Raw genomic sequence first — 72,089 nt, 5'->3', positions numbered from 1 at the left:
TTTTCTAATAGAAACCTTCTATCTCTAATGCTTACTTATATATTAGTACCATACCCAACCATAAAGGTTCGGTGTTTCATATACCCGGCCATGACAAGGCTCGGTGTCATTCATACCTGGCCCTACCAAGGCTCAGTGTTATTCGTACCCAACTGCAGTGGTGTACGCGCGATAGACGTCATACCCGGCCATAGAAGCTCGGTGTTACATAATAGCCATACATACTTATACATGTATACCTAAGAGTCCATAAGTATCATTATCATCATCGTGTTCATTACCTCTTTCTTTAGAGGATCAACTATCATAAAAAGGAGGTAACAACATCGTGAAAATATCGAGAATCATGAGCTTTAGTAATTTTAGGGATGGAGTCATTTGGAAGACATTATGAAACTCATGTGAAGGTATATAGTAATGGGATCATGCCTCAAAGAAAGAAGGGTTAGCCTTACATTCCTCGTCGTCTTCTTAACTACTTAACGTTCACCGTCGAGCTTGAGAAATCTACATTTATAAGGATTCATACCATGGTTAAGCCTTAAAGATACTCTTAAGTTCAAACTAGAATAATTCATGAGTTAACGAAAATTGGGCAGCATTTCCCCCTATTTCATTGACTTCCACCATATCACAAAACAACTCCCAAATTACGATAATAACATCCATAATATCATAATCAAGTACTCACATTCTATTAAGTCTTCAAAATTCACTCTCATTTTCAACTTATACTAACAACTTTACACCAACCCATTTCCCAATTTCATACAACGCTTCCTCATCATCATTATTACTTTCCGTAACAAGATTATATCCATATTATACTAAGAATCATAACTTAAGTTAGCTTACTACTCAAAAACATCATAAAAGCTACATTTAGATCTCATTTTCTACTTTCTTCTTCCACCCAAGTTGTTCAACAATCAAGCATTCTTGATAACATGAAATAAGCATGAAAACTAACCTCTTATCTCATAAGAATGGGCTTTGGAGCAATATATCACCTTGAGTGAAAATCCTAGCTTAAATACTCAAGTTGTTCTTGAAGTCTATTAACCCTAATGAGCCTTCCAACACATGAACACTTGAATTCTTGCTATTTGATCTTTGTTTTCTCTTGGGTTTGAGTGGAATATGCTTGGAGAAGGGTTTTTGAGCTCTCAAGACTTTTGGAAAATGTGGGAAATGAAATAACATAACAAGGGTCACTTATATATATAAAAAAAAAACTAGCCGACGGGATTTATACAGACACTTATACGGTCCGTATAAGTGACCGTATAATATCACCAGTGCTGACCCTTCACTGTAACTGTTATACGGACCCTTATACGGACCGTATAAGTGATCGTATAACCCACTATTTTTCTGAACTTTCTCTCGTTGATTCGTTTGACCTCCAATCCTTGTGGAACCTTCTTGGCACTTATATAACACTTCATTAACCATACAATAGGCCCTATAGCAGCCCGTCACGACATTACTAAATACGTATCAAGTCAACTATCACGAAAACCTTTCCAAACACGTCTTACATTCCACTTCCTTCAACAAACCTAGCTTATATATTCATATAACTTTGAAATCTTATGGTGCGCACTCTAAGCTATCTAATACTCTCCTTAAGCTTGTAAGGATTTCATGTTCATCTTAAGCTCACATTAGTCTCACAAGGCAACAACCTGAGATGTGACATAAACACAATCACAAAAGAATCAAGGAATGGTCTAAAGATGCCATTCATCAAGGTCATAAATGCAGCTGGGGCATTGGCAAGCCCGAAAGACATCACTAGAAACTTATAGTGGCCATATCTCGTCTGAAAAGCTATTTTCGGAATATCCTCTACCTTAATCTTCAACTGATGATAGCCGAAACGTAAATCAATCTTAGAAAACACCGAAGCACCCTGAAGCTAGTTAAATAGATCATCAATACGAGGCATAGGGCAATTGTTCCAGATAGTGACCTTATTCAACTGGTGGTAATCTATTCACATCCTCATGGTCCCATTCTTCTTTTCACAAATAACACTGGAGCACCCCAAGGGGAGATGCTCGGTCTAATGAACCCTTTGATCAATAAATCCTGCAATTGTTCCTTAAGTTCTCTCAACTCGGCTGGTGCCATCCGATATGGTGGGATGGAAATAGGACGAGTACCCGGGTCCACGTTGATACAAAAATCAATATCACGATCGGGTGGCATACCTGGCAAATCTGACGGAAATACCTTCGCGAACTCGCTCATAATAGGAATAGACTCAAGGGGTGGAGATGCAACAGTCGTATCACGAATATGCGCCAAATACGCTAAACACCCCTTACTTACTAATTTATTCGCCAAGGAAAGAATCTTCTTTGGAGCGGGACTAGGAGTACCTCTCCACTCAAGCCTAGGGATGCCTAGCATGGCTAAAGTGATTGTCCTGGCGTGACAGTCTAAGATCGCATGATAAGGAGAAAGCCAAGGCATACCCAATATAATATCAAAGTCCTCCATATCCAGAATCATCAAATTTACCTAGGTGTCATACCCCATAAAAGTAACTAAACAAGACCGGTAGACTGAATCAACAACCACAGAATCTCCAACCGGAGTAGACACATGAACAGGTATATCTATGCTATCACAGGGTAAATCCCAACCAACGGCATGAAATGCAGATACATATGAATAAGTGGATCCAGGATCAAATAACACAGATACTGCTCTATGACGGACATAAATAATACCTGCCATCACCCCATCAAGGATCTCTACCCGGAGGCCTGGCTGCTCTCGCCCTCGCGGCCTCAACTCTCATTGGACAGTCAATGTTGGCCTGGAACGAAGCGTCTGCTGCCTCAAACTGGACACAGGGCAGCTGGAGAGGACCATCCAACCCGCTAACGAACCACCAAATCCTACCGGCCTCCGTTGGAATCAAGGGGTAAGAGTAACGAGCCATGTTGGAGAAGGATAGCGCGTAGGTAGCAACCGGCATGCCCTCCTAAGGTAGAGCAAGAAACTGACCCTGACACTCGTTCCTCCGAGAACGTGGCACGTATCTCTCCAGAAACACCCCATAGCACTGCTCCCAAGTAAGTGGGCGCACGTACGTTGGCCTGCTAGCAAGGTAGTCTCTCCACCATGACCTCGCGCCACCACTGAATCTAAGGGAAACATACCTAACTCCGAGGGTATCCATGATCCCTGCTGCATGGAGTAGCCCGTGCGTGATCATGATGAACTCATTGGCATCCTCGTCTGGTGCGCCCATGAAAATCGGTGGGGTTAACCTCATGTACATCCTCTATGCTGGCGTGTCGCGAATCCTCACCATCTGTGAGGGAAGAGATAAGAGTCAGATACCAATTTGAATAAAGTGCACGATGGAAAGAAAGAAGGTGAGATTTCCTAAATGTCTCATAGCCTCCTGCAGATAAGTACGGAGCTCATCGTACCGATCCACGAGACTCTACTAGACACGCTCTTGTATTAAAGACCGGGTAACCTAGGGCTCTGATACCAACTTGTCACGACCCATTTTAGCCTAGGTCATGCGGGCACCTACCATTCCCACCTCGGTAGGCGAACCCTTAACTCAACGTCCACAATCAATAAATAAAATAAAATAGCGGAAGAAGTAAATGGCGTAAGTCTCACAATATAATATAATATAGATAAGTGTGGAAGTAAATGAATCCACCCTAGTATCTGGTCTGGTCATACAAGAGCATCTAAATCTGAATACTAAGGTCTGAATAATAATACATAAATGTCTCAAATCATGTCTTGAAAGAAAAGTAAGACATAAGCAATAGAAGAGTCTTCGAGGTTAGCGGACGCCATGCTCACCCTGGAAAACTCAAGTGGAAGCTGAACAGTCGATCATCCACGAGTCAGAGAAGTAGATCCGGCCTGATACTCTGCATTCATAAAAGAATGCAGCAAGTGCAGGTCAGTACAAACAACAGTACTGGTAGGCATCATAGACCGACTAAGCATAGTTAACACAATTAAGAAAATAACGTAGATAAACAAGCAAACCAATCACTCATGGAACAATACAATCATAACCGAGTATCCATCAGCACCTATGTAAGTATCTAACCCCAATTTAATAAGTCTGAGTATATCTAATCCTGGAACAATCAACACAATAGAATAAAAAACACAATCATTACAATACAGTCATCACAACATCTCACTTAAGTCATAATGCAATGCAATGCAATGATGGTATGAATGTGATGCCATGCCATGCTATGCAAATAAGATGTACACATGTAGTCCAGATGGAAATATCGACGTCTCGGCAGCACAACCCAGTGTGACTCGCGAAGTCTGAGTGCCACTCGTCCTAGATCTTTGCCAAACAGACAGACAGGACCCTGGCTAATTGCTCACAGGGGGAGTCTCACCGGCACCACTCTGGGGGACCCGCGGAGGCCATGCACTACAATCGATCAGGAATAACATTGGAATCGGCCATGCAACAACGATGCCCGAATATAACCATCAGACATCGGCCTCCTCACAATCACTCAAAAGAGTTGTCAAATGTCAGTTTCATAAATCAACGATTCCGGAATTGAACCTCGGACATCGGCCTCCTCACAATCACTCAAGTAAAAGAATTTATCAAGTTTCAGTTTCATATAAACAACAATTCCGGAATGGATTTTTGGACATTGGCCTTTTTCACAATCACTCAAGTAAAAGAGTTTATCAAATATCAGTTTCGCTCAATCAACGATACCGGATCATCACTGGATATCAACCATGCATGATAATATGAGAGAATGCGTGCAATGCATGTGTTAATCATTAATAAGCATGCTCAATATCACAAGTACCTCAACGGGGTACGCCAACAATGTATCACATCACATTACCAACAGTGGGTATGCCAACAGATATCAATAACTCAAGTACCAACAGTGGGTATGCCAATAATGTATCATAGTAAAAATACCAACAACATGTGTGTCAATCCTATCCAAATCAGGACAACAAGCGACATTTGCTATCTACCAACTACACATGGCATCTAGCTAGCACAATTAAACCATCAAACACATATAACGGGGTGGCTAGTCCCAAACACATCAAGGCCCAACCTAAGGTAATAGCCATCCCAACTTCACACCCGAAGGTTCACATGCTGTCTTCGACATCATAATCTAAATATGTGATTCACTATACTAAGTCTCACCAAAGGTAAACCATAACCTACCTGGACTGTTGAACTGCAACACCAACAAGACACTCTATCGCCTTGCCCTTCCTCTGAAGCTCAGAACCAAAGTATTCTAAGCATAATTGAATTCTAAATTAGAAATCATGAATAATGATACTAGTATTGCTATGATATTAATTAGGTCCATTTTAACCCTAGAAAGTGGGAGAAACGGGCCCACAGGGGAGAAACGGGAAGTTCACGGGTAAAATACCAAATTGAATCCTAGGTAATCATAACCCAAACATTAATTGTTGATTTAGCTCAAGAATTATCCCCAAATCTGATTTCTAGTAAAAACCCCCAAATTAGGTATGAACCCTAATTCTCCAAATTTGAAATTCAACGTTAAAAAGTGGAAGATATATGATTACTAAGCTTAGATTCATCAAGTTTTATCTTCAACATCATCAATTTATCATATAGGACCCTAAGGAAAAATCTCCCAAAACCCTTCTTCAAATTCCAACTCTAAGAGATTGTAAAAGGGAAGGGGGAATTTCTAAGATGATTGTGATTAAGGAAAAGTAAAGGATTGGACAAAGTTTATCTCCAAGAGTTTCTTCAAATTATCTCCAAGAACAGTTTCTATAAGCTCCAATACCGAGATATGAAATAATGAGGGTTTGAGACTTATTTAAGACATATGTAATGAAATGTCGCTGCCCGTCACCGCCACAACGGTTGGAATGCCGCTATGGCGGTGCCGCCACGGCGGCTGGGCTATCGCCGCAGCGGTATAGCCAATATTACCCATCACCGCCCCAGCGGTCATCACACCGCCATAGCGGTGCCGCTGGGGCGGCTCTGCAGCCGCCATTGCGGGTACCAGACACTAGATTTTCCCGAATTTCTCTAAGTCTTAGATCAGATTTTTGAGTTATTCCCGAGGCCATCTGCTCACAACCCGACCACCTAAACCCGTACAAAAATACGCTGCGAATGAACTCGTGGTCTCAAAATTTCCAACGGAGGTCTGGTTGACCGAGTCCACCACCGGTGCGTACTTCGCATTTCCCATCCAAAGTCCTGAAATGCACCAAAATGCATTGGGAACTGAACAAATCATATATACAAGTTCTAAACAATCATCCGAACATCTTGGAGTTGACGAAACTCCGAAAAAGGTCCGTTCGCCCAAAAGTCAACCTCGGGTCAAAAGTGAGTCAAACAATGCTCGGAAGTGGCGAAAGTGACAAAAGAGTTATAACGACCAAACGGGTCGTTACATAACATAAGATAAAGAGTACAATTTATACCTCATAATATCTCTTAAGACGATTATCATGCATACTTAACCTTTCTCTAAAGGGAACATTTCATACATATGCATATACAATACCATACCCGACCATATAAGTTCGGTGTCACCCATACCCGGCTATAGTAAGGCTTGGTATTATCCGTACCCGATCATAACAAGGCTCGATATTGTCCATACCCAACTGCATAGTGCGCACGCAATAGATATCATACCCGGCCATATAATCTCGGTGTCACAAAATAGCTATATACATATATGACATACATGAGTATCCAAAGGAAACATTAACACTCTATCGGGGTGACGTAAATTCAGTAAACCCCCGACTTCTATTATGGAATCACAGTCATCGTCATCGTCATTATCATAATCATTATGAAGAGCTTTAATCAATAATGTCTTAAGAATCTTGAAAGTCATGAGCTTCTATCATTTTCTAGGAATAGGACATTACAAATATCTTAGATCGATTCACAATAAGGAAATCCTGCCTTTGGAAAGAAAGGGTTAGCCTTACATACCTTTACGTCTCTTAACTACTTAACGTTCTCCTCCAAAATCGGCAAAATCTACATTCAAGAGGATTCATACTAGGATTAGTCTTCAAAACACTCTTAAGTTCAAACTAGTATAATTGACGAGCCAACGAAATTTGGGCAGCACTTCCCCTATTTTATCAACTTCCATTATATTACAAAAAAACTCCCAAACAACAATAACAACATCTACAATATCATAATCAAGAAGTTATATTCAATTTAATCTCAAATTTATCCAAAGTCCCTTTTCAAGTTCATCTCATAGTCATCTTCTTCACTTCAACACTTTATGACTTTCCGCTTTAATTCTTTTCCTTTCTAAGAGTTACTAAACCTTTACATCAACTCAACCATATAAATAATAGGAAGAACATACCTTATAATGGAAGAAATTCACCTTACTCATCTCTTTCCAAGATCAAGTTTATCACCACCTTGAAGAGGAACAAGAACAATCACCTTCCATGGATTATCTTTGATGTTGATCTTTTCTCTTGATGATATGGAAAGGTTTGGAATGTTATGGACCCTTCAAGAAATATTTAGAATTGTGGGGAAATAAGTGTGGGAGGTTGATATAAAAATGGGATCTTTTGAGATTTACAAAGGTGACAAAATCTCTCCCCCGCACCAATTTGTAGTGGAGATGCGGCTCAGCATATGGGATATGCGGCCGCATCTTCCTTCCTCTCCATGGGGAGGAGGTTGGGAAGAAATCTCAGCCAAAATGGAGAGTTTGTTTCCAATATGAGGCCAAACATACTGAGTATGCGGCCGCATATTGCCCCATATTCCCCGATTTCGCGAAAATGCGTTCTTTTCGATTCGTTTGACCTCCAATCTTTATGGAACCTTCTTGGCACTTATATAAAACTTCGTTAACCATATAAGGGTCCATATAGCTCTCCCTCAAGGTAATTCTAAGCAATGTATAACTCAAACGATCCGAAATCGTCCTAAAACATAACTCAATTCTTCCAATCTCTCAACAAACTTACTTCTGCCGTTTTATATGACTCTGGAACCTTAAGGTACATACTTATAATTATTGGATACCCTCCTTAACCCTAGAAGGACTTCATGTCCACTTTGACCTTACGTTAGTTTACTCATAATGCAAATGTCACGAAATTCCCAAGGTGTAACAATTGTAGAATAGGTCTCTTTCGACATAGACATATTTTGATGCGATTTGAATTTCTTGAAGATTTTATTACAATGAAATCGAAGGGTGCTCATTATATTAATTCAAAATATGGATATTACTATCCTATGAGACCATTGATTTATGATCCAAAGTTCAGAATTGATGAAGAGACAACAATAGCTATGGCATGGATTTTATTTCCTCATTTATTACTTACTTTTTTGTCAAGGAATCCTTGTTCTCATTGGATTCAGCAGTTGGTAAGCCTTTGCAATTAGTTTTGGCTACAATTAACAAAACCAGGCCTAGTTTTGCTAGGGTTAAGGTGTTAGCCGATATTGTAGCAAATCTTCCTGATTCTGTAAGAATGGAAATTGTTAATGAAAAGACAAGTGAAGTACGAATTGTTGATGTGAATATTCAATATGATGTTCTTCCCAAATATTGTAAGAAATGTAAACTACAAGGTCATAATGAAGAGCGTTGCAGAACTCTTCATCCAGAATGAAGAAGGAAAAATGAAGATATTGGTGATAAAGGAGAAGCCAAAAAATTCGACCAAAGAGATGGTAGATGATGCAGTATTGAAGAACAAAATAAAGAAGTGGAACAAGATGAAGACTCCTAGATTTATACCTGCAGGTAAAGTGTTTGGACATGCTATCAAATTCAATCCTTTCAAAGATGATAGAGTTTTTACAATGGAGAAGAATCCCGCAGAGTTCATAAATGGAAAGACTGTTAATGCTAATGAAGTGGGAACAAAAGTTTCTATTCAAAATAAATTTGAGGCTTTGATCAATGATGATGAGTCTGTAGAAAAGGAAGTGGAGGTTGTAGGTTGTCAGTTCAAGAACCAATAGGAAGGTATTAGGACCAGAACAGTTCAAAGGTGGATAAGAATGTCATAGTTGAGGTGGATCAGGTTGCTGACTTATCAAGGTTTGAAGTGAATGACAAAATTCAAGATGATAAGGAACAAGGTGAAGATCAGGCTTCAAGTGAAAAAAAAAAATGAGCATAATGTTATACAGAATGAGCCTATTGGCACTGTGGAGAAGATTCAGTCAGAAGAAGTTAGTAAGGTTGTTAAGGATGATAGTTCTGATAAGATTCTTAATCTTCAGACTTTGTCTCCTTCTTCCAAGTGGGGAGACAGAGTTGAAGAAGAGTTACAAGAAAGATTAGAAGAAGGTGAAATTCTTGTTGACAAAGGGTTGGAGCAGCTGTTGAAAGCTCATGGTATAGAGGAAGAAATGCTTCAAGAAGATGTTGGCTCAGGATAATTTGCCAAGGAAAGAAGATCAGACTCAGAAGTCTAGTGCAACAGATCCTGAAGTTGAAGAGTTGGCAGAAGTGCAAGAAAATGATCAGGAGGTTGTAAAATGGTATCTTCTAAAACCTCCTGATTGTCAAATAGTTAAGATTGATAAGGTAGATACACAAAGTATGGAAGACAAGGGCAGCAGTTCAAGTAAAGGTCATGTGCCAAGGTTGAAAAAGGACTCTCCAATTACATGATCTGGTTTCTCATAATATATCAGAGGAGGAAAGGAGGCCCTTAACAGAAATTGTTAATGATACTGATTTGATAGAAGACAAAGATTAGAGAATTCAAGATAGATTTTCGCCAGTTAGAGTTGCAGTTGGTTCTCCAAAATCTGTAGCAATTGGTGTCAAAAAAGGAAAGAAACAAGGTGTAGTGGAATCACAAGTACCAGTTAGAGTACTGCCAAAGAGAGGTGCAACAAAATCCAATTGCAAATGATGGTGAAAGCTTTTATATGGAATATAAGGTCTGTCAGAACTCAAAAAGATTTTCACAGGCTTCAAATGTTGCATAGACATCATAAATTCTCTTTCATAGCTCTGATGGAGCCTTTTCAACAGGCTAGAAATGTTGAAATATACAAGAGGAAATTGGGACTGAATATTGCTGGTGCAAATAGTAATGGCAAATTTTGATACTTTATTGAGGCTAATGTAGAAGTGGAAGTTATGTCTGATACAACTTAGCAAATCTCTTTAAAATTAGTGTTTCTTGATCATAATAAGTCTTTCGTTATTACTTTAGTATATGCTAAATGTAATGAATCAGAAAGGTTGCAATTGTGGGATGACATTTATTAAGTGGCAGACTCAATCAATCTCCCATGGTTAGTTGGAGGGGATTTTAATGTAGTTCTACATGAAGATTAGAAGATTGGAGGAATACCTATTCAATCTCAAGATTATGAAGATTTTGCATTCTGTGTAAATTCCTGTGAATTAATGAAACCAATTTCCAAGGTAGTCATTTTACTTAGTGGAATGGAAGAGGAGGCTCAAATTGCATTTTTGAGAGATTGGTTAGAATTTTCATTAATCAACACTTTCAGCAATGGTTTGCACAAGTAGAAGTTGAACATCTCTCAAGGACAGGGTAAGACCATGCTCATTTGTTCATTTCTTTGGGAGAAAAAAGCCAAGCATATATTAGACCATTCAGATTTCTAAAGCTTTGGACTAAGCATCAAGGTTTCTTGAGCATAGTTAGAGATAATTGGTCTAGTAACTTGGATGGCAATCCTTTTTATGTTGTTTAAACAGAAATTGAAGCACATAAAGAGGATTCTGTCAGCATGGAGTAAAGAAGTTCATGGAGACATTTTCAAGCAGCTGATTATTAGAGAAGAAATTGTGAGGATCAAAGAAGAGTTATTTGAAGAGGATCCTTCTCCTTTGAACAGAATGGTGCTACAACAAGCTCAGGATGGACTAAAGAAATATTTGCACTTTGAAGAAGAATTCTAAATACAGAAGGCTAATGTTACTTGGTTTGCCGAAGGAGATAGAATACTAGATTCTTCCACAATATGGTAAATGGTAGAAGGAAAAGATTGCAGATAAAAAGAATACAAAATTCAAATGGAGATTGGTTAGAAGATACTGATCAAGTAGTTGTTGAGGCTGAAGATTTTTTCAAAAAATAGTTTTCCCAGGAGCTAGAAGCTACAGATTTTAGCTTGCTTAACCATGTTCCTTCAATGGTGTCTGAGGAAGATAATGAGTTGTTAGTAGTTGTTCCTAATGCTGATAAAGTCAAACAAGCAGTTTTTGCTTTGAATGGAGATAGTGCTTGTGGTCCAGATGGATTAACATGTGTTTTTTTTTTCTAGTCTTGTTAGCATATTGTTGATCCAGATGTTCTTATGGTTAAATTTTTTTATGAGGGCCATACTCTTCCAAAATCAATTACTCATACAAATTTGGTACTATTACCAAAGAAGCAAGAAGTTCAGACTTATGCAGAGATGAGGCCAATCAACTTGAGTAACTTCATTAATTTAATAAAGTTATATGAAGAGTTGTTCATGGGATATTGGAGAGTATTCTGCCAAGGCTTGTTTCACCATGTCAATATGGTTTTGTGAAGGGGAGAAGCATCATTGAAAATGTACTTTTAACTCAAGAAATAGTTACAGATATAAGGAAGAAAGGAATACCAACAAATTTATTCATCAAGCTGGATATGGGAAAGGCTTATGATAGGGTGTCTTGGTTGTTTTTTTATCAGAATTCTTAAGAAGATGGGATTTTCAGAAGTTTTATGGATATGATTTGGAGACTTATAGCAAATAACTGGTATTCTGTGATGATCAGTGGTCAGCCACATGGATTCTTTCATTCAACAAGAGGAGTCAAGTTGATTCCTACTAGTGTCCAACTTAATGAAGATATTGAAGAAGTAGAAGAAGTACTGACAGATGGATCATGGAACTTTGATCTGCTTCAAGACACAATTCCTGAAGAAATTGTTAAGCAAATCAGGTCTGAGTTAGTTAACAAAGAAAGGGGGATATCAAGTGACAAGGCTTAGTGGTTATTGACAAGTACAGGCAAGTTCACAGTGAGTAGTGCTTAGAAGGTCTACACAGAAGAAACAACAAAGCTGGTTTTTCAAAATGATATGGATCAAGGGCTTACCATACAAGATTGATTTCTTCTTATGGAGAGTATGGCATCAAAAAATACCAGTGGATGATGTTTTGGCAAGAATTGGTATAAATATGGTTTCAATATGCAGATGTTATACTTTTCCTCAACAGGAGACAATGAGTTTGCATCAGATATTTGCCAGGTTTTTTCTTCAGCAGGTGGTGTACAAGGTCCATTTGTGTAGATTTGTCAAACAGTTTCTAAATGTTGGACAACAAAATGTGGTGCTCAGTTGAAACCAATTTATCAGGCTACTCCTGCAATCATCATGTGGCAGATATGGAAAAAAGGGAATACTATTGTTCATAGAGGGATTATGTCAAGAAATAAGGTGATTTATGAGATCAATAGGAACTTATGGAAGCTGGCAAGAATCAAGTTCCCATGGTTGGATATTCCACATAGTTATCCTCTATTGGTTCAGTTCTTGGAGAAGTATAAACTATAAATAATCAGTAAAGCAGTAGCATAGAGTTGTCCTTCTGATGTTTGGTATAAGTGTAATACAAATGGTGCTTACAAGAGCAGCATAGGTCAAAGTTCTTCAACCTTCTATGTCAGAGATAGTGATGGAAATTTAGTGCATGCATGGGCAAGCATAATAACAGAAGCATCTTGCATTGTTGCTGAAGCAAAATCAATCCTTGAAGGGGTGGAATATTGTGTTGAACACTATCTGCTTCCTCTGATAGTGGAACAGGCTCACTTTTGATGACTAAAGTCCTGAATAATGAATGGGAGATACCTCAGATAATTTGCATGATGGGGAATCTAATTCAAGATTGGAGGAAGATAGGAAGTATACAGATTGTCTATGTACTCAGAAACAAAATAGAAGATTTTTTAACTAACATGGTTGTTCATTTTGCAGGTTCTTTTCACATATCAAACTATCAGGATCTTCCATCAGAGGCTAAAGGGATTCTAAATGCTAATAAACATCGTATGCTAAGCTTCAGATTCAAGAAATTGCAAGTTAGAGAACAAGACTGTACAACAAAGGGATTGAGAAAATGCATGATCATATCTGATATCATGCAGGAATCAGACTACAGTCAGGTTGAAAAACTGTTTGTTATCAGCTTCATCTGTAAACTTAGTTTTTGGTGTAGTTCTAACCAATGCGTGGTATTAACTTTTAGTTCAACCTATTGGAATAACTTCTTTAGCAACCTATAATATGGTATGATTGTTGATTGATCATAATCACCTGGCTAGACAAAGAAGTACTTAGAAACTATATTTGCAACTGATATTGACAACCGCAGCCTAATACAAGTTGGAAGGTTTCTTCTGCTTGGATAATGGATTCCATAAGCACTTGGTGAGAGCTTTGCTGTGATTTTAAATGGCATCAAACCAAGACTAGATTAGCAACAATAGTTATGTCAGTTTTAATTTCAGATTAGTGTTTTTAGTCTTTTGTGAGGAACTTTTGGCCTTTGTTGCATTTTCTTGCCTTTTGCTTTCTGTACAGAATGTTTTCCTTTTGAATAAAACACAACCAGTCCTAAGCTGGTTGTTTTAATTAAAAAAAAGGGGTAATTATCCAACTCCATCTAACGACCCAAAAAAGAAAATTGAAATAAATAAAGAACACGTGCAACATACGCCTTTGAATGAATCAATTAGGAGTAATTATAATGGAGGGTCATCTAAAACGACAATGATACCACGTAGACAAATGAAGAGGCATGTATTCTATTCATCCAAGGACTAAACCGACCACTTTTATTCCACCCTTCCCTCTATCACACACAAACACACCCCTTCCCAACATTTAGGTACCTATCTATTGAATTATTAGTTTTCCGTTCACCAGAAATCAACCTCCGGCCTCTTTTCCGGCGAACCCCACCTCCTTCCTGTTCGCAGTACATTCATCTCTCCTTCGGACCCATTTACACACACACACACACACACACACACACACACACACACACACACACATATATATATATATATATATATATATATATATATATATATATATATATACTCCTAACCACAGACATATATTCACACCGAAGCTTCCGATTTTATCATCTTGTTTCTCTCTCTCTCTCTCTCTCCTTTCTTCTACCCATTGCTCTAAACTCCATCTACATATATTTACACTATAGTAATAACTTGCTTTCTTCAATTAATTTTCTTCCTTTTCATTCTCGACCAGCCTGTATATCATCCAGATAATCAGTAGTACTATCTTTTTGTGGATCCTGAACTTCGTTTCTAGCTAACGTGCAGTTTAGTTCAATAATTTTCATTAATTCTTGTCTTGAAATAAACGGTGGTACCTAAATAGTCGTTGAACTTTCAGAAATTGCAGACTTGTACAAGACTTCAAGTTCCTATCATATTTCTGAAACCATACAGCGAACTATTCCAGTGTTTCATGAGTTTATGATAATTTCCAACATTTGTCTCTACAGTTACAACTGTAGAGGTTCAGACACTTTCTCGTTTGAATTGCAGTTGGCTGCTGACTTGTGTAAAGGGGTTGTTTGTTTATATGCATATAATGAAGATGCCATTCAACATATCGCTGTGAGTAGATTTTCGTCTCATAAAATTATTCACGGCGTACTCGAATAATTTTTCACAAGAAATGGATATGCAGCAGCATTTCTCAGATGAAAATTCATCAGAAGTTTTGAGGAGTATATTACCTGAACAGTTAGCTCACTCATCGCCTAACGTCAAACCACTAGAGAACCAGCAGCCAACGTGGCTCAACCGCAATCCTCCGACCTGAAAGTCAACAAAATTTCCTAAATTTGCAGTCCAACTCGGAATCATCGTCTGCACAAGCGTCAAATCAGTGGCTATCAAGGTCGATTAATTTACAGAGGAAAGTAAGCGATGTGAACGATGAGGGTGGGAATAACATTGAAAACGACGGGAACAACGGTGATCAGAATGAAGTTGGAATTGTGAATTGGGAAAATGCGGGGTATAAAGCTGAAATTCTGGCACATCCATTGTTTGAGCAGTTGTTGTCAGCCCATGTCTCCTGCTTACGAATAGCTATGCCTGTCAATCAGTTGCCCAGGATTGATGCACAGTTCGCACAGTCATAGCAAGTGGTAGCCAAATATTCCGATCTTGGACATGGGAATCTTGCTGATGACAAGGAACTTGACCAGTTCTTGGTAAGTTTTTTTTTTCCTTCTATTTTTAGTACAAAATATGCAATTGCTTTCAGTGGATATTTTTAACACATACGGAGTATATGATAATTGTAGGTTTGAAAATTTACTTTTTTCTGTTTACAATTAAGTTTGTTTCTTTGTGATTTATTGCTCTTTCAGGATTTGTTTCTTGGATTGAGTGAGTTAGGATAGGATGGTCTGAGATTCTGAGACTTGTTGTTAGATCCTCTGTCTAAATTTAATGTTTTCACCCCCATCTCCAGTGGAAATTCTGGAAAATAAAATAAAAGCAATATTTCTAAGTTCAAACTTACAGTCAAGAAATCATGTTGTTGTGTTTTTGTGAGTTGATTTTAAGAATTTTGAAATGAGGAGATTTTGTAATTAATACAAATATAAGCTGGATTTGATACCACAAGGAGAAAGTTCCAAATTCAAAGGTACAATAGAAGGAGTATTATCTTTGCCGTCCTTGCATATTCAATAAATGGTTGGTTGTAGATGAAACAAATACAAGTCTTAGCTCATATTGTCCTTGAAATAGTAGGACGACTAAATAAAGTGTCAAGTCTCAAAAGACTTGTCACCTAATTTTATATTTGCATAATTTAGAGATAAATTTGTGTGGCTCCTACCTATCTTGTTAGAAGCGGTTGAAATTGCTTTTTGGAAATTAATAGGCACAAAATGAGGTATCCAGTTTCCCCCCAAAACAGAAAATTAATGAGGTACCAGCTGCTTTCTATATTAGTAACATCTCAGGCAGAAAGATATGTCATGTCAGCCAATGACAGGAATCTTAAGTAGTATCTTTATAATTTGACCACGTATTTGTCACGACCCAAATCGACGAGTAATGACGAGTGCCTGACCGCTAATGACCAAGCACCCCTATACTCGTGCCTGAATATCACTGAATAACTGGGTGGCCCATACGACTCATAACTGAACCATGCTGACACATACCAGAGCAATATCAAGAACTATCAACCATCAGTGTATATATGCATACGTATATATATATATGTGTGTGTGTGTGTGTGCTAAAAAGAATAGTGCAAGCCGACAAGGCCGCTACATATGCTGTACAACAAAAGAGTAGGAGCCGTCAAGGCTACATCACGTACCACCTATATACCACTATCTACAGACCTCTATTAGAATAAAATAAACTGTAGAAAGGACAGGACAGGGCCCCGCCCTACCCATGCATAATGTACATGCGTATACGTCTCAAAATAATATACCAAAATGGACCGCAACTTCGGATTAAGTGGAGCGCACCGACAACGGCTGAGGGAAAGTCCTACTGAGCAGGATCGTCTATCTGTCTATCCGTACCTGCGGGCATGAACACAACCCCCGAACAATAAGGGATTCAGTAGGGATAATGTACCGAGTATGTAATAACCTCCATATGGTGCTATTACAAGTATTCTAGATGCAAGAACAAACTATCTTTCCTCTTCGCCCTTTAATGGCTATTACACATAGTTCTCTAAGGTTAACTTAATCACCCTAATAAGCTACTCTTAAATGTCAGGGTATTACCTCTAAGAGTTTATTTACCAACCCGGTTTTCCCACTAAACTTATAGTCGATAAAAATGATTTAGCATTTGATCTCACCAATATATACATATCATCAAGACCTAAAAGGACAGTGTACCTGTAGCTACGTTAGGTGACGACTCTAGATCTGGCCTCCCTACTAAAGCATAGATGCGGTTCAGACCGCTACCGGAGCTAGATGCTCCACCCCTGCCTCTACCTCGACTAGAAGATATTTGAAGTCCTTGCTCTGGGGTACGCACCGAAGGTGATGATGCGGCAACCGATCCCTCTGTTTGTGTCATACCGTCCCCAACTCTCATCAGACACTGCTTAGCACAATGACCAGGATTTCCACAAGTATAACATGCACCCCGACGACATGGTCCCGAGTGGTTCTTACCACAAATAGTACACCGCGGAGAAGGTAGCATCTCCTGTCCTAAGCTCGTCTACTACTGTGAACCTGTAGTACGAGAGTTCTGCCCTTGCCCAGAATAAATAACCCTATCATACTGAGATCCTCAAAACTGTGGAGGTGCACTGGCTGTAGGATAAGCTAGATATCCAGAATACTGTTGACTCTAACCTCCTCTAAACTCACCAGCAACATCTAAAGATCTATCCCTCCTACCATGGCCTCGGTTATGCTCACGCACTACGCTCCGCTGACGCTTACGGTCCTCCAGATTCTGTGCATATGCCTGTATGCGAGAAATATCCATACCCGGATGTAACGCGACTGTCATACACTCATCAATCAAATGTGGCCCTAGACCAGCCACGAATCGGTGAACTCGGTCCTCCATCTCAGCCACCATAGCCGGAGCATATCTAGCCAATGAATCAAAATGTACACAGTACTCCTGAACACTCATGCTACCCTGCTCAATACGCAAGAACCTATCTGCTTGGGCCCATCGGACTTTTGGTGGTAAATAATGGCGTATAAAATCATCTGAAAACTCTCCCCAAACAGCTAGAGGGGCATTCTCTCCCCTAGATAGCTCCCATGTCTGATACCACTGCATTGTAATATCACGGAGCCTACAAGAAGCCAACTCTACTGACTCAACCTCATCAGCATGCATAACCCTCAAATCCTCTGCATACCATCAATAAAATCCTGGGGATCTATAGTTTGCTTCAACACGGAGAACTCTGGGGATCTAAACCAAGAAAAGTCTTAACCCTCAAACTACTGGCTCGATCGGCCTGATCAACACCAACTCCCTGTCGCTGAGCCTGAACGGCTACTAATCTGGTCAATAGTTGTATAGCATCCCTCACATCCTGGCTCGGTACATCTAGCTGAGGAACTTGGGGCACTGGAGGAGGTGTTGGAGGTGGGTTATGCGAAGTCTGGGATGGGCTCTCACTCTGAGACTCGACTCGAGCCCCGGTAGTCTGCTGAATATGGCTAGTAGCCTTACTAGCCATTCCCTTGCCCTTCTGGGCAGCTGTAGCTTTCTTGCGAGGCATTGCTGAAATCAAAACAAATCATTAGAAAGGAATTGCTTATCTCAAAGCTCTATCGTACGATCTAAGAGAGAAAGAATGAAAATTTCCTAAATGCCCTGTAGCCTCCTGTTTATAAGTGTGGTGCATGTCACACCCATAAACAAGACACTACTAGACACGGTTTGTAGACAACCCTAGGACGGAACTGCTCTGATACCACTTCTGTCACAACCCAAATCGATGAGTCATGACGAGTGCCTGACAGCTAATGACCAAGCACCCCTATACTCATTCCTGAATATCACTGAATAACTGGGTGGCCCATAAGACTTATAACTGAACCATGCTGACACATATTAGAGCATCATCAAGAACTATAAACCATCAGTGCATACATGCATACGTATATATATATATATATACTAAAAAGAACAGCGCAAGCCGACAAGGCCGCTACATATGTTGTACAACAAAAGAGTAGGAGCCGTCAAGGCTACATCACGTACCAACTATATACCACTGTCTACAGACCTCTATAAGAACAAAAGAAACTGTAGAAAGGACGGGATAGGGCCCCGCCCTACCCATACATAATGTACATGCGTATACTTCTCAAAATAACATACCAAAATGGACCGCAACTCCGGATCAAGTGGAGCGCACCGACAACGGCTAAGGGAAAGTCCTACTGAGCAGGATCGTCTATCTGTACCTGCGGGCATGAACGCAGGACCTCGAACAATAGGGGATTCAGTAGGGATAATGTACCGAGTATGTAAGGCAGAACTGAAGCAGTATATCTCAACTCAAATGATTAAGGGGGTGACAGACTCAATCTATACCGATAACCAACATCGCGAATCACGTGCGTGCATATGCGCTTTTAATACATCATGAGCATGTACATATATATAATGCATACCTTCGCCTTGCTCGCATCCCCTTCGGGCATAATAGCATAATGGCCCCATCGGGCAGTCCCTTCGGGCATCATAATCATCGTATACCAGTTGAGCAGGTGGTTTGTGTATATAACGCCTAAGACCTTTTTCCCTTACCCATAAAATCATGTCATACATATATATATAAGTGTGCAAATGCATAATAATCTTTGTAGAACATCAAAGGATTCCCTTCGGAGCAACTTTTATGTCAAAATGGGAAGTTCTTCCCCTTGTCATTTGTCTCATTCGAGACTTAAAAATCAAATATGAAATGCATATGAATAAGGAGGCCTTATGAATGTCCCCTTCGGGATTTAGACACCATCATAGAAACATACAACTTAGGGATGCCCCTTCGGGACTTAAGAGCTCAAGGAACTCAGGATATGAAAGACACCAATATAAACATAGGGACAAGAGCTCTTACATCTAGGAGTGGATTCATTTTGAGTATCATCACGTTCGAACTTATGGTAGATCATGCCAAAAGGAAAGAAAGGATAATCTTAACATACCTTTACGTCTCCTTAACTACTTAACGTTCTCCTCCCAAGCTTGAAAATCTACATTCAAGAGGATTCACACTAAGGTTAAGTCTTGAAAACACTCATAAATTCAAACTAGAGTAACTAATGAACAAGCAAAATTTGGGTAGCACTTCCCCTATTTTGTCTACTTCCACTAATTTCCAAAACAACTCCCAAACAACAATAACAGCACCAACAATACCATAGTCAAGAAATTATATCCAAAATAAACTTAAATCAATCCAAAATCCCCTTACAAAATCAGCCCATAGCCATCAACTACAACTTAATACTTTGCAACTTCTCTACTATAATTATCTTCTTTTATAGGACTTGATAAACCTTCAAATCAACCTAATCATGAGAAATAGGGTGGTAAACATACCTTACACTAGAAGAAATTCACCTTACTCAACTTCTTCCAAGACCTAATTCATCACAACATTAAGTAGAGGCAAGAACAATCCTTTTCCATGAGTTAGCTTGGGGTTTTGGATTTTGATCCTCTTTTGTGATGGTATCGAATGTTTTGGAATGGTGGAGAACCTTTAAGAACACTCTTATAATGTGGAGAGAGAAGTGTGGGAGGTTCTAGAGAGGTGTGGATATGAGAAATGGTGAAAAATGAGGTAATTTAGGTGACTTAAGGGGTATATATAGTGGTCCAAGTCGGTTTGGGTTGGTGGGCCCAAATTAGTAGGCCTATTAAGTGGTTTCTAGAATTTCCGCGTAGGTTCGCAACTTCTGGCAGTCCATTTTAAAATGCCCATAACTCCCTACTCCAATGTTGCATTGACGAACGATTTGTTGAGTTGGAAACTAGACTCGACGAATTTCATTTTAGGCTCTTGAAACACCTCAAAACTTCTGATACACCCGGAGATATACCTCTCTGAAGTTGACCCAAAATTTCTATCCAAAATTTTGCCAAATTTTTGACAAACTTATTTTCTTCGATTTGCTTGATCCCAGAACCTTTAGACACTTGTTTAACACTTGTTAAGAGTATTTATTAACCTTATAAGGGTTCCATGACCTCTCCTATCCTACGTTAGTTTACTCACAATGCACACGACGCGAAATTTTTTCGAGGTGTAACATTATATAAGTAAAATATTCAAGAGAAGAACTTATTTCAGATTAAGTGAATGTAGTCAGTAATTATTGAAGGCTGCTACCTTTAGACCTTCTGATCATTATGCCCTGTTTATAATGAAAGAAGTAATATTTTCTATTTGCACTTTTTATCTGATAAAGTAATTTCTTTAACTCATATAGGGTTCATCAAACCAAGATTAGATGTTATATTTCAGCCTTAAGGTTTTCTTATAGGTTCCATTTAATTATAGCCTACTTAATTAACGAACTCACATAATTTATTGCAGTATCTCAGTTCGTATGTAGAAATGAAATACTCTATTTATCTCCATACATTGCTTGCCGTAGTTAGGACTAAAGATAGTTGTTCCACTCATATGATAAAATAATAATAAATATTTGAAAAGATTATGCAATACTGATCTCATAGAAAAGGCCAACCGAACATGTATTTTATTCTGAAATTTGAAGTCTCCTTGTTAACTCGATATCTGGTAAGAACAGACTAATCAGGGTGTCATTAGAATATGTCTGGTGGTTTCCTTGACTATATTCAGTGATGGCTTCTTTCAATTTCCTTGTTATAATGTTTTGCTTCAAGTCAGGCTCTTTTGGGGAGGAGAGCAATATAAAAAAGAATACCTTGTAAGATCAATTCTAGATCTTTTCCCAAAAAAGAATTGGTTGGTTTTTAACTTAGTTGGTGCCCAGTTAAATCTATTATTTTATGGAAAGAACTCTTCTGTAATGCTTTCTATTCTTGGCAGTGTTTATATCACCAGCAAACCCATATTGCATACTACATCTGCTAAAATACTGATATATATGTTTAACAAATAATTTGTTTTGCAACACACAATTAATGACCCTAGAGATATGGACCAATGGTTAGTACTAAGAACCCTCATTTACCTTCAGGCCATTACTGACATGGTAAATAGTGCAAAAGATATCCATTATGAGCTTTAGTAGAACAGTGCAATTTATCACATAAAACAGTAGCTATTCTTTTTGGCCATGCCAGGGCATTATTTTCATGGTGGTCTTCAATGATAAGATTCTACCTAGGAAGCTCTAAAAACTTAAAGAACAAGAAAAGGAAAATAAGAATGGGAAAGATTAGGAATGGAAGAAGGATAGTTGGATAACTACTAGACCCAATTAATAAGAAATCTATAGGAAAATTTAGGTATGTGAAACCTAAACCGTCCTAATGAGATTTCCACCAATGAACCTTAGCAATTTGGAATTCAAGAATTACCCAAGTTGGAAGAACACAAATGAGCAACTCAAATGATTCCAATGGAAGATAAGCAATTCACTGTGCAACTAAGAATCACACTTAGAATTATGCAACCAAACAAACTATATTAAGATAACCTAACAATCTATTACACTCCAAGTTCTTCAAAATTCAAGCCAAAAAATGAAAATAAGACAAGTCTTCTATTTATAGTCTAGGGCTTTACACCAAAGGCCCAAAAGTGGCACTTTGCAAAATTAACCCCAAACATGGGTCTTCATTCATCCAACGGTCATAACTTGCAAATGTGGCCTCCAATTTGAATCTTTGGCCTAGAATTGCATTCTTGGACAAGATTTGCATCCAACACCCACAATTTGCAAAAATGTCCCTCTTTAACATCTAGCCACTTTGAGAGGAGGTCATCTCTTGGTCTTCTAGGCCTTCCCAGGCTATTTCCCAAACATTGTAAGCTTTGACAATCTTCTCTCCACGCTCTTCCAAAAGGCTCCTTTCTTCATGAACATGGCTTTCATCTCTTGGAGCTCCCTTGCTTGACTCCTAGTGAATGTCCTTGAGCTAAGTGGGGTCATATCATCCTCCCCTTCTTAGAGAAGATTCGTCCTCAAATATAAAGGCTCACCTACAACACAAGGGGAAAGATCACTTACATTGAAAACATTGTGAGCATTATACTTACTTGGCAAGTCAATCTTGTAGGCATTGTCATTGATCTTTTCAAGAAATTTGAAGGGACCATCTCCTCTTGGGCTCAACTTCCCTTTCCTCAATTGAGGAAATCTTTCCTTCCGAAAATGAACCCAAACCTAATCATTAGGTTGGAATTCTATCTTCTTCCTCCCACGATTTTGCCTCTTAGCTACCTTGGTGTTGATCTTGTCAATGTTCTCCTTTACCTTGGCATGGATTTTCATCATTTCGGCCGCCCTTTGTTTTGTATCTAAGTTCACAACAACACCACTAGACAAAAGGGTTACGGTTAAAGGAATCAATTGGTTAAAACCATAGCAAACTTCAAATGGGGTCATGCCAATAGAAGTGTGAAGAGAACGATTATAAGCAAATTCTATCAAAGGCAAACAATCCTCCCAAGAAGTAGGATTTTTCCTAATCATACACCTAAGCATGCTTCCAAGAGTACTATTGAATACTTCACCCATCCTTTTGAGGGTGGAAAGAAGTAGAGAATAAAAGCTTGGGGCCAAGTGCACCCCATAGACTCTTCCAAAAATGACTAAGGAATTTAGAATCCCTATCACTAACAGTAGTTCTAGGAACTCCATGCAATTTAAGCACATGATTCACAAACAAAGATGCTACATGAGATGCATCATCACATTTATGGCATGGTATAAAATGAGACATTTTTGAGAACCTATCTATCACAACAAAAATGCTATCATGACCCCTTTTGGTTATTGGAAGACCCAACTCAAAATCCATAGAAATGTCTATCCAAGGACCAATAGGAGTAGGAAGGGGAGTATACATACCTTGGGGCCGAGTCTTGGACTTGGCTTGCTTGCATTCCAAACATTGACCACATAGCTTTTCAACATCATGTCGCATCTTGGGCAAATAGAGTTGCTCACCCAAAATGTCAAGTGTCTTGGCCACTCCAAAATAGCCCATAATTCCATCACTATGCGCTTCCTTGACGAACAACTCTCTCCATGAGCTCATTGGAATACAAACTCTACCATCCTTGAATAGGAACCCATCAACAAGTTGGAATTTATCGACCCTCTTCCCTTGGGTCAACTCCTCACAAATTGCCTTAAAGTCGGGATCTTGAGAATAAAATCCCTTAAGGCTTTCAAAACCCATCATTCTAGAAGTCATTATATTGAGCAAGACATACCTTCTAGAAAAAGCATCCGCCACCACATTATCTTTACCCTTTTTGTAATGAATCACATAAGGGAAAGCTTCAATCTATTCGACCTACTTGGCATGTCTTATGTTGAGCTTGGATTGACCCTTCAAATGCTTCAAGGATTCATGATCCGAACGAATCACAAATTCTTTGTGCCACAAATAATTTTGCCAATGGGTTAAAACCCTCACAAGTGCATACAACTCCTTGTCATAGGTTGAGTAGTTCAAAGATGCCCCCTTAAGATTCTCACTAAAATAGGCCAACAGTTTGCCCTCTTGCATCAAGACACCACCTATGCCAACTCCGAAAGCATCACACTCTACTTCAAAGTTCTTCTCGAAATTTGGCAATTGTAACAAAGGTGTCGAACTCAACAAAAACTTCAATTCTTGGAATGTCTTTTCTTGTTCATCTCCAACCTCTTTTTTAATCAATTCGGTTGTACTAAAGCTCTTTACAAATCTTCTATAGAAACTTGCCAACCCATGGAAACTCCTCACATCGGTTGCATTTTTGGGAGTTGACCAAGTTCTAATGGATTCCACCTTTTCTTCATCAACCTCAACACCATGGACACTCACCACAAAACCCAAGAACACCACTTTGTCAACCCTAAAAGCACACTTCTTCATGTTAGAAAACAACTTCTCATGCAATAAGACATCAAACACTAGCCTCAAATGGCTCACATGTTCTTCCATAGATTTGCCATACACAAGAATATCATCAAAGTAGACAACGACAAAGTTATTGATAAAAGGTTTCAACACGTGGTTCATTAGGCGCATGAAAGTGCTAGGTACATTGGTTAGGACAAATGGCATACCAAGCCATTCATAGAGGCCAAACTTGGTCTTGAAGATCAATCTTGGAAAACACACTTGAGCCACAAAGCTCATCCAACATGTCATTAAGTCTAGGGATAGGATGTCGATACTTTAACGTGATTTTATTGACGGCTCTACAATCAATGCACATCCTCCAAGTGCCATATTTATTTGGGACAAGAATTACCGGTACGGCACAAGGACTAAGACTCTCCTTGACTAGACCCTTGTTGAGTAGCTCCTCAACTTGCCTTTGCAATTCCTTTGTTTCCTCCGGGTTGCTCCTATATGCCAGCTTGTTCAGGATTTGAAAACTCGGTGCAAAATCAATTTGGTGCTCAATACCTCTTAAGGGAGGTAGGCCATCAGGCATTTCTTCCGAGAACAATGCTTCATATTCCTGCAAAAAAAAAAAAGACATACTACTAGGAAAAGTGCTAGTAGCTTGGTTAGCATTTAAGAGAAGGTCCTTGTTGACAAGACACACCATGAAGTGTCTCTCATTAACCCCCTTTAAGCAATTACTTGGTTTGGCCAACAAACCTTTCTTGGAACCATCTTGAGATGTTCCCTCCCCACTTATGACCAACAAAGTCTCCCTGTCACTCTTCTCCTTCTCTTCCTTTTGATACTTCTCCCGAAGCTCCCTCACAACTCTGTAATCCTCACTCACTTGGTAAGGGGTTAGTGGATTAAGAATGTACTTCTTTCCCTTGACCACAAATGAGTATTTGTTAGTTCTCCCACTATGTTGGGCATCAACATCAAATTGCCAAGGTCTTCCAAGCAATAGATGGCAAGCTTGCATGGGTACCACATCGCACAAAATCTCATCTTGGTACTTGCCAATGCTAAATTTAATGATGGCTTGCTTGTTGACCCTCATCTCACTTTATTCATTGAATAATTGGAGTTTATAGGGATTAGTGTGCTTGCGGGTGAAGAATTTCATACTTTCAACCAAATATTGGCTAACGGCATTCGTGCAACTCCCACTATCAATAATCAAGGAACACACCTTATCCATAATTTTACACCTTGCATGGAACAAATTCTCCTTTTGGTCACTCTTTTCCCTAGCTAGAGCCCCCATGGCTCTTCTAGCCGCAATAGCATGATTCAAGGCTTCTTCATACCTTATCTCAACCTCTTCATCGGAATCACCCTCACACTCACTTCTTTCTCCCTCGTCATCATTACCATTCCCGCTCTCATCTTCATCTTCGGTCTAGTACCCATCTCTCACAATGGTGATAGTCCTCCGATTGGGACACTCACTTGCATAGTGCCCTCTTCCTTGGCACTTAAAGTATTGGACGGTAGAAGGATGATTATAGTTGGGTTTAGAGTTGTTACCTCCTTTAGCCTTACCATCACCCTTGGCTTTGTAGTCGAACTTGGCTTGAGGTGTTGGGGTGTTGGTCTTGGGCTTTTCCCAAGTGGAAGTTTTCCACTTATCTTTGCCTTTTCTCCAAGTTGAAGATGACTTTCCTTTGTCTTTATAAGATCTCTCCTCCTTTAGATCTGCTTCAACATTGGATGCATCATAGAATGCCTCTTCTAGACTATTGTAAGTCTTAAGCCTTATGGGTTTAGCAATGTCACGGTTCAAGTATGCTACGAACCTTATAATAGTGCACTCCTCTTGTTCTTCTACCTTGGATTTCATCCGCAAGTCCTCAAACTCATCAAAGTACTCTTCCACGCTTTTCAACCCTTGTTTCAACAAATACACCCTTTTGATTGCCTCTTGACGATATGTGGGTGGAAGCCACCTTGTTTCCATGAGCTCAATCAAGTCGTTCTAAGTTGGAAGATCATAGACCATTGTAACTTCATAGATTCCCACCATGTGGAAGCGTATCCCTCAAATTGAGTGAGGGCATACTTTGTTTTTAAGTCCTCGGACACATTGTTGGTGAGGAAGATGTGTTCACTTTGTAGCTTCCACTCTAGGAACTCTTTCGTGTTGCTACCTCCTTGGAAAGTAGGGAGGTTGAGTTTGATTGTGTTCAAAGTCCGGTCATGGTCTTGCCATCTCCCTCAGTATTCATACCCTTGAGCCCTTCCTTGGTCGACATGACCTTGGAACCTAGGCCCGAAAATCTCTCAAAGCCTCCTCTTCCTTCCCTTCCCCGGTTATTCATCCCTCCACGCCTTCCTCCTTGTCGGTTCTCATCCCACCACCTATCTTGTGGGTAATCATCATACTCCCCTTCATTCATGGGTTATTGGTACTGGCGTTGGTATTGGTTAAGAAAGGGATCTCGTATTTGGGCTTGGGGTGGAGCTTGGGGTGCTTGTTGTAAGATTACTTGAGGGATTGCCTCATTCGGGTTGTTTTGGTAAACTTGGGGATAGGTTTGTCAATTGGTGTTTTGGAATGTGGATGTTTCGGTTGGAAGGTTGGTTGTTTGGGGTGGTGGAACTCTTTGGATGGAGGTGATTATGGTGTTGGGGTCGCACAAGATATGTGCTTGTCCCAAGGTAATGGTTGGTGTGGTATCTTGTGTTCATTCCTAGAACGGGGAGTGCCTATTCTACTCGAACATCCGCTTGAACCTTCTCAGTACTCACCATCCGTTCATCTATACCACTTAACCTCCCGACCACGCCACGCATATCCCCTTCAATGGCATTCATCTTCGCTTCTAGTTTGGATTCCGTCGCCGCTATTCTTTGGAGAATCAATTCCATTCCCTCCTAGGGAATTCTTGCGTATTTTGAACCGACATTTAAACCTGCAAAACTAGCACACAATGTTAGTAATAAAAGCCTCACTTCACTCGTATTCAACTCTCAATCCTTACCACACTCCCGTGGGCCTTCGAAGTTGTTGATGAATCGCTTAACCAGTCGGATTCACACGGTTGCTTATAATTTGTGGTCGAAGAGATTCTTGTTAAGATGAAGGAAGGACAACTCAAAACGAGAGCCAATAAAATTTCAACGAAATAAAACGAAGAAAAGCGTGAAAGAATTAGCACGAAAGAAATGCGGACACAAGAACTAGTAAACACAAGTAGGAATAACTACTAGATGGCTACTAGTTGAGAGACACAACAAATTGGAATGCTAAAATCGGAAAAAAAAAAAAATCGAGCCCGGGTAGGTGATAACTTGAAAACAGGGTCTTGAAGCCTCAATTGATCCAATGCATCAATTTGAAATAACGAAAATTTTAAAATTTCTCTACTCATTTTTTTTTGTTCCCTACCTAAGAAATAGGGACACAATCAAGGCTCAAGAAAATTTTGAAACTGAAGGGAGATAAAATGAAATTTGGAATTGAAAATGTACCTCAAATTTACGGATTGGGTTGTGGAATTATACGGTCGGTAAATAATTAATGGACCGTAAAACGTGTCCGCAAAACAGGGACATAAACTCGAAAATTTGGTACCAAATTTACGGACCAAAATCTACGGGCCGTAAAATTTTTACGGTCCGTATTTTTTCCACCGTAAATCACTAACAGAATGTAACTTTTGTGGCCTCCAATTTTACGGACCAATTATACGGACCGTAAAATTTATACGGTCCGTATGTGGGACCGTATAATGGCTTCAGTGATTTCATATTGAACTCGTTCTCCTCGAAATTTAGGCCAAATTTTCTTGGATTTGATGACGTCTTGGGCCCCACACAACCTAGGACTTGCCCTTTTTGGCCCAACAAACAACTTTCCACTTGTCCTTGGAAAAACATTTGGATCAAACCCTCTTCTTTGGTCTTCTTCTCCAATATGAAGATATGAATGTTCTTAAGAACACCCAAATGCAATCTCGGACCAAATCAACTCGATTTTGCTCCAATTGTCAGATCTAAGCTCCTTATCACTTGGAGAACAAAGCCCAATATCAAATTTGCTTCAATTCCATCTCAATCACCAAACCCACTTTTGAGCTCTTCAAAGCTCAACAATGGTGATTCACTATAAACTTAATCAAATGAACTCAACTCTTCGATTTAGGGGTTTTGGATATCAACAAACTCAAATATAACTTCAAATTCAAGAAACAAGAACAAAATTTTTGGGATTTTTCTATATATATATATATATATATATATATATATATATATATTAATTTTCTTTGAACCAAGGATTGAAAAATGTAAAAACACTCTTCTAAACTAGCTCTTGATACCAAATGATAAGATTCTACCTAGGAAACTCTAAAAACTTAAAGAACAAGAAAAGGAAAATAAGAATGGGAAAGATTAGGAATGGAAGAAGGATAGTTGGATAACTAATAGACCTAATTGATAAGAAATCTATAGGCAAATTTAGGTATGTGAAACCTAAACCCTTCTAATGGGATTTCCACCAATGAACTGTCACAACCCAAACCGATGAGCCGCGACGAGCACCCGACCACTACTGATCGAGCACCCCTAAACTCACTCCTACTCTGTACTAAACAACTTGGTGGCCCACTTTGACTGATATTCCACTGGTACCGTTCGCGGTAGCATTTATACGATAGATCTTATCTCAGAATTCCACAAAACATGCATATGGATATGTATATGTAAGCATACTAGCAGAGGATGACAACACAGACCAACTTGGTCACCGTATATACTGTTCACAAAATTAAGGGACAACTGAAAGCACATGACGATCCCCACTATATATACACTATCTACATACCTCTATGGAATATAGACTGCAAAAAGGACAGGACAAGGCCCTGCCATACCCGTATATGTACATGTCAAAATAGCATACCAAAAAGGGCTGAAGCTCCGGTCCAAATGGAGCTCGCTGGCTGACACTGGGGAGAGGTCCTACGGGTTTGGTTCAGGGTCTGGCTCACTCGACTGGCTACCTGAACCTGCAGGCATGAACGCAACGTCCACAAGAAGGGACGTCAGTACGGACAATGTGCTGAGTATGTAAGGCATGAATAATAATATTGTAAGAGATACTGAACATGAAAAATAGCATAATGAGAAATATAGAGCATAACATGAGATAAGGAAATAACCTGTACATATGATTGCCTCTTAAGGAAGATACCATGCATGTTTAACTTTAAAGAAAACATTTCTCATATATATATAGCATAATCATTAGCCCGCGTCCGGGGTAACCGTCTCACGCTGCCCATCAGTGGTGCTGCCCGCGCCACATAGAGACGGTGTATAAGCCGCCTGCCTTAGCGGTGCTGCCCGGCCATCTAGGCACGGTGTAATCATCATCATATACTTAACATGAAGCATGCATAGGAGCTCAAGTAAAAATTGTAACTCTATCGGAGTGGCGTAAGGTTGGTAACCTCCGATTGTATTATGGAACATCACGATCGTCATGTCTCACCTTGATGGAACAAGCATTATGAGGTGAGACTATCAATAATGAATAAAATTGAGAAAATCAAGAAATAGCTCAACATTCTCATATTCACATTGAAGTCATAAGCTTGGGACTTTTAAACATGAAATCATCATCATCATCATCATCATCATCATCATCATAATCATCATAGAAATATTCTCATCTTTGACATCATCGTTATCATTGTGAAAACATGTCCATCGTTGTTGTCATAAGAGCTTACAGAATCATAAATCTCTGATTTGGAAAATACGGACATTTTGAAAAACATTTATGGATTATCAGGAAAGGAGGCATGCCTTTGAATCATGAACTTCTGACTTGTGGAAGTAAGGAGGTTATGAAAACATGTAGGGAATTATAACATAGGAATTTCTAGAAATAGAATCATCATCATCATAAAACATGCTTATCTTTAGCATCATAAAAACTCTAAGTATCACAAATCTCTAGCTTTTGAAAATAAGAACATTTTAGGAAACATGTATGGGTTCACAAAAAGGGATCATGCCTTTGGAAAGAAAGGGTCTACCCTTAACATACCTGAAAAATCACGTCTCGGCTCTTCCACCTATTTCCGGTCTCGCAATCTACATATAAGACCATTCATGCTATAATTAGGTCCATTGTTATATACTTATCCTAAGCCTTCAAATAATTTTTTTTAGAATCTGCCGAAATTTCGGCAGCATCTCCTCTGTTTATATGCCTAGCCCAAACTTATAATTCAGCAATAAACAATAACAACATCAATACCAACATTAACAACATCACTTTCAACACCAACATGTGCCATAAAACAGCCCACAGTTACTGTAGCGCGCTTTTCTGCTTTGTCAGCCAAACTTGTAACGTCCATAATTATCTACTCCGATCTCCTATCGATGAGCTGTTTGTTGCGTTGGAAACTAGACTCGATGAACTTCATTTTAGGCTTTTGAAATACCTTAAAACACTTCATATGCTAAGAGATATTCTTCCCTCAAGTTGGACCAAAATTTTCACACGAAACTTTACCCATCTTTTCTCCAAAGTCGTACTACTCCATTTCTTCCACTCATTTCCTTATAAACCTTCTGGTATACTTTATATACATCCTTCACTCATTAAATATACTTAATAGTGCTTGCTCCTTATATGCCAAAGTGGTTTTACTTAACCATAATTCAACGTACTTATGTTTCAAATTTGATAAGTGTTTCTTCGAAGATACGGGGTGTAACATGAACCTTAGCAATTTGGAATTCAAGAATTACCCAAGTTGGAAGATCACAAATGAGCAACTCAAATGATTCCAATGGAAGATAAGCTATTCACTTTGCAACTACGAATCACACTTAGAATTATGCAACCAAACAAACTATATTAAGATAACCTAACAATCTATTACACTCCAAGTTCTTCAAAATTCAAGCCAAAAAATGAAAATAAGATAAGTCTTCTATTTATAGTCTAGGGCTTTACACCAAAGGCCCAAAAGTGGCACTTTGCAAAATTAACTCCAAACATGAGTCTTCATTCATCCAACGGTCATAACTTGTAAATGTGGCCTCCAATTTGAATCTTTGGCCTAGAATTGCATTCTTGGACAAGATTTGCATCTAACGCCCACAGTTTGCAAAAATGTCCCTCTTTAACATCTAGCCACTTTGAGAGGTCATCTCTTGGTCTTCTAGGCCTTCCAAGATATTTCCCAAACATTGCAAGCTTTGGCAATCTTCTCTCCAAGCAATTCCAAGGCTCCTTTCTTCATGAACATGGCTTGCATCTCTTGGAGCTCCGTTGCTTGAATCCTAGTGAATGGCCTTGAGCTAGGTGGGGTCATATCATTCAATGTTAAAAATTCTAGGTTGTGGTAAGTCCAGATACTGTTCGGTTGCTTATTAAGAAAGCTAGTTCTTTAGGTTTAGGGTCTGTGAGAAATCAACATATCCCAGGTTTCTATAACTTAGTCAAATGTGGAAAACATCATATAGCCAGAGCAGAGTTAATTAATAAAATGAAATTTGTAATCCTTTTTTGCCAAGTGACACATTTTTATAAGAATGCAACCTGAGTATCTAGAACTTGTGTGTTTCTTCAAATGGTTTAAAAATAAAAAGAAATAAAATAATAACTTTCAAACGAATAGTCCCTTGATGTTTATACTAGCTGCATCTTGCTCTTAGGGAAATATCTCTTATTCACAGAATAAATTTGAAAATAGCTTTATGTTAGAGCCTATTTTTACTCTCATTTTGTTTTGTAGACATATTACGTTCTATTGCTTTGTTCTTTTAAAAAACAACTACAACAACATGTTCTTGTTCATGCAATGGAAGTAGTAATGGCTTGCTGGGAAATCGAGCAGTCGTTGCAAAGCTTAACTGGTAATCCATTATTCATTTTAAGACATTTTCATGCTTATTATTTATATATGACATTTGTGATTTTCTGCTACTGATTTAATATTTTCTGAAAATGTGTTTGGACTGTGAAAATGATATTGCATATATGACCAACCCAATCCAAGAATAACAATGGCATCTAATGGATTCGGTTCCTCTATAATACAACCTGAATCGAATTCTATTCTTATCCTGCTTATTGGATTCAATACTGTTCCAATGAAAATTTCACACAATCTCAGTTCAGACTTCATTCTCTTATCTCTCTCGTATAACCTCGATGTTGTTATTTATTCTCTTGCTTTAGGCTAGGTCTTTTTTACCGGCACAAAGTCGCATACATGAGTCCAAGGGAGAGATGGAGAGACTTTTGTGTAATGATTTGCCTGATATTCATAATTCACTTGTTCTATTCAATTTACTTGGAAGAGCTAGATCTAGATGATGTCGGAAACATGGAATAAGAGATGTCAGCAATCAAAAATAAAAGGAAACAAATCATATTAGACCATTAATTTTGTAAACATTATACAACAGGGAAATTCCATCTTCCTGTACCTCGATTAGACATTGAGAAGGTTTTTTTTTGTTTTTTTTGGGGGTGGGGGGTGGGGGAAGGAAAAGCAGTATGTGAACCTACTTCATTCTTTGGAGACATTCTAGATCTGTTATCAATTTTTTAGCGTGCCCTTCTAGAACCAAAAAACTGTAGGATATAGTTTCATGTCATTTTGTTCAAATTTTTAACATTTGATTTTCAGTGACAGAAACTTTGGCCACTCTTTTTCCGTTAAGTTGGGTAAGTTCTAAAACATATATGTGGCGATTCTGCTAGAAGTATCAAACTAGGCAGTTCTAACATCTGTGGTGGGTCTTGGAAATCTGAAGCATGAAAACACAGTAACAAATGATCATCACGTTGATGTAAATGTCACGACCCAACCCCGTAGGCCGTGACTAGTGCCCGATCTGGGCACCCGAACCCATCTATCAAATATTATCTCCAATTTCTATCAACTCATTCTAGTATATGGCGGAAGCCGACAAGACTTTATTTCAAATTTAGGTAATTTCCAGAAAATTTCGGCAGAGTTTCCTTTGTTTTACGGACTATCCAATATACCCTGCACGCAGAAAATACCAACAAAAGCCACACAGGGCTAACCAAGCAATATATAAACATATGCGGACCGGCCGCCTCGGCGTATAGGATCGCCCAAACAACATATGCGGACCGGTCGCCTCGGCGTATGGGATCGCCCAAACGACATGTACATACATCCATACAGAAAGACCTTAACCCACAAACATGTCCACAGACCTCTAAACAGACCGACAGAATCATATGACGGGACAGGGCCCCGCCGTACCCATGAACGAATATATACAAATGCACTAATAAATATATATATATATACCAAAAGTATAAGCTCCGGAAAGAGAGGAGCACTCCGAATAGCAGAAAGGGTGTCCTAAACAGGTGGATCACCAGGCTGTGCGTCTGTACCTGCGGGCATGAAACGCAGCCCCCGGAGAAGGGGGTCAGTACGAAATATGTACTGAGTATGCAAAGCAGAAGGTACAGAAATAATTCTGAATAATAATCGAATCAGATATATAGAAAATAATACATATCAAAATGTTTATTTCCAAAGTATAAATTATGCATAGGGCACTGGAAAATGTGGTCGCCCGCCTGTCGATGGCGCCACAACACAGCATAACACCAGAAAGTTTCAAATCTCTGAATCCTCGTCACACATCACAACACAGCATAACGCCAAACACAGCATAACGCCAAACATAAGTGGAACCCGGCCCTCGAGCGAGGAGCACGGTGAACCATAAACACAGCATAACACCGGAATATATCAAAAAGCGCACGACAACAGAACCGGCCCGGGAACCGGCGAACGATATCATAGTAGGCACGAGCGGAGTAGTGAGGAATCATATGCATAAAATCATTATTATAAATCCGAAGGATAAGTAAAATAGTCATATTTGAAATCGGAATAATAATTATCACTTTTTGATTCAAAGTTGTCGAATTTACATAAAGGGCGTCGCGGGACCCACGGACGAGTATAGACCCGAACTGAGCCCGCCTATGAAAAACATACCCATTATACATCAAGCAAACTCCTATAAAAATTATTGGAGCGATCCGAGCCTCTATGCGAAAAATATGGCATTCAGAGATTACAAAATTCCTTAAAGTGAACATTTTCTATGCGAATTTCGGAAAGCGATTACTTCAAATACATCATGGTTCATATTTCATAAAAACATACATAAGAGTGCCAAATAATATATATATGGATCATAACATGCTCGGATCTCGAATTTGGAATTCCCTTAAAGCTCTAATCTAGCCTATGTGAAACTAAGGCATGCCAAAAGAAGGAAGGTTGCTTTACATACCTCAAACGCTCTCCAATATGATCCAACTCAAGCTAAGTCCAAACTATGATTCGGGCTGCCCAAGGTCTACAAACAAGCCATAAAATGCCAAACATTAGCTAAAGACTTTTTGGGCATTAAATTCCAATTTCGCCCTTAATTCTACAGAAATCCGGGCAGCATTTCCCCTGTAAATAGGCTACCCCGAGAATTTAACTCGCTCAAAATCAACAACAACAACCACAATAACCAACCTAGTAACATTGACAACCAATCCGAAAAGCAAAATAATAATGGTAGCTCTCTTTTACGCCATTTGGCAACTTCCCAATTATTCAATTCCATGGCTTACGTTAAAGCCACAATATCGTTCGTACATTTGATTATTAACCCAAACCCATACTAACAACATTCAAGGGCATTCTAAGCAATTCATACCACATTTCCAACAACCCGATTTGTTTTTTCCAAGCTGGCCGAAAACAGCCCCAACCGAGACAGCCCTTTAAATTTTTTTTTCTTCATTTCCAAATCATGGTTTGTATCCTCAAATTACATTCTAACAATGCTATCTCATCAATATACCAATTACAATAAATATACAATAACCTCCAAAAACAGTCCGCACATTAACAACATCATTTTGAGTCAACAAACATTCATTTCCAACATAAGATTCATAGCGACGGCGATTAAAACATTAAGCGACGTTCATTCGTTCATCGTCATATAATGTGACCCATTTCAATCAACACTATATATACACATATATGGATGATTCTCAATTGTTCTTCACCTTACAATGATCCCAATCAACTAACTAAACATTAATTCATAATTTCAATCACAACACAACAACACCCATCACACGACCCACTCCCAATCATACTATATTTCATGATTTCCAACCACTATAAGATACTACAACATGAATATAACCTTCATAACACAAAAACATAATGAATGCTTACCTTCCTTCTTCACTTCCTTCAATAGTTAGGGTTTGCAATTGGGCACAACTAGTGGTTGGATGACCCAAACAACTCTTCCACGTTACTTAGGGACTTCTAAATAGTTGATTTATACCAAGGAAATAATTTTGGGGTGGCTTGATTTGGATTTGGTTTTTCTTGGTTTGTAGCCGAGAGGGGTGTTGAAGGTGGTCTTCAACTCCTTGATTTTTTTTTCTAAGTCTTGCAATGGGGAAAAGATGACTACTTGGTCATACTTTAGGCTCATATAGTTGTTGTCCAAGTGTCCTTGGCCCACACATGGAGTGGACCAATTAAAATTGGCCACAAAATGTGTGGGACCAATTTAAGGACCACACGGCCAAGGGCCTCACTTTGCATGAATTTTGACTTCCAACAATATTACATTTGGTCCCAAATTTTCAAAATGTCCAATGCCAACAATTTCATATACAACTTATGTCTCAGAATAAAATCAAATGGTCAAAAGTCCCGACTTCAAATCCCGAAAAAATCTTGGCCTTAAATTATCATAGTTCATCCGGGTTGTCCCAATGTATAAAAATACGGGACGTAACAGTAAACTATTGAGATCTTTGAGTCTTCTCTCAGTGATGTTTTAAGCTTCAAATAGGATTATTTATGGAACCACTTTAGGTTAGTTTTCTCATGCCAGTCATACAATTGAGGAAGAAAAATGAGAAGTACAGACTGTCTATATTAAATTGGACTTGTATCTCTTTGAAAGACATTGAATTTTCCTCCAAGTTGGTTTGATACATCATTGGGCCTTGACGCTGATAAAAACTGATTGCATGGCAGAAAATATGACCTTGGTAATGCGTGTACTCCCTTCATCAGTATGGTAAAATGCACTTATTTTTTTCTCAAAGATCACAAACAATTCTTAATCTAAGAACTTATGTGTGATATCTAATAAATTTTAACTTTTCACATGTTTCTTTCTTGTTTTATTTTTACTTTGTACTACCTACTAGAAGATCTAGAGATCTTTGTGAATCTTCTGGGGATGTTGAAAGCTCGAAATTACTTCCTGTTAACCTTATCACTGTTATCTCTTCTTTGTATCTTTTACCCTAGATTTTTCTGGCTGACCTGGTTAAGTTACCTTGATACACTATAAACTATATAGTAACATTTAGCCATTTACTAATTACGTTAATATTGTTGTTTGCTTACGCAGGAGCTTCTCCAGGAAAGGGTACAGGCGTAACAATGTCTGATGATGAAGATGAGCAGGTGGAGAGTGATGCCAATCTGTTTGATGGAAGTTTAGATGGTCATGATAGCATGGGATTTGGTCTCCCAACAGAGAGTGAGAGGTCATTGATGGAGCGTGTGAGGCAGGAGTTAAAGCATGAGTTGAAACAAGTTAAGATAACTAGTTATTCATGAGCTATATATATTCTGATGGTCTCTATTGTCTTAATCTAACTCTGTTCAACGCATCATAAATAGGGTTACAAGGAAAAACTTGTGGATATAAGGGAGGAAATTCTTCGAAAGAGAAGGGCAGGAAAACTCCCTGGCGATACTACCTCCGTCTTGAAAGCTTGGTGGCAATCACATTCAAAGTGGCCATACCCCACTGTAAGCTTTTAATTCTCAATTTTCATGACCTGCAGACTAATTAAATAGCATCAGTTGTACGTTAGCACTCTTGTGAGTATAGAAATGATCACACGAAAAGTATAATTCACCCAAACTGAAGCTTTAATTGGTTCAGGCGATGAACCCGGAAACACATTCTTTTGCGCGTGGTGTCTTCTTTTAAGATAAATTTTGTGCTAATAATTCAAATGAATCGTCATCTATGACCAGTAACATGTAATGCATCTAGTGGCTTTCACTTGGTAGATCCAAAAGTTAACTTGGCGTTAGCTAGAAGTTTGAAAAATTCGTCTAGATATAGGCACAACTTTTTTCTGCTTATTGAAATTGTGCTCCTACTATACTAGATAGTGACACTGGATTTTCTTTTGTGGTTAATTTGTACTTATGCAAGAGGAAGACAAGGCTAAACTGGTACAAGAGACAGGCCTTCAGCTAAAGTAGATAAATAATTGGTTCATCAACCAAAGAAAAAGGAACTGGCACAGTAATCCTTTCTCTTCTACAGCTTTGAAGAGCAAACGCAAGAGGTAATGTAAGTTCAGCATAAATGTTGTTATTTTTTCCTTAATAAATTGTAAATGATTTTAGCTAACTTAGTTCAAAACTAATCCAGGTGAATCTGAAATATTATCATTCAAGGGAAGGTATAGTCAAGTTATTAGCACGCAAAGCTTCCTTGGATAATTTTTGTTCGTGTGTCCAGCTCGATAAGCATATGTGCTATTGATGATACAACACTATATACGTAGTAGATAGAGATATGGACTCATTCAGTTAAAGCAACAGGTAAGCTATTTCGCAACTGCATGAGAACTAGAACTGTCACAGACAGGTGCTACTAACCCCAAAAAGAAAAGTTGTACGTTAAAGATCGATATGATAATGTATTGAGGAAAGGCTAGTGATTTTTGTATAGTCAGAGGGGACGGTGACTAATATGGTATACATCACTCAACAATAGTTTAATCACAAATTAGTTGGGATTGACTGCATGAATCATCTATATCAATTTTGTGTGGACTTGAATGGGCGGAAAATGTCAGTGAATCATGAAGCTTACAGATATTGCCACATCTTTGTATGGGGGTTAGATCGATATGGGAGTGTACAGTTTGAGTTATCTCGGTTTCATCAATTACTTTTGTTGTGGCCGTGTAAGAATGATAGAATATATAATGTGTAGGTATTTTTAGCGCTATAGTTCACAATGTGGAAAAAAAGAAGAGAATATTGTTGTATTGTTATATATTACTCCTATTGAGGACACAAATATTGTGCATGGATGTTTATGCTGACGGAACTCGCTTAGGTTCAGGATGATACTTACGCTGAACCGTTTTGACAAGTTTATGGAAAGCGGTAAGACAAGTAATAAATTGGTGACTTATGAACCTAAATAAATTAAGTTCTGGATTTTCAATAATGTTTGCCATTTTCTTTAATATTACTAACAAATAATCACACAAGTCTAGATTTCAAAATTAGTAGGTTTAAATGTAAAAACGAATAGAGAATGTCCCATTTTTTCTTAACTCTGATCTAAAGCATTGATCTAATCCCCCTTATACACATTTTCTTTTAAATAAAAATAAATTAAGGTCGCCCATTGGGCATTTTATTTTTTCATGAATAAAAGCAAATGTTCAGGCCCAATATGGGTCCAAGCCCAAACCCAGGCAAAAAAAAAAAAAAAGTAGGAAAAAATAGATCAGTTATTATTCCAATCTTTTGCGCCTCCATGTCTAGGATCCCAATTGGTTTTTGCTTGTCATTGAATCGCCTGAGATCAGTTATTATTCCAATCTTTATTGTAAAGTTCGACATTATTTTGTGACTTTTGAGCTCCATTTTGCTGCTATTGATCCGATTTTCTTGTTTCGGTGTCAACCTCTGTTGTTGTCGGTTCCACTTCTTGTTGCGGAGCTGCATGATGATTTTTCCAGTTTGTTTTACCCCTCTATACTGACGTTTCCTGAGTTGCTTCCAAATTCCACCCGTCCAGTTTTCAAACTGGTAAGTTCTGCTCTCTTCCTTCTTGCTTTTGTTTATACTTGTTGTTGTTGGTCTGCTAGAAGTGCTCTCTCAAGTTTTGTTGCTTGTAGTTGTTGGATTTTCCTGTTTCTGTTCATATGATGACCTGACAATCCTAGTACACTCTATATTGAACTCCCCACGTTTTGAATTGACTTTGTTTTCAATTGAAAGTTGGACAATAGACGATTGAGCATCAGTTGACACTAATACCGCACCAAGTCCAACCCTCAATTGATTCAAAGTAAACTCAAAACACATGTTACTTGTTTTCCTGTGATGATAGCTATGATGTGTACTGAATGTGTGATTTATGTAAAAAAATTTACTTTGATATTCTTGTTTTTCAAAATGCTTCTGCATATCCTCTCTGTGTGTTCTTCTTGTGAATATCCTACTTGTGTGTACCTGCAAAAAAGAGCATACTGTTAGTTGAAAAATTCCTCATTGTTCTACTCCGGAGGATTTGAACATGAGGACTTCCCGTGTATCCTATCCCTCATGTCATCCTCTTCTTCTGCATGGTCTAATTCTTAAGTATGGTTCCTCTAATTTGTCACTATCCACTATCCTTCTGCCTTGAATATTGAGTTCTTGAAAGTTGTTAGCTGAAAATGTTCCATCATCTCCAGTGCTAAGTTAGCTAGATAATCAGCTAGTTTGTTTCCTTCTCTAAAAATAGGGATATAATCAGTCTTTCCTCTCATAAATTCCCATATCTTTTCTACTATACTGATAATCTGTTAGGGCACTTGCCATATCCTTTCCACAATATTTTAAAGCAATAGAGAGTCTGTTTCTATAAGAATCCTTTCCACTTGGAAAGTCACTATATAGTTTAAAGCCTGTAGAATTGCCATTGCTTCAATCTGAGTGTTGGTACTAGGACTTCCTTCAATTTCCTTAGATTGAGCTTGAATAATATCCCCATTAGAGTCCCCCTATACTCTAAGGGGTCGTTTGGTTGGAATCAAGTTATCTCAGGATAACTTATCCTAGGATTAGTTGTTCCACCCTTCCACATGGATAAAATAACACTACAATTCCCGGATAACTAATCCCGAAATTAGTTATACCGTGATTTTATCCCCACCAAACTTGGGACAAACTCATCTCAAATATAATTTCGGGATTATTTATCCTTATCCCTCATACCAAACGAGCCCTAATTGTATAGAAAGTAGATAAAAAAGGATCGTTTCTGAACGATTAAGAAAAAGCACTCATAAATCGATGTCAATTAGTTCCAAACCTACTCGACGGGCAGATGAAAGGTTGTCGAACTTCCCTTTTGGTTTTTTTTCAACATTAGAATGTTCCCTCATGTCTCTTTACCAAAAAATAAAAATAAAAAATGAAAGAATGTTCCCTCATGTCTGTTTTAATGGGTTTTAAAAAATCTCTATGGTAGAGATTATTTTGTCAGCTTTTTTACTTCCTACTCGGTGAACACTAAAAGGAAGGGCCATATTATTAGGAAAGTGTTTCTCGAGCAAATGCAAATGCCAATTACCTTCAGTCAAAAAGAAGGCTGGCATAAAATCTGCCCATTTAATACTCCCTCCGGATAGAAAAAAGAGTCCACTTAGCCTTTTTTTTTTTTGGGTAAAAAAAAATGTCCACTTATCAAATCAAGAGAGAATTAACATTGTTTTTTTTTTTTTTCCAGATTTTCCCCTATTAAGTGTTATATGATCAAATCTCAATGCGTATTTAATTAGGGGTAGTTTAGTCAAATTACCTATTTTTATCTAGGAGTTGGTATTTTCTTAAAGAGTGTGCAAATGACTAAGTAGACTCTTTTTTTGATCCGAGGGAGTATTAAAGAAGATAAACGTCGTCACCTCGATCACCCATCATCTGAGTTATGGAATTAACAAAGTTTGTTTCAGGGGAATATTTCGAGCAATTCATATGCCACAAGCAGTGGCGGAGCCACATAGAGCCGAGGGTATTCATCCGAACCCCCTCGGCAGAAAAAAAACATTGTTTTTACAATGTTAAAATTATTTTTTTATGTATATATAGTAGATATTGAACTCCCTTAGGCTTCTTCGTATGTTTACTTTTTTATATTTTGAACCCCCTCGGCGGAAATCTTGGCTCCGCCACTGGCCACAAGAACAACGGATGAGATAAACTTAATTAATCTGTCGGCTCATGAGCCCTAGCATTAATGCTCATTAATCATGTATATAGTTACAATTGAATTTATGCAGCCAAGTGGGTCACAAGCAGTGGCGTACGCAGGATATTTTGCAAGCGGTGTCGATATTAAAAAAAATGAATAAATGATATAAAAATGTTATATTAATAAAACTGCTATTCGAAGTATGAATAAAACATAATTCAGGTAAACTATTACAACTCTCCTCGACGAGTTTTCATCTTTTGAAATGTATTCATAATAGCCTCATTAGAGATAGTACTAAATACTTCTTTTTTCTATATAAGGCACCAAACAACCACTCAAAAGCTCATCATCCATTCTGTTCCGTAAATCTGTCTTAATCAACTTCATCGCCGAGAAAGCTCTCTCAACTGTAACAGTAGAAATTGGCAAAAGTAAAGCAGATTTCACAAGTCGAAACACAAGAGGATAAGTTCCATGCTTCTTCGTCTCTGCGAGTATCTTGGAAAGATTAACAAACCCCTTAAGATTGGAAAACCTTTTATCATGATCTCTGTTACACCTTAGAAATTTCATGTCGTCGCATAGTGAATGAACCAACGCGAGCTTAAGGATAATAGGAAGTTCTTAAGATTATAAGACGGACAATTAGTGGTTTTAGAATGCATACAGTAAGATCTTGAAGTTATATGAAATAAGAATTTATAAGGACAAGTGAAGTATAAGTGAGGTTTAGGAAAGGTTCCGTAAAATTTTGTGTTAAGGATTGTTTGGTAAGGTTTTGAGGACGAGTTATAGGGATGTTTAGATCATTAATGAAGTATTAAACACGTGATAAGAAGGTTGTATAAGGATTGGAGATCAAACGAAACGACGAGAACAATTTCGGAAAAGCTATGAGTTCCACGGCCATGATCCACGGACCGTATATTGGTCTGTGGAATACCCAACAGAGATGATGACTGGCAGTGGTGAACCACGACCAGTTCCACGAACCGTGAAGTGTTCCACGGACCGTGAAAGTGTCCGTGGAAGTCCCGACGGGCTGAACTAAGTTCAATTATATAATGATGTTCCCACTTCATTTATTTCATTCCCACACTTTTCTATCTCTCTCAAGACCTATAGAAGGTTCCACACATTTCATCCACAAGAATTCAAAGGAAATTGATGATCAACTTCATCAAACTAGTAAGAATCAAGAGTATGAAACCCATTAAAGTCATCTAAGCCAAGAAATTTCAAAGGAAGTGAGTTAGGGTTTTTGGTGCAAGAAGAGTATTGCTACTCAAGGCTTGTTCCTACAATATCTAAGGTAAGTTTTATGATATTTTCATGATGTTTAAGATATTTAGAAGTTGAAACACTTGGATTGTTGAAGAATATAGAAAATAGGTCATAAATGTGGGAATAGTGCTATTGTTAAGTAGTAATTTGGAATGAATCATGAATATGGGTATATTGTGATTGTAAGTAGATTATGAATGACATTTAGAACATGGAATGAGCATTATACGTGAAAGAACGTAATAGTGAATTATGACCATGATTATGAGGAAATTGAAGTGAAATTGTGAAATGTGGATAATGTAGATATATGATGATTGTTATTTATGATATTATGAATGATGTTACGGATGTTTGGGAGTTGATATGGAATATGGAGGAAATCATATAAACAAAGTAAAAACTGCCCAATTTTCTTTAGCTTCAGTAAGCACTTCCTTATAATCGCTTAGCTAATGTTAATGCGAATTCTTTCGAAGGTAAAGACGTGAGCATTAAAGGAGAACCAGCAAGCAATAGAGCAGTTAAATGAAAAAGGAATGTGAGGCTAGTCATTTCTTTCTATGGAATGAATCCTATAGCATGCCTTTTCTTTCCTCTTCATGATTCTCCTACATTCCGGAAAGCTATGAGTTTATGTTCATGAATAACTATATGAGATAAGAGATACGTTATGAGCCTAATAATAATGATGATGAGCTTGAGTCTAAAGATTCTAGAGTTTATGATATGATGTTTCTATAAAGTTAATGATGTCCTTTGTTGTAAACATTCACCTTATATGCTAATTCCTTCAAGGTGAGGCAGAATGTCAATGAATGCTCCATAATGAAATCGGGGGTTCACGACCTTACGTCACTCCGACAGAGTATAGTTGTCCTTGAGTCTTTATGCATGTATTATGATGAGCATACTATGATGTGCATATTATGATGAGCATATTATGATGATGATATAACACCGTGCCTATATGGCCGGGCAGTCACCGCTAAGGCGGACAACGTATATACCATGGCCAGATGGCATGGGCAGACACCACTAGTGGGCGGTATGAGATTATACCCCGGACGCGGGAGGCCTGGACGCAGGTTTATTATTATCACACCGTACCTATATGGACGGGCAACTTATATATTATCACACCGTACCTATTTGGACGGGCAACTTATACATTTATACATACATGATATGATGATGGATATGAAGTAAGTCAGCATGTGCTATTTCTTTTATAAGTGACAGTCATATACAGTTGCTTCCTTATTGATGCTTCCTTTATCTCATTGACGTACTATTATTGTTTATGCCTCTCATACTCAGTACAATGTTCGTACTGACGTCCGTTTTCTTTGGATAATGTATTCATGCCCACAGGTAGACAGAGAGGTGAGCTTGATTCAGACTCGTAGGAGCTATTAGCTGATTGAAGAGCACTCCATTTTCCGGAGGTGCCATTGATTATTCTTTTGGTATATATGTAAATATATGTTTTGGGCATGACGGGGTTCTGTCCCGTCCTTATGTTTAGCACTCCAGTAGAGGCTCATAGATGCGCAGTGTGGGTTATATGGTCTCACAAGGTCACTACTGTATATATGTATATATGTGTATATTATCATTTTGATAGCCGAGAGGCTTATGTATATAAAAGTATTTATGTTCTCAAATGGAAAATGATTTTCTTATGATTTGAGTATAAATTTGATAAAAGAGCATTAAATGAGTATGATGAGTAACAGAACGAGCAGTGCTCGGTGGTTAGCCCCGGGTACCTGTCACGGCCCCTAGTCTGGTCGTGACAATCTCGAACATCAACAATGTAATTCTCAAGCTGAAAACGAAGGTCCACCATAGAGTATTTATCAAAATCATCAGGATATAACTCAGCCAATCTCAATATCTTTTCAATGTCAAAATGAGAAAAAGAGTCAACTGGGTTCAAGCAAGAAACTCCAAGAAGCAAATCAGTTGTCACCTCATCAAAACGATTATTGAGTTCTTGTCTTTGCCAATCAATAATTTTTATAAAATATATAAACTTGGTAGTGATGTAAAACAGTATAATCAACAACTCTCCGACGTGACCTTCCAAGGATAATATAAAACTCATCAAATTTTGGTATGGAAATATCATATTTGATACAAAATTCAGATACCTCATCAATAAGTGAATTCCAACCTTCTTCTCTTAGTCGCTGCAATTGATCCTTTGCCACTCCAACAAGTAACATGGCATTTGCAATGTCTTGCTCTTTCTTTTGAAAAGGTGCATTCAGATCATTTGTTATTGCTAAAACATTGTGCATGAAATGCAACATGAAGACAACCTCAAATGCTAAACATGCTCTAAGATATCCTTTTGCCCTACATTTTTCTTCAAAACGGGCATTAACAGCAATAGCATCAAGTACATCAATGATAGGACCAAACATAAGAATAAATTTTTTAAAGGATTTGTAATGAGATCCCCATCGAGTATCACCCGCTCTAGCAAGATCTAATTCTTGATTCAAACCCTTACCAGTTTCAAGCTCACCTTTACGTAATGCCTCTTCAATTTCTTCTGCTTAGGCTTCACGAAGTTCATCTCTACGCTTGAAAGAAGCTCCCACCATATTTAATATATCAGAAACCAACAATAAAAGTTCTTTCACTTCATCACATTTTCTAATCGCAACAAGAGTTAATTGAAGTTGATGAGCAAAACAATGAATAGAATGAGCACCTTTACTTTCTTGTTGCATCAAGATTTTCAACCCATTTACATCACCTTGCATATTACTTGCTCTATCATAACATTGTCCACGTATATAAGATGAACTTAAAGAATGTTGAGAAAGTAAACCAACAATTCCTTTCTTTAGAGACAAAGCAGTAGTATCACGAACATGAACAATACCAATAAATCGCTCCATCACACTTCCCCTTCTATCAACGTACCACAAAACAATAGCCATTTGTTCCTTACATGACACATCGCGAGATTCATCAACTAAGATGGAAAAGTGATCATCATTTAAATCCTAAATTATACACTTTATTGTTTCAATCTTACATGCACTGATAATATCCTTCTGAATGTGTGGAGAAGTTAATTGATTATTCTTTGGAGCTTTTTTAAATGAACCGCCAATATTATCACATAGTTTTGCATACCATGTAAGAAGTTCAATATAATTACCTCTATTAAAAGATGATATATCTTCACGATGGCCCCGGAATGACAATCGTTGCTTCAAAAGATATCTTAGCACATTAATTGCAGCTTCCAAACGAGTACAATAGTCTAACTTTTGTTGATCAGTTGGTTTAGTAAATACACTTTGAATGGATTGTTTTTGTCTCAACAAATCTTCACAATTCTGTCTTGATTGATTATGAACACTATTTGGTTTACCTACATGCTCATTAAGACTGTGCTTCTTATTCCAACTTGTAAACCCTATGGTTGAAAATACATCTCCTCCCCCTTGATTAATGCATTCATCTTGAAACAAATAACAATAGAAGCAGAATGCTGCATCTTTTGTTACACTATACTCCAGCCAATCAAACTCATCAAACCATTGAGAATTAAAACGACGAAAATCACCATAAAATTTGTTTGAGGAAACATGTGATTTCGAGGTCGGAAAGGACCGTTTTGAAGATACACTCTTCTTATTGCATCACGATCATTTGGATGATATTTTCGAATTGCTAATCTTTCCCCAGGATCCAATTCTAAGGAATTTAAATCAACATTTTCACTTTGTCGGCCTCGTTGCAATTCATTGACGCCGCCTTCTCTTAAGTTAGAAGGATTTTGAGATGTTGAACTTAATTTTGGAAGATTGGAAGATACTTTAGAAAAATATCTCTCCATTGAATTTAATTTGAGAGGGGAGGAAGAAAAAAGTAAACTTAGATTAGAAAAATTGCAAACGCAGCAGCTAGCACGTTGAAGATTAGAAAATCACTTACTTTTTGACGTCGGGGTTTAGCTCTAAGGTGTAGTATTGTGTCCAGTTCCTCATTGGACAAGTCTTTAATGTCGACTACTTTACCTAAGTTGAGTCCTAGTCGGACTGGTTTATTTTCTCCTAATTGGACAAAGAATTGCAGGTTCGAATCCTGCTAGCAACAGTTTTTTTTTTAAAAGTACAATTAAAAAAAACGTGGAAAAAAGCTACAGTAGTGCACTTGCTGGGGCTCGAACACGGGGAGACCACTGAACTAGCGACGCACCAAACGAGCGGACCAAGAGCTTCTGTTTGTTTAGGCAGTGTCATTTATTTAATTTATATACGTATTCTGGCTTTTCAGATATATATATATATATATATTTTCGACGAAGGGGTGGACGACACCCCTGGGCATAGGGTGGATCCGCCCCTGGTCACAAGGCTACATATCCAACCTGAGATTAAAAAAAATCTAAAATTTCCTACTTAATACTATATTATATATGTCGTAAGTGAAAGCAGTAGTACGTCCATCATGAGACTAGATTAGAGAATGGTTTGACGATGCATGTGGAGCTGCAAAAGGAGAATCGAAATAAGCATAATGTTGATTATCATAATGAGTAATTCGACTTTCCCCATTATCAAAATTAAGTGCATAGCTTTTGTTTGGTCCATCACTGGGAGAAAAACAAGGTTGTGAACCCATCACTGATTTGGCCCTAGAAATTTATCTGGAAAGTCAAAATTCCATATAAGGTTTCTGCTTTTGTTTGGTTAGTTTTGAAGAGGGCTTGTCTTACACAAGAGGCCTTACAAAGAAGAGGTCTACAGATATGCTCAAGATGTTTATTTTGTGGGAAAAATGCAGAAACAAATGAGCATTTATTCCTTCATTGTGAGACAACTGCACATCCGTGGCACATGTTCTTTTGTATACTTGGGGTGAATTGGGTATTACCAAGATCAACTTTAGAACTCTTATGCAATTGGAAGAAGAAATGCACAAAAAGATTGGTGGCAAGCCATTCCATTCCAGCTTGTATTTGGTGGATAGTATGGAAGGAGAGAAACTCAAGACAATTTGATGACAAAGAAAATTCTATTCAGATAGTTAAAACAAAATGTCTTAGTCTCTTGTATTTTTTGTGTAAACAAGATAGAGTGAGGGAGATACGAGATTTGGTAGGTTTTCTAGGCAATATGTAAATTGTAATTTGACTTTTACCTCAGGTCACAAATTGTGGTTTTACTTGTAAAGTACCTTGAGCAGCAGTTGATATGCTGACACTTTTGGATGAAATACAAATGTTACCTTATTAAAAAAAAATAAAAAAAATTAAGTGCATAGCTTTGTTGGATCATAACTATGGGAAACCCTTCTTTTTTGCTTGTAACCACATAGTTTAATCATCATCAACGTCTTATTGGCGACATGTGAAATCTCTTTTATTATCTTTCAATACTTGTCTTTTACCTCCTTCTCTACCACGTACACATTCTTCCTTCTTAAATTAAGCTGCGTAAAACATCCACAACTAGCATTATTGCTTCTTCCATTATCTACTTCTTGGATTATCATCTTCGTCCCTTGATGATTAATTGTTTCCTTTTTATTTTTTTTTATTTTTTATTTTTAAAGTTTTTGACTTGACTTGTATGGACTCTAGGGTTCTTATAGGGAATTAAGGGGCCGCCAAGATTATTCCCTTTCCAATTTGGATTTGGTGTGCACATAGGGACTAGTTTTCCTTTTTATTTTTTTGAGTTTATCCTCCTCCACCTTCTTCTTCTTCTTCATTTTATGGCTAGCTTTTTGGGTATTTTAGTCACTAGTGTTCATACCCGCGTGATGCGCGGTTAAAATTAAAGGAAATTAATTATGTAAAATTATTATCTTGTTTATCTGAGCATATTAAAATAAATTATGTTAACAAAGTTTGTAGTAATTTTGCTTCCTATACAATGTATTGTAGAACAAAAATTATGAAATTAAACTATGGTAAAAATTTATCCGCCCAAGCATTTATACCAAGTCAATAAATACATAACACACATCTTCATATATATGCTTATCAAAACATGAATTGATTATACAATATTTCTTTAATTTATAACTTAATCATAATAAATTAGTATAATTTGGTTTAAACTCCGAGTGAGGTTAAAATTTTATCATCGAAGACTACCTTAATAGTTACACTCATCTATGAGCTATACATAATGCTGAAATTCTTTCAATCATTGTAAAAAAGCTACTTGACAATTGATATCTTTTATTGTAGTAAACTTTTTTTTAATGCTTTATATGTTAATATTAATCCCATATACAAATGAAGACTTGCTTTGAATTTTTTAATATAACATCTTATTTAAATTTGAATGTAGAAGAAAATTCAAATATTTTCCTTGCATATTCATTCAAAGAAGTCTTAATAACGTCTTATCCTTAAACATTTTGGGATGGTGCCTTATTTTTAATATGTTCTGTTTTTCAGAGTCTTATATTGATATGCTTTAAGCTAATAGTTTCCCATTATCTAATTTCTTCATTTGCACATAATAGTTACACAAAAATCTAACTTTTGTCCCAAATGATGCTCACCTACAACTAATTTAAGCATGTTAGAAATACAATTAATCATTAATTAACTATTTCATAACCAAAATATCACAAGGTCCAACAACGAACTTTATAAATACATAATTATACAAACTGGGATTACCATTATCTAACATATAAAATCTACTCAAACTAAAGTAAAAGTATTGAAAACTAAAACGATTGAAGATCACCCAAAAGCTCATTTGCAGTTTCTAAGTTGGGCTATAGTAAGAACACATCAAGAATGAAAAAGGATCACTCGAAAGCAAGAAGCAGGGACGTTAGGTGCGAGAAAGCAGTTGTGCCTTTATTGTTTTTTTTTTAATTGTAGCTAGCGCGAGAGCAAAACCTACAACGAAGTATATTTTGATATTCCCTACGTACAGTGGGATTAATGAGATAATCAACACAATATAATATCTTTCTTTAAAAAGTACTCCCTCTCTCTCAATTTATGTAACTATTTTTTCTTTTTAATCATTCCAAAAAGAATCACACATATCTATATTTAGTAACAATATAATTTTAAATTTCCATTTTACCCTTAATAAGATAATTTTTAGTCACATGAATATTTAGAACTTATCTTGGACCATAAATTCGTAAACTCCGTTCCCAATCAAATACCTTTACATAATCTCAATAGCAATGATAATATGATGGGTGGCTTAAAAGGCAAACTCGACACTACATTACTAATGTCATTGATTATCTTCTTTTAGTCATGTGGTGTTATCCATAATATTACTTTTCTCATCATAGTTTTAAATAAGGGAACCCTTTAAATAATGTAATATTAAATTCAAATACTTAAGTATTATGCTCCGGTACTTTTAAAATGAAATTTTAGATTATCTTTATTTCTTCCTCTTGTTTGTTACTCATCGATAATGCATTTATCCATGTATTATTGATATAGATGCATTATCATATGATCAGCTTTTCACTTAACTTAAAAAATAAATACTTTTCAATTACTTTACAAAGTCCGACTTGCAAAATGATTAGTTCACCCTATTTTCACCATATAGTAACTAAGTAACATTAAACTTTCACACCTACTATAATGTAACAATATCTGGATTAGATAATGTTGGACACAATCATTTAAGCTTATCAGTTTTAATTTAATGCCTAATAACATTACAAATTTTCTAAAGATATCCATGCTGACAATTCATTGTAAATCTTTGTCACTCAAAATTTTTATTGTCTTAATTTAACATTGATGCCAAAAATTTACTGGAAGAAGCAGATAAAAAGCTTGTCGTTTGCATATAGACAATTTTCTCATTAAGTATAAGAAAGTATACAATATACTTTCACCATCTAAGGTTATAAAAACCTTTACACCATGGTTTAATCTCCATTTTAGTCCTCATCAGAGTCAATCTTATCTTTAAAAAATGTATAACCTTATCAGTGTCAATCACATCTTTAAAAAATGAGAAGAAAGGATCTACAAAGTGAAATGCTTAAACATAAATAGAATTTGTAGTACAGGTCTTTTCATTCTGTGCAATATTCCTCCTAGTATTTCTTGTTCCAATTATCACAATTGGTCGGCTGATATCCCCTGCTATTATAATTGCAATACTTTCTATACAAGAATGAAATTTCTCATTCTTCATTTGGCTATGAAAGCAAAGGTCTATATCCTCCTCCATTTACTTGAATTTTTTTATAACACAAAGGTTGGGATAGTACCTTAACCCCCATCATTGGTGGACTTTTGCTATTAAAAAAAGAGATTAATATTTTTTGAAGATCAAAATTGCCATGAATTTTGTCTTGCCTTGCCTGAAAGGAGTAGGGCCTCTTCTTGCTTCTTCCCATTAGCAAACATGTAGTAATCTATCACAGAAAATTTTTACGAATATCATAACATTTGACTGAAAATTCGAAGAAAGGTAATAAAGAAGATTTATACACCTCTTTAGTCTTACCTAAAGACTTTTGGATTCACATTCGTTTCTCCTTCAAAGCACAATTTTGAGCATCACGTACTATCATCTGTCAAAGAACATTTTCAATAGGTATATAAAAAGAACTGTGATTGAATACTACTTTGGGTGTGATTGGTACGGAGGAAAATATTTTTCTAACTTTTTCATGTTTGATTAGTCAATTTTTTTTGTTCTCCATGCACTCTTTATCTCGATTTATTTAATAAATGACCCCGTCTATATCCTCATTCAGTACTCTTACGTCCTTCATAATTTGAATATGCACTTTTTTTTTTTGGTTTGGTAACAATATGCACTTCTTAATCTGAAGTTTCGGAAATGTAATTAGTAGATTAATACAATTTCTCATTTGAAAACTGAAATCTCTATTAGTAGAAAAAATATCAAGACTTCACAACCCTTTTAATCTAATATTAATAATCTAAACATTAATTCACAACACCATACTTAATGAAAAATAGAAAGAGCTACATGAAGTTTTGATGGAAAAATAATATGCAAGTAATATAACAAATCAGCATTAAAACTCACCCAAGCAATATGAACAAACTCATTAACAAACACCAACATTAAGTTCTTGATCAATAGAAAATTAAAACGACACTGTAATGTGCTATGGAGATCTCCACACGTAATATATCTGACATGTAGTCTTGTTATTATTTTGAATAATATAAATCTACTATATAAGATTTTCAGGTAGGTAATTTATCCAATACGTTCTTTCAATGCCAATAATTTCTAAGGCGTGCAAGTATCGGTAAGAAATCTAGTATGAGATTCGGGGGATAGCAAAACCCTAACCATATTACCTCATACTTCATGTTATCAAAGTCGTGCCTTTTCTCTATGCCAATGATGCAACTCAGCAATGCCATTGACAAATGAATGACACATCATATTGTCACGACCCAAACCGATAAGTCGTGACGAGTGTCTGACCTCTAGTGACCAAACACCCTATACTCATATCTGAACCATACTGAACATCAAGGTCCCATAAGTGCCTAAACTAATCTCATACTGCCTCGTGAAGGGGTGGCATCATGAACTCTGTACATTTACATACATACAAGCTGAAAGAACAGTGCAAGCCAACTGGGCCGCTACATATACTGTACACAAAAGAATAGGAGCCGACAAGGCTACATCATCTGACATACACATAGACCTGTCTACAGACCACTAGTGGAATAGAAAACGGTAGAAAGGACGGGACAGGGCCCCGTCATACCCATATACATATACATCTCAAAAAGAATGGCATACCAAAATAGACTGTAGCTCCGGATCAAATGGAGCGCATCAACTACTGCTGAATAAAGGTCCTACTGAGCGGGAGCGCCTGTCAGTCTACCTGTACCTGCGGGCATGAACGCAGTCCCTCAAGTAATAGGGGAGTCAGTACGGATAATGTACGGAGTATGTAAGGCATAAGAGTAACATAAGTATAAGCATAAGAATCATGAGCAGAATCTGGAACTCAAAGCTAACTGACTGTCTGCATATATTTGTATGAACAAGTATCTGTATAACTGACAATGCCTCTGTGGGGGCATAATCTCAATGATAATCATGCTCATGTATATAAATATAGGTCATAGTGCTGAGGAACGTTTAACCCGATCCATATCCCATATAATAGTACCGAGGAACGTACGGCCCGATCCATATATCATATAATAATGCCGAGGAACGTACGGCCCGACCCATATATCATCATCAAGGTGTACCTGCTGATCATCTGGTAATGCGTATATAACGCCTATCCATTTTCCTATACCCCATGTACATATAATATACGCGTATATAACGCCTTCCGGTGATGGGTCAATATGCATATATATATGAATGCAATGCATAACTGAAATGTATAAATAGAACTCTCGGAGTGACATAAGGTCATATTAGCTCCGATGGACAACTTTTGAGCTGACATCATCAACATAAGTAATCTCAAGGCCCATGAACATAAGGAACAATCATAAGGGGTATAGGGACATCAAAGACTGAAATACTCCTAGTGCTTCTAAGAGTAGAGTAATATGGAGGCTCATTTAATCGCTTGTTGGCTCATAACATAGGATCATGCAAAAATGAAGAAGAAATAGCCTTAACATACCTTAACGTCTCCTTAATCGTTTAACGTTCTCCTCTCACGATCACAAGATCTACATTTAAAAGGATCATACTAAGGTTAAGTCTTAAAGACACTCTTAACTTCAAACTAGAATAATTCATGAGCTAGCGAAAATTGGGCAGCATTTCCCCTGTTTCATCGACTTCCACCATATTGAAAAATAACTCCCAAACAACTATAATAACATCTACAATATCATAACCAAGTAGTCATATTTCATTAAGTCTCAAAATTCATTCTCACATTTAACTTATATCAACAACTTCACACCAACCCTTTACATAAACGCACACAACACTTTTTTGTCATCGTTATTACCCTTCATAGCGAGATTATACTCATAACATTCTAACAATGATAACCCAAGGTAAGTTACTACTCAAAATATCATGAATTCTACATTTGAACTTCATCTTCTACTATCTCCCTTCACCCAAGTTGTTCAATAACTAAGCATGCTTAACAACATGAAGTAGACATGAAAACTAACCTTTATCATACAAGAGCAAGCTTTGAATCAAATTATCGACTTGAGTGAAACCCCAACTTCAATACCGAAGAAAATCTTGAGTTCTACAAACCCTAGTAAGCCTTCCAACACTTGAATCTCTTGATTCTTGCTATTTGATCTATGATCTCTCTTGGGTTTGTGTGGAATATGCTTGACAGAAGGTTCTAGAATTTTTAGGAGTTGGGGAGATGTGGGAAATGAGAAAATAGAACAACAGTCGTTTATTTATACAAAAAAGAAAAAGCTGGCCCGACCAATTATACGACCAGTTATACGGCCCGTATAACTTGTACGGTCCGTATAAATGGACCGTATAATCCCACCATGGAATTACCCTTCTATGGAAAGGGTTATACGGACCATTATATGGGCCGTATAAGTATAAGTGGTCGTATAACCCAACATTTTCCGAAACTTTCTCGTGTCGATTCGTTCAACTCCTAATCCTTATGGAACCTTATTGACACTTATATAACACTTCATTAACCATCTAAGAGGCCCTATAGCTCCTCCTTAAGACATTACTAAATAAATATTAGCTCAATTGTTACGAAACCTTGCGTTTTACTTTCTTTGAGGAACTTAGTTCCACCGATTCGTATGACTTCAAAATATCATGGCACGTACTTAAGGTTATCCAATACTCTCCTTTATCTCATAAGGAACTCATGTTCATCTTAAGCTTGCGTTGGTCTACTCACAATGCAACGAATCCGAAATCTTCGAGATGTAACATTCTCTCCCCCTTAGGAACATTCGTCCTCGAATGTTAAGACTCTTGGGAATTCTATAAAAATTTCGCCAGAGTTTCTCCTGTAATATGGCACTACCATCCTATTACAAAAACCCAAAATATATTGCCTCACAGGGCTACAACAACACCCATGGCCACACACGACTAAGAAAACATCAAGGAAAGCATTACATACCTGGGGAAAATGGTGTCTCTGCCTGAGTCTCCTCTGAAGGTGGAAATAAATGTGGATACTTGAACCTCATGTCTTCTTCCACTTCCCATGTCATTTCCTCTCTGTTATTATTTCTTTATAAGACTTTAACTGAAGCTACGTCTTTGGTTCTGAGTCTCCGTACTTGTCTATCTAGAATGGCAATAGGAACTTCTTCGTAGGATAGTTGCTCGGTGACTTGAACATCATCTACAAGTACAATTATGAAAGGATCCCCAATGCACTTATGAGAAGCATTGACACATAAAAAATCGGATGCACAGACTCCAACGCAGAAGGTAGCTCTAACTCATATGCCACCTTACCCACTGTATGAATAATTCTGTATGGTTTGATGTACCGAGGGCTCAACTTACCTTTCTTGCCAAATCTCATCACTCCCTTCATAGGTGAAATTTTCAGGAAAACCCAATCGTCTACTTCAAATTCCAACTTGCGTCGTCAATTGTCTGCATAGGATTTCTGTCGACTCTGAGCCGTTAGCAATCTTTCCTGAAGTACTTTCACTTTGTCAACTGCTTGCTGTAGCACATCTGGGCCAACTAACTGATTTTTTCCAACATCAAACCACCCTATAGGGGATCTACATCTTCGTCCATACATACTGGAATGGTAACTGTTATTGTAAGCAAATTCAATAAGGGGCAAATGGTGTTATATCCCGTATTTTTGAACCTCGGAGCATCTGCTGGGGTGGGGCCCACATACCGAGATTTTTTTTGGAACATCTGAAAAGTCATATGAATCACATATGTAAAGTTAAACACAACTCATGAAGTACCTTTGGACCAAATCAAAGTGGAAACCCTCCAAACGAATATTTTTAAGAAAACGTTTTCGGGTGACCTGACTTTGGGGGGGCAAAAACTGTATTGTAAGTTTGGAATTTCGAAAATACCTTGAAATAGAAGTTGTAGATAATTGAATTAGCTTTCAATCCATAGGTCGTGGGTTCCCAGGTGACGTCGGTACAAGGAGTTATGAACGTTTTAAGGTCGAAAGGTCAGTGGGCTAGGCCCAACTCGGGACCAACCGAGTTGGCCCAAAAAAAATAAAATAAAAATTTAGGCCCAATGTTTAAGGGGTGGCCGGCCAAGTGAGGCCCAACCCATGGCTTTAATGAATATTTCCATGTGCTAATTAATTATAAAGGGATCACTATCCCTTAGAAGGTTCAAGAGACTTAGAAGAGAAAGAAGAGCAAAACAAGAGCAAAAAAAGAAGGCATTTCGGGTTTGGTGTGGAAAATTCACCACCAAAAATCTTGTGTTAAAAATTTGTATTTTGTGGTTTCCTTACTAAGTTGAGTCCCCTCTTCAACTTGGTGTAGTTGGTTTGGAGAAAGGAGGCCTTGGTTCACCAAAGTGATCACAAATTCAAGTAAAGAAGACTAGAGGAAAAGGTAAGAATTTATCCTTTATTCTTGTGTTATGGAGTTTTGTTTGGGTTGTAGTATATAGAAATGTGTTGATTGTATGGAGAAATGGAAGTTTGCAAAGTGGGTGTGTGGTATATATGTGTAGCCATGTGTATTTGTATATTGTATAGCCAAAAATGTATAGAATTCATGTTGTATTCTAGTTGTGAATGTGATGGAATTTATGTTGAGAATGAAAGTGGAATAAATTTGATTGAATGGAGAAAAATAGCATATGGCCGTGTGGTATATTTGACTTGGGAATGAAATGGATTAAGTTTGTTTAGAGTATTGGAGTGTTGTTGTAATGCTTGATATGTAAATGAAGTTAGAATGATATAAGTTTGTATTGAGTTGGAATGTAGAAACTTATGTCGTTTTAGTATGGTTTTTCCGACATTAAGGAAATGAAGTTGTTTGGTTGTTAGTTGTGATGACCATTGATGAATTTGGAAGTTGGAAACTTGTTATGAAGTTGTATGCCAAAGATTTGATGTTTTGCATAAGTCATGATTTTGGCGGAAGATTGTATATCATGTATATCGAGTGTATATCTTAAGGAAAACGATATGAAATGTTTCTAGAACTATATGGTGATGATCATGATGGTTGTTGAATATGAAATTATTGATCTTAGTTGAAAGTTGGGTTGAATTGAAGATTATGTCAACTTGTGAGAAAAATGACTAGTTGAAGGATATTTGTGTTTTTAATGTTCATTGTTGATATTGTTGTTGTCGTTTGGGTTGTTGTTGATGATTTATAGCCGAGTTGAATTCTCGGGGTGTCATATGTATAGGGGAAGTGCTGCCGAAATTTCGGTAGCCAAATATGCTTAAAGTTGAAATAATGGCATTAATAATTCACAATTGGTAAACTTGACCAATTGCAGTTTTTCGACGAAACGGGAAGTGAGTTTGGAAAGGCTTAAGGAGCGCGAAAGGTATGTAAAGCAACCCCAATTCTTCCCTTGGCATGCCCCTAGTGTGTTAGGGTCGGATCCGGGCCTCGAAGGACCTCTTGGCCCTCAGAATCCGCAAGACAAAATTTCAGTTTTTTCTTCAGTAGAATTGAACCATTTTGATACGCTTTTTTTTTTCTGAAATTATGAAATTTTGCTCTAAATTATTCAGAAAGTCATAGAATGTTTGTATAACCTTTTTAGGTGATACTATATGCTTAGAGGGCACAATTTGAGCCCGCCGCCTTGTTTGTCCCAAGGCGGGCCCGCTATTTACGATTTTGCCCCTAATGTGTTAAAGCTTCCTTTTTAAGCGATTTTTGAAAGAAATGTTTTAATTACCCTACTAATCGCTTAACGAATATTATTTTAAATATTCTGTTAAATATTATAAATTATTTTGACACTCGGAATGACTTCGGGAAAGTTATACTTCTGTAATTTATTATGATATCCGAAATACATTTATTATGATTCCGTCCGACCCCATTGGATTTGTTGGTCTTTGATACGCTTCATCGAGTCTTTGAAAACATTTATTATATTTTTAAATTGCATTAGTTTCTCACTACTCCAGTCGTGGATGTCCCAATGTTTCCCACACTGAGCCCGGGCCAGGATATGTTGTCAAGCGTAATTCTCTGCATTGTTTGCCGCGTCCCGATGTGAGGGGGCAGGTATACGCGTACATGGGTCTGTGGAGTATGATGTGCCATGTCCGCCTATTCTGATCTGATCTGTATGGACATTTTGATATGACATTATATGATACGGGGCCACGCCCCTTTTTCTGATTCCTCTGTATAGTGGCACTAGCGTCGGGAGGGTGGCCACATTCTGTCTGCCGAGTCCCGTGTCAGGGACCGGATATGATATGATATGACATATGTTTCTGTACGCATTCTGTCTGTTTTGGAAATATGCATTTGACACTCTGGATTCTGTACTCATTTTCTGTAACCATTATGATTTGACTTCTGTGATTCCGCTTTACATATTCAGTACATATTTCGTACTGACCCCCTTTCTTCGGGGGCTGCGTTTTCATGCCGCGCAGGTACTGACGACAGGTTCGCTGATCCACACGTTTAGGATCCTATTTCTACTATTTGGGGCGCTCTCTTCTACAGAGCCCATCTTTTGGTACAGTCTGTCACTGCTATCTGGATATGTACTTTGTTCAGGGTATGACGGGGCCCTGTCCCGTCTTATGATTATGATATGTTCTGTAGAGGTCTGTGGATACATCTGTGTGGGTTCTGTACATATGTTTGGGATGTTTTGTTTTATGATAGCCTTATCGGCTTCTGTGTGCCAAGTCTGCTCTTCTGCTAAATTCTGTAGCATCCACTAATGTTATTATTATATTATTATTCTGATAATATGCTAATTTGGGTATCGGGTACGTATAGGTGCCCAGCTAGGGCACTGGCCGCGGCCCACGGGGTTGAGTCGTGACAAATGGTCATCCTAGTTACCTTGAAAATCAAGTACACAAGCTCTCAGCATATCTTCAAAGGTCTTTATAGTACGCTCCGTGTTACACCTCGGGAAATTTTTTCCATTGGTACGTAAGTGAACGAACTAGTGATAAGTATGAGTGCATGATGTCCATGAGCAAGAAACGACGTTTGATGACCTTAGGCGATATTTCGAAGGTATCCGATGTGAGATGAGAAAGTTGGCTAAATTAAGATGAGATATAAGGTGAGAAATGCATGTGCATGGACATGGGTGATTAAAATGAGAAGTCTAAGAAATATGGAAAGTTGCAGAATTGCAACTGCCCAGTGGTCGTAAAGTGCTAGGACGGACTGTAAACTGGTATACGGTCCGTAAACTAGCAGGTCGTAAACTGCCATGCAAGGCTTCAACTTTCTGCCAGCCGAGAAATGGTAAAATACGACCTGGAGGACGGACCGTAAAGTGATTTACGACCCGTAAACCATGGTCATAAATCACCATGCAAGCAGCCAAAGCTTCTGGTTCTGGAAATGGTTAAAGACGATCGCAAGGGACGGTCCGTAAACTGCAATACGGGCCGTAAACCATGATGGACGACCACTGTTCACCTCAGCACAGATTTTGCAAGTCATTAAATAAAAGGACCAACACTTGTTTTATTTCATTACAACATTTCACCACTTCTCTCTAAAACCTCTCTCTACATTTATTATACAAGTTTTCAAGGATATTTGAGGATCAACAACATAAAACAAGGTGAATCAAGAGTAAGAACATCATCAAAGATCATCTAGGTCAAGAAATCCAAATGGAGAAAAACTAGGGTTTTGCTCAAAGTGGAGTATTATTAACCAAAGCTTGCTCCTACAACTTCTAAGGTAAGATTCATGATTTTTACATGATGGTTAAGGTATTGAAGAGTTGAAATACATGGATTGTAGAAAATATGGTCAAGTAGGTCATGAATGATGAATACTGACATTTTGAGAAATATTTTGAATTGAATCATGAATGTTGTTGTGTTGTGATATGAATGTATTTGTTACACCTCGGAAAATTTCCCGTTGGTATGCAAGTAAATGGACTAATGATGTGTGCGAGGACTGCGAGTGTATAATGTTTCATGGGAAATGTATGTGAAGGGATGTGGATGATTAGAATGAAAAGTCAAGAAATGAGAAAAAAAATTGAAAGTTGGCAAAACTGCCCAGTGGTCGTATAGTGCAAAATACGAACCGTAAAGTGCAATACGGTCCGTAAACTTGAAGTCGTAAATTGGCATGCCCAACTTCAACTTTCTGCCAGCTGAGGAAAAGGTATAATACGACCTGGTGGACGGACCGTAAAGTGATTTACGGCCCATAAACCATGGTCGTAAATCCCATGCATGCAGGCCAAAGTCTCTGGTCCTGCTTAAGCTTAAAGACGACCACGAAGGACGGTCCGTAAAGTGGAATACGGACCGTAAACCTCCATGGACGACCACTGTTCACCCAGCACAGATTTTCCAATTCATTAAATATGAGGATCAAGACTTATTTTATTTCATTAACAACATTACACCACTTCTCTCTACATTTATTATATGAATTTTCATGGATTATAAGCCATAAATAACATTAAGACAAGTGAATCAAGGATAAGGGAATCATCAAGGATCATCCAAGTCAAGGAATCCAAATGGAGAAAAACTAGGGTTTTGCTCAAAGAAGAGTATTACCAACCAAAGCTTGTTCCTACAACTTCTAAGGTAAGATTCATGATTTTTACAAGATGGTTAATGTATTGGAGAATTAAAATACATGGATTATAGAAAATGTGGTCAACTAGGTCATGAAAGATGAATAGTGACATTTTGAGAAATAGTTTGAATTGAGTTATGAATGTTGTTGTGTTGTGATATGAATGTGTTATAAATGGTATTAAGATCATGAACTAAACACTTTAGACGAATGGACGAAGTTGGGTGTTATGACCATGAATGTGGGTGAATTAGAGGCAAATTGAGGAATCTAGATAATGTGGATAGTGTGAATGACTAATGACCATTGTTATGATATTAATGAAGGTATAAACACTAGCATTGGAAGGGAACGTGCAAGTGTAGAATAGTTCGACGGAAAGGTATGTAAGGCTAACCCTTCTTTCATAAGGCATGGTTCTTGGCCAAATTCCTAAATTCCTCTATATGAGTATGTTGTCCTCACATGGTTGACATTCTGAGCTCATAAGCTCACGACCCTTGATATGTACTATGATTATACTACGTTCCTCGTATGACGAGTAAGTCTATAATGTAAATGTAACGATAATGATGAGAATAGTAATGATGATGAGAGTAAAATGAGACTAGAGATGCTTACGAGCTATGATATATGTATATGTGTGCCTATGAAGGGCTATGATAAGACCCCGAGCTTATGATGCCGGGTAAGACTATATGTATATAACTATGTATAAAATATGTATATGATTACGTAACGGGCGCGCACTTCTGCAGAAGGTACGGATAACCCTGAAGCCTTGGTAGGGCCAGGTATGAGTAACCTTGAGCCTTGGTTGGCCAAGTATGTATGAAACACCGATCCTATGAGGTCGGGTATGCTATGTAAAGGCTATGTATATGAAATGACTATGTATATAATATGAATATGAATGTGATAAGACTATGTATAAGAATACGAATAAGGACATGTATACGAATATGAGCACAAGTATGGTACGAGTATTATTATGGGATACGAACGACGATGTATGCAAGTAAGCGACATGATGATGATATTACTGTCTCCCCTCCTATGCTATTTTCATATGATATCTATTATGCTTCTATATTGATGTTGATCATGCTTTACATACTCAGTACATTCTTCGTACTGACTTCCTTTTGTTTGTGGACGCTGCGTCATGCCCGCAGGTGCACAGGGAGACAGACTTGATCCATAGCTGCTTATTCAGAGATTGCATAGCAGAGCTCCATTTCTTTCGGAGCCGTAGCTTTTGGGAACTTATTCTTTTGTGTATATAATTATGGGCATAGCGGGGTCCTGTCCCGCTCATACGATATGTCATACTCTTAGAGGCTCGTAGTCATGTGTATGTGGGTAGAGATGCTCGGCCATGTCGGCCCATGTTTTGTATATCTTTTGTTAGCCACGTCGGCCTTGTACTTATGATGTGGCGTAGATGCCTATGATATGTTAAATGATGATGGTCGTCTAATGGGATCAATATGATTAACGATAAGAAAAGCACGAATTGACTTATGGTTCACCTAGATGTTATGTTATGTACGATAAGGGGGTGCTCGGGTAGGGTAGCACCGGGTGCTCGTCGCGGCCCCTTAGCCGGGTCGTGACAAAAGTGGTATCAGAGCAGTTCAGTCCTAGGATGTGTCTATGAGCCGTGTCTAGTAGAGTCTTGGTTATGAGTGTGTTGCGCGCCACACTTATAAACGGGAAGCTGCAGACATTTTAGGAATATATGACCTTCTTTCTTCATAAGAATCGTGTGATAGAGCTATGATGTAAGAAATTCTTGTTCCTAAATCGTGTGTTGTGTATTTCAGAGATGCCTAAAAATAAAAAGGCTACAGCAGCCCAAAAGGGCAAGACGGTGGCAGAAAAGCGGGCTGAAAGAGCACCGCCACCGGTAGTAGAGGAAGATGAGTCCCAGAGTGCGGCTCAATCTCAGTCCTCCCAGACAGTGCCTATTACCGAGGAGCACGTGGGAACCTCAGCCCCAACTCCAGCTCCTCCACCGAATGCTTCGGGCCAAGACGTGAGAGAGGCCATTAATTTGTTGACTCAGTTGGTTGCGGCCCAGACTCAGAGGCCAAGCGCAGGGCAATGTGACAGGGCTGTTAGTGCAAGGGCCCATGACTTCATTGCTTTGAAACCCCCGGAATTCTTTGGGTCGAAACCGGAGGAGGATCCCCAGTACTTTATTAATGGTATGATAAGGACGCTCCGGTTGATACATGCTTCAGACACTGAGTCGGTAGAGCTAGCGTCCTATAGATTGAGAGATATCTCGATCCAGTGGTATACAGTATGGATGGCTTTGGGGGGAGCCAATGCACCTCCGCCGGTATGGCAAGAGTTTGTTGAAGCTTTTCTCCGTCAGTACATGCCTCCAGAAGTTCGGCGAGCTAGGGCCGATAAATTCTTGAATTTGAGGCAAGGTAACATGAGTGCTACAGAGTATAGTCTCCGCTTTAACTCCTTGGCCAGGTATGCTTCGGCCATGGTAGCGGATATGGGCGATCGGGTGCACCGGTTTGTGAAAGGCCTAGGGCCACACTTGATGGATAAATGCTTAACTGCGTCCCTTCAGGATGACATGGATATTGCACGTATTCAGGCACATACTCAGGAATTAGAGGAACACCTACAGCAGCGGAGAAATGAACGTGAGCAGGATAGGGGCCATAACAAGAGGGCCAGACCTTCGGGTTCGAGGAGCGAGTCCAGGGGCGGACACAGACAGTAGTTTCCCAGCCATTCAGGCTATTCTATGACCAGTACACCTCTACAGTTCACGGGGCAGAGATTTGACAGATCTACTCGTTCCGAGCCGAGTCAGGGTTATTCGGGGTCTCAGTTTAGAGGTGATTCAGGCCAGCCAAGGCCACCCGTACCACGATGTTCTCAGTGTGGAAAGTTGCATTGGGGTCAGTGCCGATCAGGTTCAGACGCTTACTATTCATGTGGTCGGCCAGGCCATATTATGCGTGATTGCCCCTCAGTACATGGTAGAGGTAGGACCCAGCCATCAGGGTCGGTAGCCGGATCTTCGACATCTGTACGCCCTACGGGGCCAGGTTCACATGCGCCAGTCGGCCATGGTAGAGGTAGAGGCAGAGCTCCCAGTACTAGCGGTCCTCAGCACCGTATTTATGCTTTGGCTGGACGCCAAGATCTTGAGTCTTCTCCTGATGTGGTCACAGGTATATTATCGGTATTCTCTCATGATGTATATGCTTTGATTGATCCGGGCTCCACATTATCATATGTTACTCCATATATTGCGGGTCGATTTATAATTGAGCCGGAGTCTATCAAACCTTTTGAGGTGTCTACACCCGTGGGTGAATCGGTAATAGCTAGCCGAGTATATAGGAATTGTGTGATTGTGATTTGTGATCGTCGTACCATGATTGATTTGCATGAGCTAGAAATGGTAGATTTTGACGTTATTATGGGCATGGATTGGTTGGCTTCTTGTTATGCCAATGTTGATTGCCGAATGAAGATGGTTCGTTTCCAGTTTCCGGGAGAACCAGTCTTAGAATGGAAAGGGAATGCGGCATCACCAAAAGGTAGGTTTATTTCCTATCTAAAGGCAAGAAAAATGATCAAGAAAGGGTGCATTTATCACCTAGTACGAGTTCAAGATGTAGAAGTTGAGTCGCCGACTCTTCAGTCAGTTCCGGTAGTGAACGAATTTCCGGATGTGTTCCCAGAAGAGCTTCCAGGCCTTCCTCCCGAGCGAGAGATCGATTTTGCGATTGATGTGTTGCCAGACACTAAACCCATATCTATTCCTCCCTATAGGATGGCACCCGCAGAGTTGAAAGAGTTGAAGGAGCAATTAAAAGACTTGCTTGAAAAAGGCTTCATTAGGCCTAGTTCATCCCCGTGGGGAGCACCCGTATTGTTCGTCTGGAAGAAGGATGGCTCCTTGAGAATGTGCATTGATTATCGGCAATTGAATAAAGTGTCAATTAAGAACAAGTATCCCCTCCCGAGGATTGATGATTTATTTGATCAACAACGATACTGATAACATCAAGAATCAATTTAAAGCACATTCTAATACTTGTAATCTTCTATCTCTACGTCGCTTATCACATTCAATTCAACTACGTACATTCAAGCCAATATCAACGCTCACATATTCATTTCTAATCCAAGATCATTCAAATACAATTCAAGAACATTTCAAACAATCTATACAATATTTAAGCAATTCCACCAACACATCATGCTCCACCCGAAACTTCCAATTCCAACAAGGACGATAACAACACATTTCTATCTTTCAAATTCATGAACCATACTTGGCAATTCATACGTTAGCAATGTTATTCCCGCAAATACAAGAACTACATTAATGACCATGGTGGCTTCCAAAACAGCCCACAATCATCACAACATCAACTTGAATCATCAAATTCTCATTTTCATCATAGAATACATATCAACAACAACCAAATTACTACATAAAAATTAGTTCATCTTCCCTACACTACACACACATACACGGCCACATACACTCACAAATACCCACACGGCCCACACACAATACACAACATTTCCATGATTTTCATTCAACTCTACTCACTACAACATATGTATAAGCCTCCCATAACATAAAAAGGATAGAATTCTTACCTTTTCTAAAATTTCCACTTGCCACTAAAGCGGTTTTCTCGCTTAAATAATTATACCACGTTGAAGAGGGTCTTGAACTTAGTAAGAATTCAAGAAGAAAGGAATTTTTGGATCAAAGTTGGAAGGCTTCCAATTTTTTTCCTTTTCTCTCTTTGTTCGGCCGAATGGGCCTTTTGTTTGTGCTCTCACTCTTTTCTTGAAAGTTCTTGAAGAATGGTGGATAATAATAGCCCTTTAGCTATTTATTAGTCTTGGATTAAATTTGCTCCATGGGCCTTGGCCCATGCTCCATATAGCCGGCCCACTTTGGCCCCCCCCCCCCCCCCCCCCCCCCCTTTTTTTTTTTTTTTTGATTTTCCAAGCCCAATTTCTTATGGTTAATATTTGTAATTCATGAAACTAATTTCCAAAATTCCAATTTTGCCCTTAGCCTTCCTCCATATCTCCGCGTCAATATTTTCATGAACAACATATATATTAAATAAGATCAAAATATTGCCCTATCTCTCACTAGTCCCAATTATTTCAAATTTTCCGAATATGCAAAATACGAGATATAACATCCTCCCCCCCTTTAGAACATTCGTCCTCGAATGTTAAACTAGTCTTATAGGGTCTTGCACGCATTTCGGGGGAGTTTCTTTTTATGGGTAGCACATATAAATCATTTACCAATCAATATAACCAATTAAGAAATTTAGATTACCTGTAGGCATAGGAAACAAGTGAGGATACTTCTTCTTCATCTCGTCCTCCGCTTCCCAGGTCATTTCTTCTCTGTTATTGTTTCGCCACAAGACTTTAACAGAAGGCACATCTTTGGTACATAGTCTCCTCACCTGACGATCCAAAATAGCTACAGGCTGTTCTTCATAGGACAATTCCTCTGTTATCTGGATATCTTCTGTGGAAAATATTCTGGAAGGATCACCAATACACTTACGGAGCATTGATACATGAAATACCGGATGTACTGTAGCACGCGGTTCTGCTCTGACAGCTGAACCTGTAACGTCCATAATTCTCTACTCCGAAGTCCAATCGACGAGCGGTTTGTTGCGTTCGAAACTAGACTCGACGAAAGTCATTTTAGGCATTTGTTTCACCTTAAAACACTTTATATGATAAGAGATATCCGTCTACCAAGTTGGACCAAAATTTTCACACAAAACATTACCTATCCTTTCTACAAAGTCGTACTACTCCATTTCTTCCACTCATTTCCTTATAAAACCTTCCGGTATACCTTATATACATCCTTCACTCATTAAATATACTTAACAATGCTTGATCCTTATATTCCAAAGTGGTTTTACTTAACCATAAGTCAACGTACTTATGTTTCAAATTTGCTAAGTGCTTCTTCGAAGATACGGGGTGTGTAACACCCTTCCCCCCTTAAAAACATTCATCCTCGAATGTTGTAGTGCGCCATTTATATATAACATATACTGCCGAGGAACGTTCGGTCCAATCCATAATTATAATATATACTACCGAGGAACGTTCGGCCCGATCCATAAATATAATATATATACTGCCGAGGAACGTTCGACCCGACCCATAAATATAATATATACTGCCGAGGAACATTCGGCCCGATCCATAAATATAATATATACTGCCGAGGAACGTTCGGCCCGATCCATAAATATATTATATTGTTGCGGAACGTGAAGCCCGATCCATACATATATTATATTGCTGCGGAACGTGCAGCCCGATCCATATATATATTATATTGGTGCGGAATGTGCAACCCGATCCATATATATTATATTATTGCCGACATCATATATCAGAAGAAATACAGAGGGTAAGTAGCTTATCCAGAATATCAGAATGCTTACTTTTTGAAACACAAATGATGCATATCAAAGTCATGCATAGGGCACAGGAACATGGTCGCCACTCCTGTCTCTGGCGCCATAACACATCATACTCCAGAAGATTTCATATCTCCAAACATCTCCGTCACATAACACATCATAGCATATACACGGTACCCGGGACATATCAAACTCCGGGGAACCAGACACGTCATACTTCGTAACATATACACGGTACCCGAGGACCGGACATATATACACGGTACCCCGGAACCGGACACATCATACTCCGGAATATATATATGGAACCCGGCCCTTAAGCAAGGGACTCGGCGAACCATACGCACGATACATACCGGCCCGGGACTCGGTGAAGGAGGCAATGACACATGCGCGAGCAGAGTAGTGAGAAACTATATGCATATAAATAAATTCTGAGACTCGATGGACAAGTACGCTTACCGACACCTGAAGGCTCAGAAACAGGTTTTGGATCAATCCGATTTAGTATAAGAAAGTTATGAGTGTTTGAAGTATAGAACCTTCTATGAACGTTTCAGAAGCCGTGTTTGGAAAATCAAAGCAACAACCATATCAAGTACCTTTCGGATATCGTTATGGATCAAATCAAATATAACTTTTTGAACCATATGTACGTGAAAGTTACAGACATTTTTACCACAGAACTTTTACGAACATTTCAAAGCAAATCCAAGATCTTTTACTAAAGTTAGGGACATTAAAACTTACAGAACTCTTTTAGAAACACAATTCTTTATGCTTATCTCGTTATTCAATCATATAATAAGCTCGATCATATCAGACATACTTATATCAGAAGTGAATCAGAGTCATAGACAACCTCGGAAACATATCAAACAGAGCTTCGGAATCATAAATACATATCAAAACCATATGAAGTAGCTTATTTGTTTATTAATCATACAATAGACTCAACCATACGAAACATGCTCATGAAAAAAGAGAATAAGCATCATAACCGAGCTCGGAATCAAAGAGTAGAGTTACCCCAAGGCGCGTGTCAGGTCATACCTTACTTAGCGCTAGGACATGCCAAAAGAAAGAAGGGGTAAGCCTTACATACCTGTTCGACCGCTTATAAGCTACACTTATTCGTCCAAGATTGTATGTCTACATTTAAAAGAAATTTATGCTACTGTTAGCCTTTTCATCGCACATTTTTACCATATTTCAAATCATACTATTTTATATTCTGCTGAAAATCAGGCAGCATCTCCCCTGTTTATATGCCTAGCCCGAATTCTCAATTCAGCAACCAACAACAACAACAACAATACCAACATTAATCATAATATTTCCAATACCAACGTATGCCATAAAACAGCCCACACATTATTTTCTAAATTCCTCAACCAACCAAATTTGCGATATAACTATTTAATAATTTTATTTCCGTAAGGGAGTCGAAATTAATACTAACAACATCAATAATGACATCCTCCACATTCTACAAGTTGCATACATTTATTTTCATTCAAAATTCTCTTCAAATCTCATTCCATAATTCACAACGCCAACAAACGAATTTATCACACTATTTTCTCCGTTCTAGTTCGGTAGAACTCTAAATAAACTTATTAGCAATGAAAAGGAACCTTAATCATACCTCAAGTGTGCAGCCACCACGTCCACCCCCTTGTTTTTGGTTGATTTTTAGCTCAAATTGGAGGCAACGCAACGTAGAACACTTTTCTCTTCACGGGCTTCGGGATTCGGGGCTTAGATTTTGGTCAAAATTGATCTTTTCTCTCTAAGCTCTCTTCTCTCTTTTTCTCCAGAATTTTCTGGGTGTTGTGTCCTGAAAAATGAGGAGAAAAGGCTGATATATCACTTAAATAAACATGGGTCATGGGCCTAACCCGGTTGGGCCCGGATTGGGCCTAACCCACTGACTTTTCTTCCTTAAAACGTCCATATCTCCTTATCCCGACGCCGCCTGTGGACCCATGACCTATGGTTGGAAATATAATTCAATTATCTATAAGTTCTATTTCGTGGTAGTTTTCCAAATTCCAAACTTATAATACCGTTTTTGCCCCTCGAAGCCAGATCACCCGAAAACGTTACTTAAAAATATTTATTTGGAGGACTTCCACTTTGATTTGGCTCAAGGGTCCTTCTTGAGTTGTATTTGACTTCACATATGTGATTCATATAACTTGTCACGTGTTCCTAAAAAATATCGATGTGTGGGCCCCACCTCCGCTTACGAATAATCCGACGTACAAAAAATACGAAATATAATACTATCAACGTGAGTTTAAATTATGTAGTAACAACGTGATTGTCAATGTTTGAGGAAGCACGTGTCACACTCAGGCTCTGAAAATGCGGGGTATAACACTATGGCTCACAATATCTTCGAGTTCTTGTCAAACTCTCCCTTTAATTCCTTTGCCTCAAATCTTGCAATATAACTTATAATTATAAGGTTAGGGCAATGTTATATCCCGTATTTCTGTACGTTGGATTATTCGTAAGCTGAGGTGGGGTCCACATGTCGAGATTTTTTTTAAAGACATATGACAAGTTATATGGATAATATATGTGAAGTTAAACACAACTCAAGAAGGACCCTTGAGCCAAATCAAAGTGGAAGTCCTCCAAAAAAAAATGTGTATGTTTTTAAGTTACGTTTTTGGGTGGTCTAACTTCGGGAGGCCATAACCTTATCAGTATTTGGGAATTTGGGAAAACTCCAAAAATGAAAGTTGTAGATAATTGATATACCTTTCCAACCATAGGTCGTGGGTGTGGCATCAGGATAAAGAGTTATGGACGTTTTAAGGAAGAAACGTCAAGCTGGGCAGTGAAATGGGCCCAACCCGATTCCAATCCCGGTCAGGCCCATTTCCCTTGTTATTTAAGGGACGTTTCAGCCTTCTCCTCCAAATTTGCAGACCAAAAAGACCCATAAAATTCTAGAGAGAGAGAGAGAGGGAGGAAAGCCTTAGAGAGAAAAACAAAGTTTTGATCAGAATCTGAGCCCCGAATCCCGAAGCTCATGAAGAGAAAAGTGTCGTACGTTGCGTTGCCTTCAATTTGAGCTAAAAATCAGCTAAGAAGAAGAATGTTGATGTGGTTGTTGCATACTTAAGGTAAGAGTAAGGTCCCTTTTTCATTGTTAACAAGTTTATTTAGAGTTTTAACGGATTAAAACGGAGAAAATAGCGTTATAAATTTGTTTATTGTTTTGTTGAGATTTATGGATCGGGGGCAGTTTTAGTTGGATTAAATGGATGGAATTGGTTGAGTTATGATGTATAATAATTGTTGATGTTGTTGACAAGTTGCTGTTCTTGAATTTGGGAGAATAAAGTGTATGAAGATATTATATACAAAGCGTATACCGGGCTGTTTTTATATGATTTTCGTGGCTGTTTTGTGACAATATTTTGGGGCTGTTTGGTGGTTGTTATGAATTGTTTTGTGGGATGGAATATCGTGGGATTGGCTGTAGTTGTTGTTTTTGTTGTTGTGTTTGTTGTTATACTATAGATATAAGAAAATAAAGAAGTGTATACAAGCATTGGTATACGAATGTATATTGGGCTGTTTTGGAAGTGATTGAAGAACGGATTTAATTCTAGTTTGATATGAAATTGTTGGTGTTGTTGCTGTTGGAATTTTGATTGATGTTTGGCTAAATTGGAATCTCGAGGATTGTTAAGTTTTCAGAGGAAATGCTGCCCGAATTTTGTTAAGTTTCATTCGTACTTGGATTGGTTAGTAAGTGATGTGGATGATCTATCTGTAGCTTATGTTATGTTAATTTTAGAGCTACGAGCTCGAGAAGTAGACGTTGGACATTTGAATAAGCGTTAAAGGTATGTAAAGCTAACCCTTCTTTCTTTTTGGCATGATCGTTGTGAAACAAACAGACGACGTGTATATGATTCCAAAGAAGTTCCTATTCTTAGAGCCACAAGGATGGCTAATGTTCTTGATTTCCAGAAGTTATTTCATTATGTCTTGATACGTGTCCATGATTCCAGAAGTTCTATTTTGATATAATCCATAGTGACATTCGAAGGGTACTTGATATGATTATTGTCTTGATTATCAAATGATGGTTCATTTTGATTATTCTATTGAGTCTCAGATATGACTTAGTTTGCATATCGTTTCTCACTACTCTGCTCATGCATGCCTCAATATGTCTTTCACCGAGTCCCGGGTGTCGCACCTCGGAAAATTTCCCGTTGGTACGCAAGTAAACGAACTAGTGATGTGTGCGAGGAGTGCGAGTGTATAATGTTTCATGAGCAATGTGCGTATATGGACGAGAATGATTAGAATGAAAAGTCGAGAAATGTGAAAAGTTGAAAGTTGGCAAAACTGCCGAGTGGTCGTAAAGTGCAAAATACGGACCGTAAAATGGAATACGGTCCGTAAACTGGCAGTCGTAAATTGCCATGCAAGGTTTCAACTTTCTGCCCAGTTGAGAAGTGGTAAAATACGACCTGGTGGACGGACCGTAAAGTGATTTACGGCCCGTAAATCATGGTCGTAAATCACCATGCATGCAGCCAAAGTTTCTGGTTCTGCTTAAGGTTAAAGACGACCACGAGGGACGGTCCGTAAACTGGAATACGGACCGTAAACCTCCATGGACGACCACTGTACACCTAAGCACATAATTTCAATTCATTAAATATGAGGACCAAGACTTGTTTTATTTCATTTCTACATTACACCACTTCTCTCTAGAATCACCTCTCTACATTTATTTCATAGGTTTTCAAGGATTATAAGTCACCAACAATATAAACAAGTGAAGCAAGTGTAAGCAAGCCATTA

General features: G+C 38.2%; 1 protein-coding gene, 1 long non-coding RNA gene and 1 pseudogene across 2 annotated transcripts; 1 reads left to right on the top strand and 2 right to left on the bottom strand.

The window, feature by feature from the left end:
- The first annotated feature begins 12,892 nt into the window (after window positions 1–12,892).
- On the top strand, window positions 12,893–38,128 carry LOC132637613 (homeobox protein knotted-1-like 2; annotated as a pseudogene).
- On the bottom strand, window positions 33,701–36,279 carry LOC132638482 (uncharacterized). The gene is made up of 3 exons (XR_009581758.1): window positions 35,963–36,279; window positions 35,013–35,078; window positions 33,701–34,095 (listed from the first exon to the last, which is right to left on the bottom strand). It is a non-coding gene; the product is annotated as an uncharacterized LOC132638482 (long non-coding RNA).
- A 7,485-nt stretch (window positions 38,129–45,613) lies between the features above and the next one.
- LOC132637612 (uncharacterized) lies at window positions 45,614–46,911 on the bottom strand. Its single transcript, XM_060354676.1, has 3 exons — window positions 46,700–46,911; window positions 46,102–46,580; window positions 45,614–46,038 (listed from the first exon to the last, which is right to left on the bottom strand). The coding sequence occupies exons 1-3, from the start codon at window positions 46,909–46,911 to the stop codon at window positions 45,614–45,616; spliced, it is 1,116 nt and encodes a 371-aa protein (XP_060210659.1).
- Window positions 46,912–72,089: the final 25,178 nt, after the last annotated feature.

Source organism: Lycium barbarum, chromosome 4, assembly GCF_019175385.1.
Source record: "Lycium barbarum isolate Lr01 chromosome 4, ASM1917538v2, whole genome shotgun sequence".
Classification (NCBI taxonomy): domain Eukaryota; kingdom Viridiplantae; phylum Streptophyta; class Magnoliopsida; order Solanales; family Solanaceae; genus Lycium; species Lycium barbarum.
The sequence above is the reverse complement of the archived record's forward strand: the minus strand, read 5'-3'. Positions and strand labels throughout refer to the sequence as shown.

Bases quoted from the DNA above. Each gene is read 5' to 3' on its own strand.
- LOC132637612 (XM_060354676.1), bottom strand. From the start codon at position 46,911: ATGGAGAGATATTTTTCTAAAGTATCTTCCAATCTTCCAAAATTAAGT. The intron at 46,581-46,699 runs GTATCTTCAAAA...GCTGGAGTATAG, and splicing joins CGTGATGCAATAAGAAGAGT to TGTAACAAAAGATGCAGCAT. The intron at 46,039-46,101 runs GTAAGATTGAAA...TTTCCATCTTAG, and splicing joins GAAGGATATTATCAGTGCAT to TTGATGAATCTCGCGATGTG.